The sequence below is a fragment of the Primulina huaijiensis genome, chromosome 4 (genome assembly GCF_012295235.1).
Source record: "Primulina huaijiensis isolate GDHJ02 chromosome 4, ASM1229523v2, whole genome shotgun sequence".
NCBI classification, from domain to species: domain Eukaryota; kingdom Viridiplantae; phylum Streptophyta; class Magnoliopsida; order Lamiales; family Gesneriaceae; genus Primulina; species Primulina huaijiensis.
In genome coordinates this window covers 17,899,981-17,972,069 of record NC_133309.1, presented here as the reverse complement: position 1 = coordinate 17,972,069, position 72,089 = coordinate 17,899,981, and the positions used below count along the sequence as shown (strand labels likewise).

At 37.6% G+C, this 72,089-nt stretch overlaps 4 protein-coding genes, 1 non-coding gene and 1 pseudogene across 6 annotated transcripts; 1 reads left to right on the top strand and 5 right to left on the bottom strand.

Annotated features, from left to right (window-relative positions):
- Positions 1-24,842: 24,842 nt before the first annotated feature.
- Positions 24,843-26,765, bottom strand: LOC140975331 (PLASMODESMATA CALLOSE-BINDING PROTEIN 4-like). Its single transcript, XM_073438991.1, has 4 exons — positions 26,376-26,765; positions 25,914-26,150; positions 25,782-25,818; positions 24,843-25,382 (listed from the first exon to the last, which is right to left on the bottom strand). The coding sequence occupies exons 1-4, from the start codon at positions 26,428-26,430 to the stop codon at positions 25,121-25,123; spliced, it is 591 nt and encodes a 196-aa protein (XP_073295092.1). The 5' UTR covers positions 26,431-26,765; the 3' UTR covers positions 24,843-25,120.
- A 1,255-nt stretch (positions 26,766-28,020) lies between these two features.
- Positions 28,021-35,120, bottom strand: LOC140975330 (protein KTI12 homolog; annotated as a pseudogene).
- A 7,679-nt stretch (positions 35,121-42,799) lies between these two features.
- LOC140974932 (uncharacterized) lies at positions 42,800-43,638 on the top strand. The gene is made up of 2 exons (XM_073438424.1): positions 42,800-43,142; positions 43,604-43,638. The coding sequence occupies exons 1-2, from the start codon at positions 42,800-42,802 to the stop codon at positions 43,636-43,638; spliced, it is 378 nt and encodes a 125-aa protein (XP_073294525.1).
- Positions 43,639-48,352: 4,714 nt separating this feature from the next.
- On the bottom strand, positions 48,353-51,316 carry LOC140975329 (uncharacterized). Of its 2 annotated transcripts, XR_012174952.1 has the most exons (3): positions 50,237-51,316; positions 49,118-50,160; positions 48,353-49,035 (listed from the first exon to the last, which is right to left on the bottom strand). XR_012174952.1 is itself a non-coding variant. In XM_073438989.1 (2 exons), exons 1-2 carry the CDS (start codon positions 50,982-50,984, stop codon positions 49,868-49,870), a joined length of 1,041 nt encoding a protein of 346 aa, XP_073295090.1. In that variant the 5' UTR covers positions 50,985-51,316; the 3' UTR covers positions 48,353-49,867. The 2 variants fall into 2 exon arrangements, 1 of the variants encoding a protein (XP_073295090.1); XM_073438989.1 differs by having other exon boundaries at positions 48,353-50,160.
- A 2,801-nt stretch (positions 51,317-54,117) lies between these two features.
- LOC140975328 (nuclear transport factor 2-like) lies at positions 54,118-58,106 on the bottom strand. The gene is made up of 9 exons (XM_073438988.1): positions 57,750-58,106; positions 56,407-56,579; positions 55,956-56,259; positions 55,627-55,805; positions 55,352-55,538; positions 55,146-55,267; positions 54,993-55,055; positions 54,799-54,862; positions 54,118-54,494 (listed from the first exon to the last, which is right to left on the bottom strand). Exons 2-9 carry the CDS (start codon positions 56,575-56,577, stop codon positions 54,313-54,315), a joined length of 1,272 nt encoding a protein of 423 aa, XP_073295089.1. The 5' UTR covers positions 56,578-56,579; positions 57,750-58,106; the 3' UTR covers positions 54,118-54,312.
- A 9,904-nt stretch (positions 58,107-68,010) lies between these two features.
- On the bottom strand, positions 68,011-68,082 carry TRNAT-CGU (transfer RNA threonine (anticodon CGU)). The gene has a single exon. It is a non-coding gene; the product is annotated as a tRNA-Thr (tRNA).
- Positions 68,083-72,089: the final 4,007 nt, after the last annotated feature.

Sequence of the window (72,089 nt, the reverse complement as noted above, 5' to 3'; positions counted from 1 at the left end):
GTTCTTTCCATAACTGAACTGATACAAGTTCGAACTGATCCCCCTTATTTCAGTTATTCAGTTCACACAAGTTAAAAGGCTTTAAAACTTATTAACTTTCTTAACGAAGGTTTATTTCGAGTATTTTCTGCTTGGTTTAACACCAAAATCGATTTAATTCATCGGTGTTTATATTCTTTGAACATGAACTATTGAAGCTCTTTGAGAATATTGTGTTTGAAGCAGCTTCGCAGGTATTAGAACTGATCCATCAATTGGTATCGGAGCTAGCAGTTCTAAGAAGGATATTTGAAAGCTGATATTTTAAAATATGTTTAATGTTATTTAAAATGGATTTTAAAATCCTCTTAAAAATTTTATATGAGTTTACCGTGGGAAGAGAGAAGATTTTTGGATCTACAACTAACATTGTAGCCACTTCTCTCGACTACGTATTTTGTTTTTTTTTGCAACTTGCAGGGTTTTGAGTCCAAACTGACAGGATAATAGCTAAACTGATTGGTGGACAAGATTTCAGTTGCCAGTCTACCAGTTCAGCTGATCAACAGACGAAACCCAACTAAGCTGAAATGTTGATGATTAGGAGCTTAATCATCAGCAGTATACCGCCACTTGATTGTCATATCAGATCAAAATAGATGATCAATGCGGTTCAGCATCAGTTGAGTCCATTTTGAGTATGCTCGACTAGTTAGACAACACAAAGATCAAGTCCAAGGCAAATTAGCTGCTCTTCTGGCAAAAAGAGATTTAAGATCGCTGCAACATTTCAAAGCATTCAAGGCAACCAGTTATTGGCATATTCAGTTCTATTATGTACAAACTGAATAATGTTTGATGTTGTTTAAAATTTGCTATTGTAGTAGCAATCCACTAACACATGTTGGTCTGCTTAAATGTATGATACAAGGGACGCTTATTTGATTAAATAAATATCATGTTCATCCAGTTGATTTTTATGTAACTGAACTGTTGTCTCAAGATTTGTTGCCTAAACTTCTTGAATGTTAAAGATGCTAAAATCTCATGAAATCACGTAAATAATTATATTTTTGATGGGGAGCTTTTAATTCAGTTCTTGAGGAGGAGTTTTCTTTAAAATTATCCCTCGAACTGAAAAATGTTTTAAACTCATTTTAAATTCAGTTCTTGAGGGGGAGCTTTCTTATCCTTCGAACTGAAAAATTCTTTTTAATCGCCTTAAATTTTTTGATTCTCACAAAGGGGGAAAATCAGTATTAAATTTTAATATTTTCAATTTAAAAATCATGTTAATTGCTCAAGTTTTGTGATCATAAAAAAGAGGGAGAATATTGTTGGAATATTTCATGTTTGCAATCTTGATTTTGATATTAACAAAACTTGTTATTTTGTTTCTAATGAATTTACCTAAGTGTGCAGAAGCTGAAAATGATCAGGATTCGAACTGATCAGTTCCCGAGCCAAAACTGAAGTAATCGAGATGGAAACTAAAATCGTCAACTGATATATCAAATACCAGTTCAACGATTATCCAGCTGATAGGTGGTTCAGCGGAAGACCTTCAGAAGCTCGACCAGCTGATGAAGAGCACAACTGAAGAAGAGCCCAGCTGACCAATTCAACTGAAGCTGTGAAATTAGTTCGGTTCACAAGGCAACTGATTTCACCAAACCAGTTCAAAATCAGTTCAACTGACCAGTTCAGAACATCAGTTAAAAATCAATCAGTTTGGATAACACGATAAGCTTATTCAAATGGAATCCAGCTGTGCGCATTGAGAAAAAACTTTTTCCCAGTCAAAGGACGATAATGAACGTTTCAGCAGAGCTTAAAGCTAAAACGTTCCAGAATGGCTGTCAGAAAGTACAGACATATTTCAAGGAAAATATTCACATTGCAACAAACATATTTGATGAGTCTTGGTCTACGGTCACGTCGCCCCTATAAATACAAGATCAAGACCATCAATAAAAATATAGACAAATATAGAAGTGTGTGTGGAAAAACAGAAGAGAGAAGAGGAAGGGCACGCATAATGCACATCATCTTACAAGAAGCAATCAACCCAGATTTGAGGGAACACTTCAAAGTGTTATCAACTTAGTTTAGAAGAATTTTTCCCTTAGTGTGTGAGAACACTTTCCTGTTGTATTAATATATCAGTTCTCAAACACACGCACACACACAATCACTCACATATACAAAAAAATAGAGCGTATTGATAAGTTGAGTGATTCTTGCACAAAGACATTAAACTTGTGTATGTAGTCTTTAACATATAGACGTTAAATAAGTGTTGGCTGGAAGGTGTTACCTTCAGTCTAGACTAGGAGTTCAATTAGGCAGTACGGTAAGTCCTAAGCTGAGTGGATTTGTATAAGGTATTGTATAAATCAAAATCTTCTAGTGGAACCTACCCGAGGTGGTAGAAGGGGTGGCGCAGGAGCAGTTGAAGTCACCGAACATCTATATACATATCTTGTGTTCCTAACTGTTTAACTATTTTATTTTTAAACTGATTTGATCAGTTCAGTTCTTTCTATAACTGAACTGATACAAGCTCGAACAGATCCCCCTATTTCAGTTATAAGTTCAGACAAGCTAAAAGGCTTTAAAACTGATCAGCTTTCTTAACGAAGGATTATTTCGAGTATTTTCCGCTTGGTTTGACACCAAAATCGATTTAATTCATCGGTGTTTACATTCTTAGAATACGAGCTATTGAAGATCTTCGAGAATATTGTGTTTGAAGCACCTTCGCAGGTGTTAGAACCGATCCATCACATTAAAGATTAGCAAATAATCAAACGAACTATCTGACATAATTAAGCAATAATCTTAAGCAATATAATTTCCTTCAATCAGATTTACAGTATTTAACTAGCCTAATAACCTTACCATTTTTCTTCACACTCCAACAAATAATTTTTTTTTCTCACATGTAATGTTGAGAAAATTCATTATACAAATAAACTCTTGTTTTCTAGTTTACTGGACAAATATGAAAGAACTCAAGTGTGCAAAAAATATAATTGAGTTAGTCTCTCTTTACTATATTTCATAGGTGGAAGTGTAGTGCCCAAAATCAGTACACGTAAATTCCATGGATTAATTTAATGGTTAAATCAGTATTTAAATTTAAAAGTTATTTTAATGATGCATTATTTATTCAAATTGCATTATTTTAAATTATTCATGTCTATGTGATGTACGTTAAAATGTTTTTCGAGTTTAATGTTTCAGGCGATTATTCGATGCGGGATCGAAGAGAAGAGACCGACGACGATTTTGACAATTTTAAATATGGTATTTTATTTTAAGTTAAGGATGGGGCATTTTAACTAATTTATTAATTTTTTAACATTTTAAAGCCTAATTTAATTATTAGGTGAATTTTAGAATTTTAAACCTTTTAAAGTTGGCATTGTGTATTTTATTGCGTTAAATTAGAGAATTTTATAAAATTAGTGTGTAGTTATTTTAATTAAGAGGTTTTGTATAGTAGTGGGGATTACCATTTTTAATTAGCATTTCAATTGTTTAATTAGGCAATTTATCCCCTAATTATTTTAAAAAAAAAAACACGTTACACACACTCGCTCACACTTACACGTTTTTACACACACCATCAGCACATACACAATTCACACACCTTTCATTTCTCTTGTTTTTAAAACAAAAGCTTACTGCTCCCCTCCCTCTCCAATTTTCCAGCAAATTTTTGTTGGGTTTCTTCATGAAAATCGATCCACAAATCGTTCCGGATCAACCTTCGCATCTTCCCTGCTTCGGTGTCATCGTTTCGGTAATGTTAAATATCAAAAGGCAAATATATTCTTTCGTTTATGCATCGATCTCGTCATATTATGTGTTGTGTTGTTATTTATGCGTAAAAATACATGTGTGATGTGTAGAAGTTTGAGCAATGATGTTTGGATCAATTTTGAAACGGTTTTTGGATCACAAATCAAGTTTTTTACTGTCTTTTCAAAACCTGCGTTTTGTCATTCGTGATTTTGGGAAAACTTTTAACATAAAAAATGTAGAACTTTTTGATATCTTCGATTTGATATAAAATTCAAAATATTTGAATAAAAATTGAGTGAGTTATGATTGTTTTTGTGAGACAGCTCAAACTGCATTTTCTGAAAATTATGTTATTGATGTGTTCTTGAAGTTTATTTGTTGCAAGCTTCGTTAGGAATGTTGGGCGACTGCTGCTACTTTTAAATATTGTGAGTATGATGTTGGGATGAGTTCTGGTGCTTCGATTTGTGTCGATAGGCAATTGGTTGCATTAGAAGTCGTAAGAAGCATTTTGGTATCAAAAAAATTCATGTTTATGGGTTATGTTGCGTAGTTGTTGTGCGTCGTTATTTTGGGGACATTTGTTTAAGTTGAATCTTTGTCATAGCGTCCTAAGATGAGTCTCGTTGCATCGGTTAGAGCCGTTTGTGCGTGACTTTTAAAATTGCATCAAAATGTGTTATTTTGGGTTGGTTGTGCGCAGGATTAGCGCCGCAGCGCCCGCTCTGCGCAAGCCTGGGGCCGCGGCTCTGCCCTTGTGGCGCCGCAGCGCAGCACTATCTAGCGCCTAGGCGCTCGTCCATACTTTTTAAAAAACTATTTTAGGCTCATGTCTTCTATGTTTTGGGAAATGTTCGCACATCATTTTAGGATTTGTTTCGGGGGTTGATGTCATGGCTTAGCACAATGATTAAATGAGGTCAAGTCCCAAGCGATTTAGAACGTCATAAGAAAATTGTCATTTTGGGTGGTGAGCACGATTATTATGTCTAAGTATGGAAATTAAGTGCTTGAAATCTTGTTAGTATGTGCATCAGTGGCCCCAAGCGAGATCCAACGAATCCCTCAGCGCCAAGTAAGTATGTTCGACGTGGAAAGAAAATACTTTTAAGTTTTGAGGTATGCTAAATGTCTTGTGACCAAATTATGTATGGGGTTGGAAAGCGGTAATGCATGACCAGGGACCAACCCACCCCGTTAAAGCATGAACGTGTTTAGATCAGGATTGCAAAGCGTTAAATCATGAACGGGGACCAATCCGCCCGTTAAAGCATGAACGGGGATCTCACGTATGTGGCAGTGGATTTTTCCCTGTCAGCCCAGTACTGTGATTTAGTCTGATCAGGCGTATTTATGTATAAGTCACTTGCTTTGAAACATGCCTCTACGCAAAATGATGAAGTTATGTATGTACAAGTATGCAAGCATGTTTACGGGAAGTTTTCACGTTATGGCACGTCTATGTTATGTATGTATGTTCAAGTTTAATTACAAGTTCAAGTTTCACGTATGTACGCTCTATTTTGAAGTTGCATGTGGTTTTATTACGTACTACTCGTTACTTCCAGATTATACGTGTTGAGTGTTTAGACTCACTAGATTTGATCGATGCAGGTGAGAGTGATTTTGATGAGACGAGAGGTGCGGACCAGTGAGCTGGCTTGAACTGAGCGGGAGGCTAAACCCGAGGACCGCCATGTTTTAAGTTTTATGAAATGATCAAAATACTCTTATTTATGTTACTGGTTACAAGATTTTAACCAGATACTTTTGGCAAACTTTATTTTTAGATCTTTTGTTGCAACCAATTTTGAGACGTACAGTTTATTTTATCGAATTTTTAAGGTTCACGAGTTATTTAAGAAAATTTTTAATTTTTTCTCAAATTACAAGTAGTGAAAAGTACGGTACGTTACAGGAAGGGTGTAAAATATATGTTTTAATACTCTAAACGTATAAATTACAAGGCTAGAAGATAACAGTTTTTTATCAATCTTAACACCAAATTAAGTAAAAAAAAATGTTATTATAAATTCAATTTTTTTCTATATTCACTAGTAGAATTTTTTATTTTTACTTCGTTAATGGTTACTTCGGCGATTATTAATGATGAAGTAGTATATACCGATCAACTTTGGTAATAACACCGGCGAAGTAAAATATTATTTTTTACTTCAAAATTTAAAAAACACGGGCTTCGTTTCTAATTTTTTGTAACATTTTACTTCGACAGAGTATTTTTGATGAAGTAAAAAAATTAAAATTTATATTTAATGAAGTAAAAAAATAACCATATTTAACTTTTAATTCATATTTTAAGATATACTTTTGGATATACACTTTTGGTTTTGTGGATATACTTGTGGATATATTTTTTGGTTATACATACTTGTGGATACATTTTTGGGTTATATTTGTGGATTTGAAGATATATACTTGTGGATTGGTAGATACACTTGTGGATTCGTGGATTTTCATCATTTTTAGATGGATCATTTATGAATCTAATGAATGTATTTTAAGTTATATATGTGTGTGTATATATAGTGGTATTATTATATATTAATTAAATTTTTTTGATAAAGTGAAAATTATGTTTTTACTTCACTAATTTATTAAATTAGTGTGGCGGTGATCAAGAATTAGTTCGTTAAATTAAAATTATGTTGCAATAAAATATGATTATTTACTTCAACACTAAACTAAATGATGAAGTAATAAAATACAAAATAATTTGTCATATTAAAATTGTGTCGAAGTTTAAAAAAAGAATGTACTTCACTACAACTCAATAATTGTGAAGTCGTTCTTTATTAATTACTTCACTATAATACAAAACAATGAAGTCTTTTAAATCGACTACTTCGTCAATAAATGTAAATTGTGAAGTAACAAAATAACAAATAATTCAGCAAATAAAAATTATGGCGAAGTTATGAAATATATTTACTTCATTATAGTTCCATAACAACGAAGTCTTTCGCATCAATTACTTCACCAAAATACAAAACCTCTGAAGTTATACAAAACATTTACTTCGTCAATCCATATAAACTATGAAGTTATAAATACGCTATTACTTCTGCACTTTACGAAATCGATAAAGTAAAAGACGTTGTTTTACTTCGGCATCGGTTTAATTCTGGATCGGTTTTCCCTCATTGATCCCGCAAAGACTTCGCTAATTTCTTGGATACGACTTCAGTTATAATGCGAAGTAAAATGGTACCATATTACTTCATGTGCGTCTACTTCGGCAACTATCTACCTATGACTTCATTGAATGTACGAAGTAAATCATAGAAATTCTACTAGTGATTGGATACACTATGTAGATTCAGTATCAGAAAAGTGATGAACCAGTTCTAAGACCCGTGCATATTTGGGTACTTTTAATTTTTCATTGTTACAACAAAATCAAAAGATTTGAATCGACATTTATTTTGCACAAAATACTGACAATAATATATTTGAATTCCATATATGTTCATCAATAATTTTTTGTTCATGTTCAGCTGACAAAGACAAAACAAATATGATATAATATTAATAATTAAAAAATTTTAAATCCAATTTAAGTCTATATTTAGCTTGAATATTCCTGTCAACTACCAAATCGAAATAATGAAATTCTACCGTTTAATCATTAATTTTATATATGATGATAATGATATTTAATATTTCAAATATTAAAAACAAGATTATTAAATAAATAAATAATAATATTGTGTAACATTTGAGCTACTCAAACTTAATTCATGATCAATTATATATCATTTCGTAATTGAGTTCTTCATTTTAGATCATCGGTTCATAAAATATATATATTTTTGAGACAGTCGAGTTCTTGAATGATATCTTAAGCCAAAAAAAAATATTTAGATAAATTAATTGATTAAATTATTTCATATATGAGGAAATGAATTATATTCATACAATAAGAAACTAAGCACCTAAAATCTTAAGAAACATGTATCTTTTTTTTAAAATTAAATATGAAGATTTTATACCGATCACAAAAATTTATGAAATTAATTATATTTTTAAATAGTTATTGTCAACATTTTTTGCATATATGTTGTATGCAAGGATCGAGTTAGAATTTAGATAAGAGATGAATAAACTCTTTAAAAAAATTTACGATTAAAAGAGCTACAATAGCTCGTTCGTGAAATGTTCAAAAATGAACCGAGCACCGAAAAATTAAATCGAGTTTGATTCTAAAATCAAGTAGAAGAAACTCAAAAATAATCCCTCTAAAAATCGATTAAACATTTTGATTATCATTTAAAAAATATGTAAGTTGAAATAACAAGAATGATTTGGTTGAATCATTTTATCAAACATTTTGGTAATTGAAAAACACATAAAATGCTTCAACTATGCCTAAAAAACGGTAGCAAAAGTAAGCAAATGTGATAAATAAATATGCTTGGATTTTTTCATGGATGTTCTTAGATTAACAATTCCTACATCGGTCATTCTTCCTCTTGGAAGGATTCATTAGAAGACTTTGATTTATGCAACTATTTGTACAAACTCATTCCGACTTAGGACTTATCTCTTGCCTAATCGAAACTCCTAGAACACTCTCGATTGTAAGTCGTAACCTCACAATCTGCATAATGTTAAACGTCTTTTATGTCAAGACTACAAACACAATTTTTAATATCTTTATGTGAAGACTATCACTCAACTAAAATTTGAATCTCATTTCTTCTTTATATGTGAGTGATTGTGTGTGTGAGGAAAGTAATCTATTGTAGTGTTTATATTCTAAAACATATCCTTACACAAAAGAGGAAAAGCACTCACTAATGTAATATATCTATTTAGGCTATCCTTCTTGGGATTGCTCTCATTTGAGCTAATTTTTTCATGTAGATTGGCAATGCTTTGAATCCCCTTCCAAATGTTCTATTTAATCTTCAAGATATCGTATATATAGTCTGCAAGAGTGATATATACTGTTGGAATATTTCATGTTCGCAATTCTGATTTTGATGTTGACAAAACGTGTTATTATGTTTCTAACATATTTACTCAAACGTGAAGTTATTAACACAATAAGGAAGCTGAAATTGAGTTTAGCCAAACTGAATTCCTAGCGAGCTTCGGTGTTTTGATGATATCTCTCAGGTGGATGATTTAAATATCAAGCTGCCAACTTGACCGATCATAAATATTTGGAACAAGTTGTATTTCACGTCAGTTGGGCAAAATTGGATGTTATCTAGGACAAACCATTCGATGAATGACCAAACTGATTGTACGAAAACAATAATCAATTGGGTATGAGCAGCTGCGATCATATCTCTCAGCTCAATTATTGGAATAAAGCGATTCAATATGTGTTGGAAAGATAAGACAATGATCTACAAATCATCTTCAGAAGTCAAAGTCTGAATCGAAGCTTAAGATGCTGATAAATGAAAATGAATCTACTTGTTCTACACAAACTGAAATCATCAAGGCAGATTCCAGCACATCAGATTGAGCTACTGACCAGTTCAATTTCAATTGCTGACCAGTTCAACCACTGACCAACCGCTGAACGACCAGTTTAAGCTCGGGAAATGTCCAGTAAGGCGAATTTGACAGTTGCAATTCAAGAAACAGTACAGAAACTTTTTAAACAGTCATATTCTTGTGTGTAAGTATGTATCATTGTTGAGGCCTATAAATACAAAATCTTGAAGATCAAACAAGAGTCTTTGAAAAGGATTAAAAGCATGGGCAGTTAGCATAAAAAATATGCTAGTTGAGAGCACAAGCCCTTGTGTGAGGATACATTTGAAATGTACACTGTAAAGAATAAATTCTTCACACACAATCACTCACACATTTAGAAGAGAGATGAACTTCAAAGTTTAGTTTAGTGAGTATTCACACAAAGACATTAAAGATTGTGATTGTAGTTTTGGCATAAGAGACGTGAAACATTATGCGGATTATGAGGTTGCGGTCTACAATCGAGAGTGTGCTAGGAGTTTCAATTAGGCAAGATATAAATCAAGTTGAAATGGGTTTGTACAAGAAGTTGTATAAATCAAAGTCTTCTAGTGGATCCTTCCCAAGGGGAATAAGGGGTGACGTAAGAGTTGAAACGTCTACTGTTTTAAAAGTGCGGAATTTATTTATTTTTTTTATAAAGCTCACATTTTGAAAATAATCGTTTGAATATTTGGCATGCATGCGGTCCTACTTAAAATATCATTTAAAATAATCATACGTATCTGCCAACAAAAATATGACGAAAACATAAACAAGTAAAAATCCTAACATCCATCAGTAGATTATCGTATATAAAAATACTCATATCCTCTCAATATCATAAAATCATAAATGTGCGGAAAATATGTGGTCCTCGGGTCGTGTCGCCCCACCAGGCCTGCCTACTCAGAATTCGGCACTTCCAGTCCCCTCGATATCATGCTCATCTGCATTATTCACACCTAGTGAGTCTAAAGACTCAACACACCTGTACCATGATATCAAATATATATACATATCATGCAGCAGTGAAAAATATCGTAATCAACATACATTTCATGTTTCTGGTAAAATCGTATGCATAATCGTGACCTATCAAAACATGTTAATAAGCATAGCATGTATCATCATATCGACATATAAGTGTTCATTTTCTTAATTTGAATTTCGTTCGTCAGCTGTGACTTTCGTATTATCATGTCATTCGATGGATCCATCTACGTGTAACTGAGGTACCCAGCGACGGAGGCATCAGCGACGGCGTTACCCGTCCACTGAGCCCCAAACTTTCGTGTCATCATATTAGTCACAACCAACTCCCATACTTCAAAAACGTGTCATAATATTCACCACTTAAATAAAAGCATTCATACACATAATTTTTCCTTCAAACAAATCATGCAACATATTTATTATATTTTCGTAAAAATCATAAACATGATGCACAAATAGTTAAAAACATGATAATATTGTGCTCATGGCGCTGCCAGAAAAAATCTCCCCCCGAGAGCAAAATAACCATTTTTCCCCTGGACCTCTAAATTTCGACCCGAAACTTACTAAACTCCTTAAAACATCTCAAAACATAATAATAAGCATTTCTTAGACGTAAAATCGAGCCCGCTTCAAAACTTAAACGATTCGTTTTAAAAGTTGGACCGAAGTCCCGGTTTTAGCACGAATTAACCCGAAACTTAACCAAATCTTCCCCGACTTAAACTGTGACTTAAACCTACATGATCAGCCTCTAAAACACAAGTTCCAGACCACTTTTGACCCACGAAACAAGCCCAAAGGTTGCTGGAAATCTCCAGTGTATGCACACAATTTTCACAACTTGAGCGATTTTACGATAAAAATCATATCTCTCTCATTTCTTATCAGAAAATTACGAAATTGCTATCAAATTGAAGGTAACACAGAGTGATACAAATCATATGCTCAACACATTTCCAGAAAACCAACCTATAAGTCACATAATTCAAAATAACTGAGGGTGACGGGTTTTGCGATACAACAATTTCATAGCTTGCGTAAAAATCATATCTACCTCGTTTTTTATCAGAAAATTAAAAATTTTCTATCGAATCGAAGATAACACAGAGTGATACAAATTATATGTTGAACACATTTCCAGAAAACCAACCTGTAAGTCGCAGAATTCAAAATAACCAAGGGTGATGGGTTTTGCGACAAACTTCAACCAAAAAAAACGATCGACCCTCGACTTAACCCATCTAACCAACGACTCCAGCCTATTGACACCCTCTCACCATCGTGTACAGCCCTTAGAAACACAAAAAACCGGCTGCCCCTTGCACATATACAAGAACACGTGAGTTTTAACAAAAAGAATGCACATTCATGTCAATTCTTGCATAAAACCGAAACTTCGACTATCCGAAATAAATCCTCATGCATTCATATATATATTAGCAATAATATTTCCGTGAATGAAGAGAAACAAAGATACATGCGTGCCTTGATGTATTAGATGCTTGGAAACTCGAAGAAACGTGCGTCAGGGAAGCGCCGGAGGAGCGGGGAAGAGTCTTGCTTGAAAGAAATGGGGATGGCCGAGTTTTGCAGCAAAGTGCTGCCGTTTTCTCACGTGGGGATGCTGCTGGTGTAGAGGGGAGGACGGCTGATGGGTAGAGATTAGGTTAATGCATTATTTAAATAATAAAAAAGGTATTAATGGGCCCTAATTTGGTTTTTAAGAGGATTAAAGTGGTTTTAAGCATATTAAGCACTTAAACAGACCAATCAAGTCCAAACAAGCTCCCGAAAAAATATTTCGTTTAGGTACGTTTTTAAAATTATTGTCCGAGCCCTCAAAAAGTCCCCTGACTCGCTAAAATTTGCGTACCGATTAAAAATACGAACCGACGAGTAAAAATACCCACCAAGGCCCATTTTCAAAAAACAACCTTAAAAACACTCCATATTAATTAATTAAAATTAATCATTCAATAAAAAATATTTTTCCTGAATATCCCCGGTCTCCGTTCCTCGTTCGAGCGCGAAATGCAACTTAAATTCTTATTGCATGAATTTTAAATAAACCATGACTTAAAAACACTTATTAATGAAATAAACATGCATTACTACTTTAAAAGAATTTAATAAAATATCAAAAAAATTTAATAACTTGCATGCATATGTTTTACGTGAATTTTCAAATTTTCGAGACGTTACAGGAGTTGTTAGTCTCCGAACATCCATAAACAAATTCGTGTTTATTTATTTATTACCTCTATTTATCATTTCCACTGTTTTTAAAGATGCATTGTTGAAGCATTTTATGTGTTATTCAAATACCAAAATATTGCATGCCAAGTGTTTGATCAAATGCTTCAACCAAAATTTTTTTATTCATTCAACTAGCATATATTTTAAATGCTTTATAAAATGTTTAATCGGTCTCTATAAAAGATTATTTTGAGTGTCATCCGCTTGGTTTGAAAACCAAACTAAATTTAATTCATCGGTGTTCAACATTTTCAAGAACCAAGCTATTGTATCTCAACGATGATTAGAGGTGGTCGGTATGGTATACCGTACCGAAATTTCGGATACCGTATACCGTACCGAAAATACTGGTATGAGAAAAATGATACCGTTACCTTACCGAATTTTCGGTATACCGAAAGTCGGCATACCAAAAAGTCGGTACGGTATCGGTAAAATACCGTCATATCGAAAATATATATAAAAAATTCATTCTCTTGTAATTTCAAGGCCAATGGTTACCAATACTTAACAAATCCGTCAAGACAGTCAAAGAAACCAGGAAAGATATATACAAAACAAATCCACAAAGACAATAAATACCAACCGCAACATGTGTCTTGATATCCAAGACATCAATAAGTACCAATAAACTTCAACAGCAACATGTGCGACTTCTTCATCCGCTATCTTTGCAACAATGTCTGAGGTTCTGTGATTTCTGAAGCCTGTCAGCTTTTCAACAAGTCGAAGATTAGCATCCAGTCTTATAGCTAGCTGTAAGGTTAGGCTATAAAGATAAGATTTCTCAACAGTTTAAATTCTCAACTATGAGTGGAGTTGCTTCACTGAACTTTGATTTGGACTATTCCAACATGATGAGTCCAAACAGAAGTTAAATTCTTTATTTTGGTACAGTATCTATATATATCGTTTTGTACAAAAAAAATATTTTTAAATTTATATATATTATTTCGTTATTGCGGTATATACCTAAAATTTCAAATTTCATACCGTTACAATACCAAAAATTTTGGTATCGGTACCATACCGTACCGAAAATTTCGGTATACCAAAAATTTCGATAAATTCGGTATTTTTCGGTACAGTAACCTCGGTATACAAAAAATTCGGTATTTTTTTCCACCCCTAATAATGATCCCCTTAATCGAACCTGTCAAGTGGTGTCAGAGATAGTTGTTCTTGAAAGAACATTGAAACTGATTTTGATGTTTAAAATTAGAAAATTTCATATTTTTTAAACATATACATGCAAAACTGAATTTTCGTGTAGCTTGCAGCGACCGTGGGATAAATGACATATCTCCTTGCTCGAGTATCAAAATGACAAATCTCTTTTTGCGTTACAAACTAGACTCGTAGAGGATTATAGCGGTATAAAATTTGCAGCCTATTTATGAAATGTCTGCTTAATCATTTTCTTAAAAAATACTAGAAATTTTTTTTTTCAAAAGCTCTTCATAATTTCGGCCATTACATATACAAATACATAAAATACTTTTGCACGATTTTAAAATAAAACATCTAACTAGTATTTGAAAATCCAAAGGAAATAGTCAAAACATGAGATCGTAAAACATTTTACCAAACCTAAAAAGCAATAAATATGAAAAGTGTAGCACATACTAAACCTCTCAAAAACCTCTCACAACATAAATAAATAGTCGTAAAATCTTTAACGTAAAATCATAAACTTAAATGCAGAAAATAGAAGCGCTGGTCCTCGGGTTATGTGCACCTCCAGTCAAGTCATATTAGGCATCCAAGCCTCCCTCAACATTATTATCATACTTACCTGTATCAATCACACCTAGTGAGTCTGAAGACTCAACACGTCACATCTTTGATAACAAGTAATACATAATGAAGATCACATACAACAGTGAAAATTTACTTGTACTTAAAATAACATTTTCATAATGATGCATAAACATTTTTTTAAACATTTTCATATCAACGTATTCATATTCATATTAACATAATCGTATTAATGTTTGTTTAATTCTGATCGTGATTGTGACTCGTATTTTTAATCGTATTGAGCGATGGATCCATCTAGAGAAAACCACAGTACTGGACGACGGGGACACCAGCGACACGCTCACCGGTCAACTGGGCCTTGGCCAATATATCAACGTATTCGTATTTGTATCCGTATCCAAGAAAACACGATCGTCGGGCTCCCACTGGGACCATAACCCTCACGATATTTCCAACATATCATCATATTTAGTCACAATCCCTTCAGGTCCTTGAACATGTCGTATTTCCATCTCTTAATAAAAAAACATGCATATAATATCGTTTTTCTTTTAAACCAAGCATGCAACGTATCTTTTAAAATGTTCAATTTAAACCATAAAAATTCATGAACATTTAAAAGTCATAATTTGGCATAAAAATATTCATAAACATTTGAAATAAATATATTAGCATATAAAACAACAATTAGAGCACTGCCATGATGTTTTACTAATTTTTGGTGTAAAAAGACCGTTTTAACCCTAGACGTATCATTTTACGTTTTTGACTTTTTCTTGATTTCATTGCCTTTAACATGTCTCAATTAATTATTTAAGCTTAAATTAAAATTTTCAAAATTTTATTTAGCTTAAAAACTTGGCTTTTTAATTAATTCGTAATTAGTCGTTTTGAGGGCGTTTTAATCCCGAAAAATTCCAAACTTTAATATAAAATTCCTAAATTCAAAACTTAGTGTTTTTATATTATTTTAGCCCTCGTGAACCATGACTCGAACCCCGTGAGCCATGTTTCGATTTATTTTAGCTTTGAAAACCCTAATGTGACCTATACAAGTCCCACCCGAGCCATGTCTCGATTTTGTCGAGCCACGCCCGAGCCACCTTGAGCCAACCCCTCCCTAAACCCTCTATGGACCCTCCGAGACCCACATGACACCTTGAACCAAGCCCTAGCTTGAAGCCGAATTCCCTACTCCAGCTGCAAGCTCTGCCGAGAACCCTTACCAAGATGGACTCTATGTCTTTTGTGTCTAGGTCCCTACCAGCAAGCCTAGCCCCTGAACCAACCACTCACACACCTTTCTAGGACCTTAAGGCTCGCCCTAGCTCAGCCCTTGAGCCCTGGACTGAGCCCCTCAACCCCTGGAAGCCTGCGGACTTCTGCGCAGGGCTTGAAGAACACACGCGGGTAGGAGTCCTTGATGGCAAGGACTCCTCCCAGTCCACTTGCTCGAGTCCTAGCATAGCTAGGACTCTTCCCGTGACTCAACCAAGTCCCTAGCCAGGCTCTAGTCCAACCGAACCCATCCTAGCCGCTAATCTCCCCTTAAACCGAGCCCTACCACACCCACGACAGAAAATTGGTTACTACTTGTTCGTTTCGTGCTTGTGCATCGGTTTGGTGGTGTTTTAGGACTCTTGTGTCATGTAAAAACCATGCCCTTACCCTTCCTAATCATGGCAGCCTCTTGACTACATAATATACAAGTTTTTGGGATCACAAACCATGTTTTAACATCACATATGCTTGAAAAACGAAAATATAATCAAGTGCTAGTTGTTTTTCATGCAAAAAAATTTTAAATAATTACTATGGTGTGAAAGATGAGAAAAGGAAGAAGTATGACATGTTTTTGCATTTTTAACGCACGAATTCTCGTTGACGATTGCGAAGAACGACGACTAGAACCCTAGGATGAATTTTCCTTGAAACTTTCGAACTTTTCTTCAAAGTATTGTATGTGTGTGTCGTGTACAAGAGTTGGAGAGAATTGAAAGTGTGGGGCGTGTGATGTGATGGATTGGGGTGGGTTTAAAACATTAAATACTTAATTAAGTTACTAAACAGATCCATATGTAACAGTTCTAAGCATCGGGAAGAAGATTTACAACTTTTGTTTTTAAATGAAGATCTTACTTGTGTTCCAAACTGACATGCTAAACAAATTTTGTCTTTTGAAAAATCTATTTTGGGCAAACCAGTTACAAGATCATGGTTACTCAGATAGTCAATAGATTTAAAGTTAAGATGGTTCAACCTCTTATGTCATAAACAGTTTTTAAAAGAATTGGAAGCTTTAAGATAAACTGGAGCATAACCTCATCAGTTGAGTTTATATGTGTTTCCACAGCGATTGCCAGTTAGGATAACATCATCAGTTGAGTTTCTAACTTAACAAGTCTGTCTATCGAACTTAACTGAGAAATTGTTGTCGAATAACTGACTGATGCTAATCAAGTTATATTTCAAATTCTCAACTAATAACACATCTTGGATAATAAAGTTACCATGGATAAGCTTACCCTTACCCACAGTAACTAATACCATACCTCTTGGCCTTGTTCTCATTTACAGTAGACTGAACCACTGGTTTACTTGGCTCAAATTGTTCTTTTACCACTGCTGATTTTACAAAATGAATATATTTCCCTTTGTTTATGTTCAGTTTTGGCTGCGTATCACTGGTGGATGTTTCATCTTTGCTGCTAAACCCTAGGCCAGTTTTATCATCAACTGATTTTTGCTTACTTTGCATTTCATTTAACGTACTGATGATTTATTCCATGCTTTAATCAGCTCAGTTTGCTTTGAGTTCTCAAGTGCCAACTATTGAATCATTAATTGATTCTTGCTTCTTTCAGCATTGAGTTCAGCAATCTCCCATTTAAGACTCAACAGATCAACTGACTCATCAGTTTCAGTTTTATTGTCTTTGGGATCAATTTGCTTTGCTCTGGCCTTCTCAAAAGATAAGGCAAGCATGTGATATTCATTAACCATGTCTTGCAGTGTGAAATTGAGTTCATATAGTGTAAAATCAGTTGAGATAAAATCAAATACCTGCTGACTGGTTGACTCCAGTTCTATGTCATCTGCCATCAGGCACTTGAATTTTTCCTCGTCGTCACTGGAGCCACTCAAGCTTTCAGGTTCTGACTAACTGTCAGATTCAGCCCACTTTGATTTGCTTTCCTCATCTAGAAGCAATTCATTATTCTTTCTGTAAGCTTTCTTATCGTCTCTTGATCTTCTGTTGTGCTCGTGAGGTTTCTTCACTTTCTCAGTTGAACCTCGACTGTCCTTCTTTGGTTTAAGACAGTCAGCAACGAAGTGACCAGTTTTACCACAGTTGTAGCAAGCATTGGGTTCTTTCTTTAAGTGATTCTTCTGGTATTGTTTTTGGAAGTTTCCTTGGCTTCTTCTCATGAACCTTCCAAACTTTTTGACGAATAATGACATGGCGTCATTACTTAGTTGATCAGCAGATCTGTCAACTGAACCAGTTGGTTCCATTTTGACAGCAGTTAAGGCGGTTGTTGCAGCTGGTGTAGAAGGTTCTCCTTCTCTGGTTTGCAGCTCGAACTCATATGCTTTTAAGTTTGCAAATAAATCATGGAGTTCAATCTTGTTCAGATCCTTCGATTCTTGCATCGCCATGGTCTTAACATCCCACTCCTTGGGAAGACCTCTGATAACTTTCAGAACCACTTATTTATTCGAATACACCTTTCCAAGTGCATTCAGCTCGTTCATTATCCCACTTGACTCTTTCATCATAGTCGTGCATGGATTCACCAACTTTCATCTTGATGTTATCAAATTTTCGAACGGCAACTGATAGTTTGTTTTCTTTGGTTTGCTCATTGTCTTCGCACAACTGGATCAGTTTCTCTCAAATTTCTTTGGCATTCTTACACATCTTTATCTTGCTGAAAGTGATTTTATCTAGCGATTTGTACAGTATGTCCTTAGCCACATTATTCAGATTGGCTTTTCTTTTGTCTTCATCTGTCCACTCATCTCTTGGCTTTTCAATGCGTTAAGATGCCCCTTCAATTAGGGCAACAGCTATATTAGCTTTCAATATCTTCATGGGTCTGTCAGTGAAAATGTACCACATGTCATCGTCTTGTGCAGCTAGGTGAGCCTGCATTGTGATTTTCCAGTCATCAAAATCTTCTCTGGAAAACATAGGAATTTTGTTGAATGAAGACGTGGTGATCAGTTTGGTGTATAAGAATATTCAGGGACAAGATTCAACTGCTCTGATACCACTTGATAGGATTGATTAATAGCTGAAAGTGTGTTTAGAAGGGGGGTTGAATAAACACTTCAAGATTTTCACAGCTTCTTCGAATATTGAGTCAGTTTAGTGATAAACTGAAACTTAAGAATCTCGTCAGTCAATATTAGTTGGTTAACAAGAAATTGTGCAGAAGTAAATCAACTGAAAGATAGAATATACAACTGAAATAGGAACACATGAATTTTATGGATGTTCGGAGATTTCAAACGCTCCTACGACACTCCTTCTATCACAATGATAGGATATTCACTAAAAGGATTTGATCGATACAAGGAATTGCAAAGACCCACTTCAGTCTTGGACTTAACAATGCCAAACTGAAACTCTTAGTTTACAACTCAGTTCACAGTTTACAATTGGACTTACAAAAATACTTAGCACAACTGATCTCTGTAAGATCGAGTTTTACAACAGCAAGTATGTGCTAGAAGCTCTGAATATAGCATGAATGCTATTTGATAAAACAGTAAGTGTGAGCTTTGATTCTTTGATAATTTCAGCAGAGTGATAGCAGGTAAATCGTAGTGTCTCGTGTTTGTTCAGTTGATATTCTCTGCTATTTATAGGCTTCTCTTCCAATGGTAACAATAAATATATTTGAATCTTTTCTATCCATTGTTTTCCATGTCAACATTCTTCTTGAAAGCGGATTGGTTACGTTGCCTGGTTGCGCAACATAAGTTTTGAAAAATTGTTTTCAAGAAGAAAAACAAAACCGAGCACCTTACAATATGTGTAGCAAATAACAAAACAAACATGTCATACATAGAGTGTTTAAGAAATATACCTATCAATGTCTTAAGATTGATGATGACTCCAATTAAGATGTTAAACACCTTAGTTCTTGAATGGTAGACTAATCTACAAGCCTCCCTTGAGCACTCCTTGCTCAAAATCAAGCCCACCATCAACAAGCTAAATCCACTTTACACTTGCACTAGAAAATGTAAGGCATTTTTCTTCGAGAAGTTTGTGCTTTCATCAACAATTTCTTCGAGAAGTTTGTGCTTTCATCAACAATTTGAAGAAGCAAAATGAGAGGAATTTTTACTCAAAAATTTCGGCCAAGGTGAGTTAGGGAGAGAAGAGAGGAAATTTTATTGGCGCTTGAAAAAGTGATAAAGTGCATGAGCATGTCATGCATTATTTAATGAAAAAGTTGACTCCAACCCTTCACCTCCCTTGCATGCTTTCTACTTGGGCTTGTAATTGACTTTTATTTAAATGTTTCAAACAAATTTGAGACCAATTAAACCTTACTTGAATTTATTCAAGCCCACAAGTTGAATAATTATTTCTAATTGGATTCTACAAGGCCCAATGTTATTTAATTAATTAAAAACTTGAATTAATTTAATTATTTGGACTCTACTAGGTCCACTAGTGTTTGATTAATTCAACACTTGAATTAATTTAATTTAGTCCATAATAATGTTTATGAAAATAACAATTTTCAAATACATTATTTATTTGAGTCAACTTTTAATTTAGGAACATTTCCACAAATTAAAAGTTACATTCTCCTTATAGAAGTCATATTTCTAATTTTTCTTGTGCCTATAAACTCTTTTATAAGCCGTTCAACACATTGAATTATTTTCTTCTCAACGGGATCTAGAAAGTTAGCACTTGTGTGGCTATCCATACCCGAAGGTAAGCGGTGAATCCCCGACTACAATGCATCGACTCCTATATGTTTCGAAAAAACACCCAACCTTGCCATCTGATGACCCCATAAGAGTCGGTAAACAAGTCGAAGTGCAATGCTAACATATAGAGTCTCAATGTTGTCCCGGGTCATAAGGACTAATGGGGTACAACTATAAACTAGGACGTTTCCACTCGATAAGTAAGAACCACTTAGAAAGTCCTTTATGGAGGGTTGTTCAGTGCAATCTACAAGGAGCACCTATATCTGCATGTTCAGACATCACAATGTCCCCTACCAATGAAACACGGTACTCACATTGCAAATACCAGTCTCAAACTGGAGCGGCCTATATCCTTCTTAGCGGCGGCTGAATCGACTAGGAATTATTTAGAATATACAGTGTTTCAAATATGAGTTTATGATACTCATCATATGAGCATCCCATATTCTTTCTACTATTTTTATATTCAAGGACTTTATCTATGCAACTAGCGTAGGTATATAGATAAAGATGTGCCAAAACAATAAATTCAAATAGTATTAAAATAAAGATTGTTTATACGTAGAGTTTCAACATGAACCCTCGGCCAACACTTGGCTCGACGGACACCTACTCTAACATTTCTGACATTCATACACTGCAGGTTTTCTGAAATTCAGCACTCCCAGTATAAGTTGCAGTTTGTTCTCTACAGTTGTCGGTTGGATGTCCTTGTTGTTGACGTGTACAGTTGAGAGATCAGCTGATAAGCAACAGATGATAAGCTAACAACTGTTTGTAGCAACTGATCAGTTTCCAACTGATCAATCAGTTGTCCGCGTAGCTTATTCTCGCTTGTTCAGTTGCCTTAGATTTTCTTCACATTAATCTTCAGTTAAGGCAATCAGTTAGTACGCGTATTTTGATCAGTTACCACCAGTCTTCTCGATCAGTTAGGTCGATCTAATAAACAATCAGTTTGTCAAACCACCGAAATTTAGTTTCCAACACATATGATATCAGAGTTAAATGAACATAAGTCAAACATTAAATGAATCATAGCTTCAGAATTGGATGAACAGATTGTTCCAAAAATCTTGGAATGAACAAGTTGGAGTTTGACACTGAAAAACCAGTCATCTTGAAAAAATGTTTGCGCCTAATTGAACCGTTTGATCGATCTGAATTTTGGATATATTGCTTCAAACAAGTGTAGGTATATTCTGAACGGTGGAGATTAGATTTGAATCTGTAAAACAATGAGCAAAAATTTTTGAAATCGGGAAGAATTTTTGGTACTCGAAAATTCCAAATTTTGGAGAGAACTTTTGATGTTGTTTTGGTGTGATTTCACTCACTTCTTTGCCACTATTTATAGGCACCAATGTGACTTTAGGCCTTCCGCCTCCATGTCAAAGGTTGCATGGTTTATGGCATGTAATCACCAATGTGACTTTAGGTCTTCCCCCTCCATGTCAAAGGTTGCATGTAATTTATTCTCATCCATGACATAATTCGTCTTCAATGTAAAATTAAAATCAACTTGGTACTTTGTCTCTTTGTATAGTAAAATTTTGGGTCTTCACACATGTCCTGCAAACCCATACAGAGAAGTAGAGATCGGCTCGAACTCAAATCCTTCCACCTTTATCTGATCCAGAGTGCTCTTGAACAAAAATATGCACGGAGCTTCCATTATCAATAAAGATCCGTGCCACATCATAATTGGCAATGGTGGCCGTCACCACCAAGACATCGTTATGTGGAGCCACAATGCCTCGGAGATCTTCCGACCCAAAGCTGATGACAGGATCCTGGGATAAGTTTGCACCCCTAGATATCTCGAAGTTCTACAACCTTCTCCCATGTGCTTTCCGAGCTCGCCCGGAGTCTCCATCAGTAGCACTCCCCGACATCATATGAATCATTCCTCTCATAGGGTGGTTGTCATCATTCATTTCTCTCCTCGATTCGACAGGCTCACGAGGGACATCTTGACCTCGACCTTTCTTTCTTTGCTCCCCGATCCTCTGATTTATCCATGGAGTGCCTCAACCTCGCTTAGGGGGACGGGCGAGATCTCAGTTCACTCTCGGATGAGGATCCTTCTTGCCTGACCAACGGTGGGAACCTAGCATTGCTCTCCACCCTCTGCGACTTCTCCCCCCTCTCCCCTGATTCCCTCACCTCCATCACTTCATCCCGATTCCTATTCAGAGGAACATGTAATGAGAATTGTCCTCTACATCTAGTTTTATCCTCCTCCCTTTCAACTGCACCCCTCTTCCTTCCTCTTCTCTCCGCTCCCTCAACTCTTCATCCCCCAGGCCGCTGTTCCATCCTCTTGTTCCACTGGGCATCCTCTATATTTACATATTTTCCACCTGAGCTACAAGATCATCATAGCTTGACGGAGGTTTCTTGACCAGCGATTTGAAAAATTCTCCTCCTCTCAGTCCTTGTGTGAAGGCACTTATCATGATGTCGGGGGAGCAGCTGGTATCTCCAGCGTTGCACCATTGAACCGCTGGATAAATTCTCACAAAGTTTCGGCTTCTTTCTGTTTCATCACGAACAGGCTCGGATAATTTTTCTGATGCCTTTTGCTGCTAGCGAATCGGTGCAAGAAATCCGTAGAAAATTCCTCAAAATACTGTATGGAGTTGGGCTACAGGGTGTTAAACCATTGTTGGGCTGACCTCACCAGCGTGCCCAGAAATACCCTGCACCTGACTCCATCTGAATACTGATACAACAGAGCCGAATTGTCAAACCTCCCCAGGTGTTCTTCTGGGGTCAGTATGTTCGTCATATTCTCCCACGTTTGACCGTCGGAAATTTGGAGGAAGCCCTTCTTCCAAAATGACAAGTGAAAAAGGACTTCCTCCCTTGGATGCCGACGCTCTGCTTCCCAACTGCTGCCTCAACATTCGCATTTCTTTCCACATCTCTCCCATCTCAATATTATCCCCACTTGGGAGGGGATGTGTCTCTACAACCCTACTCTTGTGGCCCTCAGCATTTTCCTCTCGCTCCTAGCTAGTGGCTTGTCTTTCAACAAACATAGACTCTTGGTTTCTCTACATGGCTTCGCCTACTGTCTTGGTAATAAATTGGCCCAACTGTTCCAGGGTCAAGTTCCCCACATTCTCATTGGGACGGGGTTGCTCGGCCCTTGTCTCGAGACGGGGTTGTTCAGCTCTTGTCTCATGATGAGGTTGTTCAGCTCTTGCTTCCTGACGAGATTGTTCCAGTCTCGTCTCAAGACAAGGTTGTTCGGGTCCCATCTGAGGACGCATTGATGCTGAGTTAGTTCTTATGCTCCCTTGCCTGCCTACCATCTCTACATCTCAACTCCAAACTTCCCACAGAGGGCGCCAGGTGATACTCACTGAAAATTTAGTGTCTGATTCCAACAAGTGACACTAGTCCAGACGTAGGCTTCGAATTTGCTCTGAGCCTGAAATCACGAAGAAGACCGTTAGAAGGGGGCCGGGAGGGTGTCCCGGCGTAGCCCTTCAGACGCTCAAGTCAGAGACTGAGGATATAAGGGGAGGGCAGCTAAGGGTGCTGCTGAAAAATAATATAGTGAATGAATGAACTGAACGCTCAATCCTGATATTTATAGAAAAATACATGGGCCCGTGATGGACCTTCCACCTTGGCTGCGGATGGGCCAGGGGTCCCAAATCTAATTTGGGCCTAACCCTAGTGGGCCCATCTATGAGGTATTAGAATGTATAACTCTAGTTTAAGTATTTTTATTTCTTATTTTAAGCTATAGTTCAAGCACTGAGATTGTTATCTATGTTTCATTTGTTTGGATATTCTACAACATATGGAACAAGGTACCGTTTGGTGTACTTGATGATGACGACATGCATTAGAACATGATTATCCACCCACGTGATGAACATGTATATGATAAGCATTGTATGAATGAAATTTTATTATTATATCATTGAGTGATCATGGTTGATTATGATTTCGTAAATATTTTTTAGATATGAGTAGGTATCTTATGAGATGGTCTCATCGACCCCGTCAACACATATAGTTAGAATTATTACTTTTGACATAAAAAATAATATTTTTTCATGGTCGGGTCGGAGATCTAATGATCGTGAGACGGTCTCATATGAGTTTTTGCGTCAAGATATTATAAAATAGTAAACACAATAATCATACAAGTTAAAAACATACCAAATAACGTATACAAAAACTCTTGTGAAAACCGTCTCAATGATCAATATTGTGAGACAGATTCCCGATCCGACTGAATTCATGAAAAATATTATTTTTTATAACAAAAATATTACTTTTTATACATACAGTCATCTCAAAAGAGATATATTCAATAACATATTATTCATTTACTAAACGAATTGGGAGCCCAAATCAATAAGATTAATTTTTTATTCCAAAGGGATCGGAAGAGATCAATCATGTCTCTGTTGTATTGAAAGAAGTTTCCGCCACTACCCATCCAATTTGTAAGATAGTAATAAAATCGATCCCGAGATCTCACACTACATGGTAGATACACTATTATGTCTCAATGTACGGCGGCCTTAGATGCACGTAATAGTTTAACGTTGCTCCGAGGATAATAAAGATTAACATCAAGAACAACTAAGAAACGTGGGGTGACAAATTCAATCACATTAAGAACTTGCAGAAAATGATTCCATCACTCCCTCTCTGTTCAGATGTATTGGAAAAATCTAAACAGGTGAGAAAATATTCGAACTACACCCAAATAAGGGAATCTAATTCCCCCACTTTTCTTTTCCAAAACAAAAGCAGATTCTTCCAGCTAGCAGAATCGATCCCCATCCATGAAGGTCGTATATCGAATCTTGAGCACTCCTTTGGTCTACTTTCTTTAGATTCTCGAGGCCATCAAGCCAGAAAGTAAATGAGTTAAAGAGAGGAGCATAAAGATTGTAGTGCTGTCGGAAGATACTTGAGTCACACTTGCCCTGCTAGTATCCGTGTTGCCAAAGCCGGTCCCACCCAACGGTGCGAGGCTGATGCCTGGAGTCGTAGAGCCCGGCATTGTGCCTATTGTGGTGCCGCCGCCCGTGTTTGGGGTTCCTCCTCCTATAGTTGGGTTGGTCGATGGTGTCGTGCTGCTACCGACGTTGCTGCAAAAGAGTTGAGTTGGATTAGTCGAGTGACGAAGCCTAGAGCCAAGATCATCAGTTAGGGTGAAATGAAAATTTTAAAAATGATACTGATTGACAAAGATTTCGAAATACGAAGATAAATTTTCAACCTATCCCGATTCGAGAACACAAAAAGTTTTAGGGGGCAAAGTCCTTTTTGACTTTTTTCTGCAAGAGGTCGAAAATTGTGTAAAGTTTGATGACATGGAAACATAAAAGACAAATGATATTTACACATCAACATCACAGATCACATGCCTAATTATATCACTTGAAACCAAAGATAAGTAATTTTCAAGATTCAAAATATTTAATCATAAATAACACAAAACCAGCAACTGTTTGAAGACAAAAAGGAAAAGAAAAAAGACACCACACCTGGAACTTGATGGGTAAACACAGCCAGAAGCAGCACCTGAAAAAACATTAAAAAAAAAAACATTCAAGAAAAAATCACCATTTTTACAGAGAAAGGAACAGAATTTGAGCTGATGATTAATGGGGACTCACTAGGGGCTGTGGGAGAGACAGTAGCACTGCCTGCAAAATCACAGCTCCCAGGGACTTGGCCCTTTCTCTGGTAGTAACTATTCACAGCATAGTTACAGTGGTCCTTCACTGTATTCGGGTTGTAACAAGCCCCATTTTGAAGTATCGGTGAGCAATCAGCTCCAGCTCCACAAGCATAGTCTATGTTCTTCTGATATGCACTGTCACCTCCACTACTACAAACGCAATACGCCGCATCTGTGTGATGAAAACCAGAGAAAAAGAAGGATAAAAACGGATCAGATCTCAAATTATGAAGTAAACTTGAGGGCCTAAACTGAATTCTTGGCTTCACCAAGTTACTCATAACATACGTTGAAACGAAAATGGCAAACAAAAATCACATCTTTTGCAGACCCTTTTCACTTTTCTTCAAGAAAGCGACATGTGAGGCACTAAGGCTGAAAACCAAGAGCAGGGTACCTGAAAGCCCAGCCATGGCCGGGAGAAGCACTAAACTGATCATAACAAGAGCCATGTTTGCTGCAAGACCCCAAAGATATTATGAGAAGAGATTACTTTAAACGCTTTCTTATTCCAGATGGCAGGCCGAAACAGAACGAACAAGGGATGAAAGTATGGAGCTTGAAAGAGGAGAAAGAAACTATGGGGGAATAGCTGTTTCTACACAGTACTATACATCCGCCAACCGAGGTGGCCTTTTATACGTAGATACATGAATTCTTCATCTGGTCGGTCGTTGGTTTTATAAATTACTTTTTATTTTTTTAAGAATGTTTATGGGGGATTGAGAGTTTTTAGCTAACGGAAAGCTTTCTTGTTTTGTCTCTATACACTGGCACTATGGGAATGTGTGTGCATGTGGATTGGCTTTAACAAACGGTCCTAAACTCGTGTATGTGGTTTGAAGTTAACCCATCTCGGGTTACCCCCGAATCATTGAACGTTTGGTAAATTGTTTCACTGTTACTTTTTCAACTTGTATCTTTATGTTGCTACATCACAACGACATAGGTGCATCTTCAATTTGATCTTGGTTCTTATTTTGGTAGAAAATGATGGAAATTGTGATGGATCATCTCGGTGAAGATTAAGTTTTTTAAAAAAAATATCGTTATTTATTAATATATGAATGACACTGATTATAGGACCACGTGTTTTTGGTACGATGGAATTTAATTTTTTTCAAACTCTAATATTACATTTTTTAAAATAAAATTTATGCACATAAAGATTAAAATTTATTGATTAACTTTATATATTTGTGAGAATATAGGCTGTTGTTGCAACGAATTGCAACGAGAATCAGAATATCAATTTATTTTAAAGGTAATAATAAACTCGAAAATGTGTTGAAAGCTCACTTAAGCTTGTCGAAACATATCGGAGATCACCCAAAAATTCATCGGAACTCGTCGGAAACTGGTTGTCGATGATCATTTACGTTTGCCAGAGAGACATGCCAAATTAGGCTTTGCATTTTCACTCTGCTCATACCTTGATTTGTCTAGCTTTTGTCTATTCAATTTTTTTTTTTTTGTCTAAAGTTCCACAAAATGCAGGATTTGGATCTTCTGCTGTGGCTAAAAACAAAGCACCTGATGCTATGCACTTTTTACACGAGATGATCAGTTGATCATCTCGTTTCCTCTGACAATTTTTCAATTTTATCTGACACTGTATTTTAAATTATTTTATTTGATTAATGACAGAACTTTAAACTGACGTCTGTTATCTTTTTTTGGGACTTCATATCCTGAATTCACAAAATTACTCTCATTAAAGCCTTTAACTACAAATTTGAAAAGCAATTCAAAATAAGACTAAAACCAACAAAATACAAAGAAAAAGATACTACCGACGGCCATGGAACATCAAGAAATATACAATTACACATGTTATATGCATGGCCTGCAAGTATAATTTTAATTCATATGTGATTGTTTTATGTCAAAAACAAGATCATATTGTTTTACATGATATTCACCGACTTTTTCCTCACCAACATCATATTGTTTCAAGAATTTCAATATTTAATTTTTCATTTCTTCAATAAATAAAGAAGATTTCTATGGTAAGAAGAGGAAAACATGGTTTTATCCCACTATATTCTGATAAAATTTAAAATACTCGCACAAAAATTCAATATTAACCACAACCACCAGCTTTTTTGAGTTGATAAACTAAATTGGAAAACCCAAAAACAAAATGGGAAATATGTCTAAAGTACAACCATCTGATCCTTCTCAATGTTGTGATCCAATAATGGATGGATATCTTTCTTTAACTAGTTCCGAATTCTCTATTCAAGTAATCTACAAACAACCTCTTTGCACTGTCTGCGTCGGAAGGCGGAGGCGGACCACTTAAACTCGACTGCACGGTTAATTTTATGAATGTTCGTCTGAGCCTACGCAGCTGTGGCAAGCTAACAAGTCGTGAAATGTTCAGATTCGGTGAGGCAGGTCCAAGAGACACACCGTTCAAGGGTCCAACTATAGCCCGAGATTGAGCTTCCACAATCATATTTGTTATCTCTAGTGTTGCTCTATCAAGTTCATAAAGAGAATTTGCCTATGTTAACCGTGCACTTTGCGCCGCAGTAGTAGGTTGCAGTACTTTCGCGTCCCAACTTTTCGAGTCTACCTTTTTTGTTAGATATGTAGCAGCATCTACCATAGCAGATGAGGATTTTTCGATGCCATCTCTAGAAAGCCATAACTCGAACAATGGGGAATCCCAACGGTTTCTGCTTCTGGCCTCTCGAATCTTCTCACCAGATCTTCGAAAATTTTGCCATCATAAAAAGAGTCTGATTTCTCCCTGTGTTCTTCATTCCATTTTTGACAAGTGGTCTCTTCGACGTGACAATGGAGAACACAATATCTAGTTCCAGCTGCACCAGCCAGGCACCAAAGCTCATATCTGTAAGTCTGTAACCCTTTATGATGTTTAAAGAATCCACTATGATTATATTATCTCGGGATAATGATCAATCGACTTGGGATATAAGTACAACTCCCAAATTCTTTTCTGCCACCATGTCAACATAACTTTGGTTATGATTAAGGAGAAGAGAAGATTCGTCAATGATTTTGACTGATGGCTCGGATTCTGATTCTTGAAGCGCTTTAGCCAGGCAGGATGCAGCGGTTGCTTTTCCACTACACGGTTGTCCACAGATAACAACCAACGCCATGTGCGAAAAATAGAAATTCGGTGTTTTATACGAAACAACAACTTCACATAAATAAGTCTACAAGAATATCTTATGCAACTCCATCAATACCATTTTGTATAAATCATAGAAAAATGATAAATCTTTGGCTTTCTTATACATTTTCGTCGTAGAGCTATGGATCTCTAACTTTCCTATGCTTACAACTTAAAATTAGAAAAAGTCACGAAGTAAATTGGTGATACTCCTAGAAGAACCCGGGTGGTAAACGGACGACCCTGATCATGGTAAGTTTACAGAGGGAACTCATAAGAAGCCGGGCAGGTGAGTGCCCGGGACGTCATTTACCCGGGCAATCAGAGGCCTGAGCTCTTGGGCGAATTCTCGTGTGATTACACTCTACCCGGGATGTCTCGGTAATAGTACCACACTCGAGTGCGGGAGCAGACGATATCTTATCTCGATTAGTGTGCCTGACAGTATCTTACTGATTTGACAGAATGAGAAAGTCAAGACGGTGTGACAGCAAGTAGATGGCGGCTAAAAGTGGTAAGTAAGCACTGAAAACAAGGAAAAGTCATCATCTTCCTTCCTCTAAATAGCAGGTTTGTTTTGCATTTATTTCATTCACATATATTCACATATATACACCAGTAGCATTTATTTCTCGACAATGGTTTTCTTCATCTTCGATTTGCCAACTTAAGCATCGGAGTGGTAACGCCGAACACTCCTCCGACGCCCATTCACGTGTTCGTTTTCTTGTGTTCAGGACACCACTACAGCTCAGTTTTCCTTCATCATCTTCACATCAAGATCCGGTGGATTGCTCGACACAGCTCACCCTATTCACGTGGATCACATCATTAGCGCCATCTGTGAGAACTTGAGCTCAGGACGTGGATATGACTCCCACTAGAAGAACGAACCAGGCGAATTCTCGGTCCCCGGAGAAAACCCCTTTCTTTTTGGTCAAGGTGGCCCTCCACTCATGGGACCTCAACCTACCATCACTTTGTCATCGGAATAATTGGCTAGGATTATATCTGATGTAGTCGAGAAGGCCATAGCATCGGAATAATGGCTAGGATTATATCTGATGTAATCGAGAAGGCCATAGCAAGAAAAGCCTTTCTCATCATTCTACACAGCCTGAGCCTGAGCAGGAGCGAGATCAAGGGGGAAGAGAAGAGCAGAGGAGAGGGAGTCCAGTGTTGGATCCAAGTCTCCTACTGTAGCTGAAGAATTGGAGGAGTTGAGGAAGAAAATGAAGATTTTGGAAGGGCGGGTTGGATGCAAGAATAGTACTCGGACAGTGCCTAAAGGTTGTCCCTTCTCTGATGTCATTGTTCGGGAACCTCTGCCCGTGCACTTTAAATCTGCAAAGATAAAAGATTATGATGGGAGTGCTGACCCTGAAGAACATCTAGCCAGATTCGAGAATATGGCTATGCTACACTGTTATGCAGATAGAATCAAGTCTAAAGTGTTTTTTATCACTCTGGTGGACTCTGCCCAAAGATGGTTTGAAGGACTATCCCCTCAGGATATCCACTCATTTGGAGACATTCAAAAGTTGTTATTGCATCATTTTAGCAGCAGCAAGAAGTACAAAAGAACAACTTTCAGCTTGTTCGAAGTGAGGCAAAGCCCTGAAGAGACTCTGAGGGCATATATCCGAAAGTTCAATCGAGTTGCTTTGGATGTTCCCTCCTGTGCCCCTGAAACAAAGACTACTACATTTACCCAGGGTTTACGGGAGGGAGAGTTTTTCCGGTCATTGACAAAGAAATCGCCTGGGGACTTTCAGGATCTTTTGGCTCGGGCAGAAAAGTACATCAATATGGAGGAAGCCCAGAAGCAAAAACGAGATGCTTTGAAGAGAGAGACAAGTGACTGGGTGTCCAGACCCGAGGAGAGAGCTCAGAAGCTAGCTCCGGGCATTTTTCTCATCATGTACCACTGAAAATTGCCTGAGACAGAGAGGTCCAAGAATGCAGCTCTGAAAGATCGCGGTACGTGAACCGTAATCTACCACTAGTTAGATCCGAGAAGAAGAGATTATGCACCCTTCACAAGGTATGCTTTCATAACACTAATGAGTGTCGAATGCTGAAAAGGGAGTATATCCATCCTGCTGCCCCCGGATTTAACCAATCGAATAAAAGGACGAGATTGCCACCCTGGTCAGCTCAACGTCCTGGACCCAGTTCGCGAGAAGATTGTCGAGCTGCCCCAAGTGGAAGAAGAGATCAATAGCCAGAGTGGAAGAAGGCTTCATCACCTGCCTTAGGTGTGATAAAAATGATTTCTGGGGGCTCCACAGATGGTGATTCTAACCGGGCTCGAAAGACGAAAAGTAGGAAAGAATGCTTGTAGGTCGACGGAGCAAGGAGAAATGAAGTGGTTATCAATTTTGGCCCGGATGATCTCCGAGAAGTCAGCCTTCCTCATAATGACGTCCTGGTAATCCAAGCCCGAGTTGCTAACTAAGAATTCATGAGGATCTTTGTGGATTCAGGAAGCTCGGTCAATATCATCTTCAAGGAAGCCCTAATGCAAATGGACTTGCAAGGGTACCAGTTAAAGCCAGTAGAAACTGCATTTTTCGGTTTTGCTGGTCACGCTGTGTACCCGGGAAGTGAGAAAGACTGTTATGACCACTTTTACAGTTGTGGATGCCCCTTCATCATACAATATTATCTTGGGGCGACCGGCTATGAACGAATTGAAAGCTGCGGCCTCCACTTACCACCAGAAGATAAAATTTCCAGTTGGAAATCAGGTAGGAGAAGTACGGGGAGATCAGTTCTTCCCGGAAATGCTATGTGGAAACAGTCTGGTGGACCAGAAGAAGGCAAGGCGGGAGGAGAAGGGGGCAGGTCGTACTGAGGAGGTGGGAAGGATGGCGGAGAAAGAGGATGTGCATTTTGTGGCAGAAGAGGAGCAAGAGGTGGTGGAGATTATGCCAGGAAAGGAGATCCGGGTGGCTCGAGATCTTGACTTATCCACCCGGGTCAGTTTATTAAATTGTTTAAAAACTAATGTTAATGTTTTTGCCTGGTCACAACAGGAATTGGTCAGGATTTCATCCCTGGTGGCTGAGCACAGCTTGAATATCATCCCGGGATCCCCGCTTGTGAAACAGAAGAAGAGGCACTTCGGCTCGGAGAAGACAGAGTGATTGATGAGTAGGTCCAGGAATTGTTGAAAGCCGGCCACATTCGAGAGGTACAATTTCCTACTTGGCTCTCGAATATAGTGCTGGTTCCTAAGGCTACATGAAAGTGGATAATATGTGTAGATTTCCGGGATCTTAACAAAGCCTGTCCCAAAGATCATTATCCTATTCCTCAAATTGATCAGCTGGTGGATTCCACCTCTGGCTATGAATTGTTCAGTTTTATGGATGCTTATCAAGGATACCACCAAATTCCCTTGGCCAAGTCCGATCAAGACTAGGCCAGTTTCATTACCTTGGGAGGCACATTTTGTTATGTAGTCATGCCTTTCGGGTTAAAGCATGTTAGGGCAACATATCAGCGCCTAATGAATCGAGTATTTGAGAAGCAACTGGGGAGGAATAACGAAGTATACGTGGATGATATACTGGGCAAGTCCCGAGAGATTTCTCGCTTTTTTTCTGATTTGGGAAAAACATTTGTCACTCTCATACATTATTGAATAAAGCTCATCCCAGCCAAGTGCATTTTTGGGATAAAGAATGGTAAGTTTTTGGGTTTAGTGGTCACTGATCGTGGAATTGAGGTAAATCCCGAGAAAGTAAGGTCAATACTGGATATGCCATCTCCTCGATCTGTCCGAGAAGTACAAAAGCTAACCGGGAGAATTGCTGCACTTTCCCGGTTCATATCCCGATCTGCGCACAGAAGTTATCTTTTCTTTCAGATCCTTCGGAAGGCACATAAATTTGTTTGGGATGAGAAGTGTGAGCAGGCGTTTAAAGATCTCAAGAGTCACCTGGCAGAGCTTCCAGTCTTATTAAAGCCAGAGCCCGGAGAAAAATTATTTGTGTACTTATCCACCACAGAGTATGCTGTCAGCTCGGTGCTTATACGAGAGGAAGGCTACGACTAGAAGCCTGTATTATGTCAGCCAGGCTCTCAGGGGAGCCGAGCTCAGGTACAATGAAGTGGAAAAGATAGCCTTGGCCCTGGTCATGACTGCTCGGAAGTTACGACCTTATTTTCTCTCGCATCCAATCATTGTTCTTACCAATAGTCCTCTTGGAAGGATCATGACTCACCCGGAGGTTTCTGAAAGAATGGTAAAATGGACGGTAGAGCTTGGAGAATATGATGTTGAATACAAGCCTTGAGCCGCCATCAAAGCCCAAGCCCTGTCAGATTTTCTGTCAGAGATGATTCAGCCGGATGAGGAAGAAGTATGGAAAGTATTTGTATACGGAACAGCAAGTCTAGCCGGATGTGGAGTTGGAGTAGTGATAGTAGCACCCCCGGGAGAAAAAATCAAGTTGGCCCTGAGAATTGACTCACGGGTCACTAACAATGAAGCAGAGTATGAGGCTGTTCTCGCTGGCACACATGCTGCTGGGGAAATAGGGGTCTCCCGAGTCATTCTTTACTCCGATTCACAATTGGTCACTCAACAGATAAAGAGAGTTTATGAAGTCAAGGATGAGAAAATGCTCAAGTACTTAAAACTCAACAAAAACCAGACAGAATCTTTTGTGGATTGGAGTATTGAGCAAATCCCTCGAAGTGAGAATGGTGAAGCAGATGTGCTTTGGCTAAAATGGCTGCCTCTCTGTCAGAAGTCAATACTCGAGAGGTATTACATCTTACTCGGCTGGTTCTCTCTACTGAAGAAGAAGTGTTGCCGATACAAGAAAATTCATGGATGACACCCCTGATCAAATTCATTGCCCATGATATATTACCCGAGGATCGAATTCAAGCCCAGAAGATCAAAAAACAAGCTCTCAAGTTTGTTCTTTTGAATAAAATCTTATACAAAAGATCATACCAGAGGCCTTTGTTGAAATGCTTAGCTATGGAAGAGGTAAAATACACGAGGGATGTTGCGGGGAGCATCTTGGGGGAACAGCATTGGCCCGGAAAGCAATGTTGGCTGGATTTTGGTGGCCCAGCATGAGCCAAGACTCTGCCCGGGTGGTCCGAGCATGTGAAGGGTGTCAACATCATTCCAACTTTCGGCATAATCTGGCCACTCCTATGAAGCCTATTTGAGCATCTTGTCTTTGACCTCAGTTGCTTACCCCCAAGCAAATGGGCAGACAGAGGTAATCAACAGAATTATTGTGCAAGCCTTGAAAACTCGACTGCAAGGCAAAGGAAAAGACTAGTGAAGGAGCTACCTAGTGTTCTCTGGGCATACAGAACTACACCATGAGCACTTACTTAAGAAACTCCTTTCAATCTGGTCTATGGATCTGAACCAGTATTACCTGTGGAGATTGGGCAATATTCTGCCCGGGTAGAATTTTACCCGGACGATAATGATCAGAGCCGGGCAATGGAACTAGATCTGGTGGAAGAGAAGAGAGATCGGGCGATGGTTCGGATGGAAGCTTATCGGGGCAGGATTATGAAAACATACAATAAGCGAGTCTGAAGGCGGGATTTTGAAATAAGAGATCTAGTAATGAAGAAAGTAAATCCAGCTGGAGAGGTAGGCAAGCTGGAAGCTCGATGGGAAGGACCCTTTAAAATTATGCGGAAGGTTAGCTCGGGAGCTTTTTACTTGGAAGATGCTCAGAAACGCTTTCATAAGATACCGTGGAATATCTTTCATCTGAAAAAGTATTATTCTTAAAGGACTTAGTACTGTAATTTATTCAATGAAATAAAAGAATCATTCAACAAGTTGTAGCATTAAGTCCAGGGATCCGTATCCTAGCTCGGGGCTCCGTATCCCGATCATTTCTTAAGTCCCGACCATTTCTTAAAGCCCAGGGACCCGTACCCTGGCTCGGGGCTCCGTACCCCGACCATTTATTAATTCCAAGGACCCGTACCCTGGCTCGAGGTTCCATACCCCGACCATTTATTAAGTCCAGGGACACGTACCCTGGCTCAGGGCTCTGTAACCCTACCGTTTATTAAGTCCAGGGACCCGCACCCTGGTTCGAAGGCAGAAGTCCCCGATCACTTCTTAAAAATCCCGGTTATTTTTCAACACTTAGAAAAATTTTGGAAGATTTAACAAACAGTATTGAAAGAAAGAGAAGACCGGTGAAGAAGATTTTATTAATAAAAAGCCCAAAGGCCAGGATTACAATCATGGAAATAAAAAGAAGAAAAATATTACAATCATATTCTAAATCAATTGAATTTGAGTCCGGCTGCTCTTCATCTTTTTTGTCTTCCTTCTCCTCAGAATCCTTTGGGAGAGACGTTATTGCCCGTTCAAAATCAAGAAAATCTTTCTTATCTTCCGGGAGAAGGCTACTCTTGGCATTTGTCGAAGCCAGTTCGGAAGAAAGAATAGACCCGATCCTCAACAGCCGTCTTAAATTCAGGAGACTGAAAGAAGAAAGCCCATCATTTCTCTTGGGAGTACTGTTTGAGCTAAAATAATTAAATTATAAAGCCCGGTTATCTTATAAAGCCCAATTTAATTCTGAAGCCCAATTAAATAACACAAGCCCATAGTTGATCAATTCTTATCAATTCAAATCGATCGCAAGGCGGTGAAAAAGGAGGAGATCGTGGGAGGAAAGAGATAGAGATCGTGGCGTGAAAAGTGGGAGAACATGGATCATGGGGGAATGGAGAGAAACGGCACATCGCTGGGAAGAAAAAGACATCGGCAAACACAGACAACAGACAACTCAACTCTACAAACAAAATCTACAAAATACTCTATGCAAAAATTTTCAATATTCAATCACTAGTCTTTTAAGCATTCCATTATATTTCTAGCATTCTATGTCTTGTTCTTTTTAGATTTCAGCAATTTTATGTGTTATATTCCATGTCTTGTAAATTCCTACTGTTTATTGAAAATATAGACGATGTCAGGGGTTTATTCCTCAAATTCCAGTAGTTTTCTTCTTTTTTTGGCGTTATATTAGTTTAGGAGATTAGAACCGATGATCGAATTTAGGATTTGCTTTCGTTTGATAGTTAGAAGTTAGATTTTTACTGTTTTTCACACAAATTGGTGCAACTTCGCACCTGGCACGCCCGCAAATCAAATATTGTGCAAACATATTTTTGGCACGCCCGGTGGGACCGCACTATGCCGCCAAGAAGAAAAGAAAACGTCAATCAGGAGAGTGGGGAGTCTCTGGCTAATCAAGAGGGAACTCAGGTTCCACAGCCAAAGCAACCTACTGTTGAACCAAATGCTGAAGAAGTAGATTTGCAGATTCCTACTACGTACGATCAAGTCTCAAACAGGGTGATGGAAGAGTTGACCGCTATAAAGATTGAGGAGATCTCACTGGCCTTGTCTAAGGCAATGGCTGACTGTTTGAAGACCATTTTGTGTAAACCGAGTCAGTCTCATCGAGGAGAGAAAAATATCACTGTCAAAGAAGCTGATCAGGGAAGCAACCAAGTTCATGAATCTGATCAGGGAGTTGGAAACTCAAGGGCTGGCGATCCTCGCCGCTTGGAGTTCACTCTCCCGAATCAACCAGAACGAAGGTATACACCACCTCACAAGAGAGAAGAAACCTTAGGAGGGAGGGCTCAGCCATATCCACGTGCTCATGGTGTGGGGAGCTCTAAGCAACCTGTTACTCAGGCGTACAACGTGACAAATCCTCTGTATCAACCAGGAGCTTATGAGGATATGTCACACATAGATTATCTGGGAGTGGATGGAAGTTTCACAGGAGGTAATATTGGCTTAAATGCAGGGTTTCAAGCTCGGGGGGCAAATTACTACCATCACCAACTCCCAGCTCGGAACATCCACGGGATTGATCCAGAGATAGTGAGAGAAACTGTTCACGAGCTGTATGGGCCGGCTTTGAGACAGATAGGCCGCCCGGAGATTCACAAACCATATCCAGACTATATAGACGTGAATAACCCATATCCAAGGGGGTATAGAGTTCATGATTTCAGCCTATTCTGTGGGGAGGACGGCCAATCGTGCATGGAACATATAGCCAGATTCACCATCTAGTGTGGGGAATTAGCCAACTTGGAGAACTTCAACAATCTAAAGTTGTGGCTATTCCCGAATTCCCTCACAGGGACTGCATTTGCATGGTATGCCTCACTCCCCAAAAATTCAGTGATAAGTTGGCAAGAGATGGAAAGACAATTTCACATCCAATTCTATAGAATAGAGCCAGAAGTGTGTATTGCCGATTTGTCAAGAGTAACCCAAAAGAAAGGAGAATCTGTGGAGTCTTTTATCGACAAGTTCATAAAGATGAAGAATAGATGCAAGGTGTTCCTACCTGAGACCGAGTTCGTGAAGATTGCACAAAAAGGACTGGATTTTGAATTAAGAAAGAAATTCCAGGGAATGGAGTTTAAGGTTTTCTTTGAGCTAGCTGCCAAAGTGGCTGAATACGAAGAACTATTGCGGGAAGAGTCATACAAGAAGAAAACTGCTATGGGGTCTTATTATCAGGAGGTGGAAGATGTGGCATTACCAGAAATTCGATCAATTGGTTCTTGCACAGTTCTCCTGCTAAAAAAGAAGCTAGCAGAACCTGAAAAGAAGAACAACTCCCAACTCCCCAAAGACATGCAGTATACATTTGATGTGTCAAGGACCGAGGAAGTTTTTGAATTCTTGGTAAAAGAAAAATTCATCACATTCCCACTGATCACAGGATGCCACCCACCGAAGAGCTGAAGGGACGAGAGTATTGTAACTCCTCCTACAATCATGCTACTAAGTCTTGTTGGGCGTTCAAGAACATTTTGCAGGACAGAATTAACAAGGGAGTCGTGAAGTTCCCTAACAAACAGGAGTCTATGGCGGTGGATGATGATCTTTTTCCCCCAGTAGCTTTGGTCAATGTGAATGTGAAAGATTTGAGAGATCTTCTCAATGAGAAAAGAAGCCGATCCTTTGCAGTGAAGGACCGAGTAATCAAAAAATGCTGGATCCCTAAGGGTCAATTGTATGAAGCCACTGGAAGGTATAATACCGATCGACTAAGAACAGTTTAGCAGCGTTTAACCAGAAATTTTGGCGAATCCGCGGCCTCTAGGCCGAGGACCAACATTTCTTTGGAAGACCAGTGCGTGAGAATAAAAAGTTCAGAGGGGAATCATCTCGTGATCAGCACCAAAGGTACTCGGACAGAAGAAATGCATATGAAGTTGAGTCACAAAGGGTGGAATCAAGGAAAATATCAGCTGATCAAGGCAGAGAGCGGCGTGCATATGAAATCTCAAAAGGAAAAATGATTGAGAGTAGGACAACAAGGCCCAGATACGTCCTTCCAGCTAGAGGGGAGTTCAGTGAGTCTTGGAGAGTGGCCCAACATAAAAAGTTCCCTAGGCCACCGACTAGGACTCAAAAGAGACGGCTGTTGAGGGAAAGAGCTATTGCAAGAAGAGAGGAGCCAGCTAAGTTGAGAAATGAACCCACAATTGATGTTCCAGTCTCCAGGAATCCAGTGGGTAGTAAATCCAAGTTTGGAAGATCGGCGACTGAGGATAAGTTTGTAGCGGATGATGATGATTTGTTAAGCGAAGAGGATGATCAAAAAAGAAAAACAATTAATTTTTCCGTTGGAGAGTTTCACATCACTGTGGATTGTGCCACAGGAGTGGTGATACTACCAGAGAGGTTTAAAATGATAGAATAAGAGAATGGGGAGTTGACGTCCCAAGAGTCAGTGCCAAAGGAAGAGCATGTAAATAAACTCCCTGAAGGGAGTTCAAGAGTGATTATAAAGGAAGATCACCCAAATAAGCCTAAAAATGTGATACTTGAAAAGCATACACTGGCCATGACCAAGCACATAAGGCCGTTGTACATCAAGGCCATCTCAATGGGAAACCAGTGTCTAGGGTCTTGATTGACAATGGCTCAACTGTGAATGTTCTTCCAGTAAGAATGTTAAGAAATCTGGGCAAAACTGAAGAAGATTTGATCCCTACTGAGGTTTCTGTTGCTGCTTTTACCGGGGAAACCACCAAGACCATTGGAGTATTCCCCGCTGATGTTATTGTAGGGAGCATGTCGTCTTTATGTGCATTTTTCGTGGTAAACTCCTCCGCCAACTTCCAAGCGTTGTTGGGCAGAGATTGGATCCATGCAAACCAGTGCATCCCATCTTCAATGCACCAACTGTTGTTATTTTGGAAAGGGGACGACGTAGAGGTTGTAGAAGCGGATGGACAGCCGTTTCAAACAACTGCAAGTGCAGTGGAGGCCAGATATTACAACGGGGATTTTGGGCCTATCAAAATTCGTAACAATAGCAAGAAAGAAAGCACACTGTACATGCAAACACTAACTCCAAGCTCGGTGTTGGAAAGAATCCTCAAGCCTACTGTTATCGTGCCGCCTAGGCCGATGATTCAACCGCTAATTGAGGAGGTTGATGATTGAAATGAACCAAAAGGGGAAAGAGGTAGCTGCAACCTCTATATGGAAGGTGCATGTGCAGCAAGTACTGGACAAATTGGAAGAAGATGAAGCATGGGACACCTACGGAACTGAGGTTGTCCAAGAAGAAGAATACGAAGAGAATAAATTCCAAGTTGATGAATTGTTGATGGCGCCATCTCAAATGGAAGATGGCCAACATGAAGTACAAGACCCGTTGGAAGAAATTAACTTAGGGGAGCTTGAGAATCCAAAAGTGGTATATGTGAGTAAGTTACTAGAAGAGCAGTTGAAGCAAGATTTGATCAATGTGCCGAAAGAATACAAAGACTGTTTTGCATGGAGCTATGATGACATGCCAGGGTTGGACCGAAAATTGGTCGAACACCGACTTCCACTCAAAGATGGTTTCAAGCCATTTCAGCAGCCAGCTCGTCGCATGTCAAAAGAAGTTGAGTTGAAAGTGAAAGAAGAAGTCGAGAAATTGTTAAATGCCAAGTTTATAATACCAATCAGATATACCGAATGGCTTTCGAACATTGTGACAGTCATGAAAAAGAATGGCAAGGTTAGAATATGCATTGACTTCCGAGACTTGAACTGTGCAACTCCCAAAGATGTATATGTGATGCCGATACCTGACATATTGATTGATTCAGTGGCTAGACATGAGTTGTTATCCTTCATGGATGGGTTCTCGGGCTACAACCAGATCAAAATAGCAGAAAATGATACTCACAAAACTGCATTCAGATGCCCAGGAGATGTTGGTACGTTTGAGTGACTTGTCATGCCATTCGGGCTGAAAAACGCAGGGGCCACATACCAAAGGGCTATGAACTCGATCTTTCATTATATGATAGGGCATCATATTGAAGTATATATAGACGATATTGTTGTGAAATCCAAACAAGCTGCTGATCACATTGAACACTTGGGGAGGAGCTTCCAAAGAATGAGGCAACATGAGTTAAAGTTAAATTCATTGAAATGTGCCTTTGGTGTGAAAGCAGGAAACTTTTTGGGATTTCTGGTACATCATAGGGGAGTTGAAGTGGATAAAAACAAAGCCAAAGCTATTATGGAAGCAAATCCGCCTAGAAACAAGAAAGAGTTGCAACGCTTCCTTGGGCAAGTAAATTACTTGAGGCATTTTATCTCTAACATTGCAGGGAAGACCAAAGAGTTTTCACAGTTGCTGAAGCTCATAGACAGTAGGGAGTTCAAATGGGAAGATTCGCATCAGAAAGCTTTTAATGTGGTAAAGGGATATTTATCCAATCCACCTGTTCTTATGCCTCCCAGGTATGGAATGCCCCTTAAATTATATATCTCTGCTGCCCATGAGTCAATTGGATGTTTACTGGTTCAAAACAATCACGAAGGAAATGAGCAAGCCATCTATTATTTGAGTAGATTCCTTACTCCAGTAGAGGTAAAATACTCTGTGATTGAAAAACTATGCTTAACATTGTATTACGCATGTGCTAAGTTAAGACATTATTTGATTCAATCAAGAGTGTTTGTGGTGACTAAAACCGATTTGATTAAATATATGCTTAATAGACCCATACTCTCTGGGCGTATTGGCAAATGGTCTTTAGCATTGGCCGAGTTTACATTGATCTACTACCCCCAAAAATCAGTAAAGGGCTAAGCTATAGCCGATTTTTTAGCTGATCATCCTTAACTTGATACGTCTATTGGAGAGCAGGTTTGTTTTCCGGTTTGTGGAATAGATGTTCGACCATGGGAGTTGAAGTTCGATGGATCAAGTACAGAAACAGCAGCCGGAGCTGGTATTGTGATCACCTCCCCAAGAGGTGTGAAAACCGCTCTATCCTTTAATTTGGGTTTTCCATGCACCAACAATCAGGCGGAATACGAAGCACTGGTCATTGGATTAGAAATTTTGAAAGATTTAGGGGCGAGGGAATTGTTAATATCAGGGGATTCTCAGCTGGTACTCAAACAGCTGTCAGGGGAGTTCAAATGCACAAGTTTGTCCTTGGCTCCATACTATACCGCGGCATCCCAACTTCTCGATGATTTTGAGGAAGTGTCATTAATACACGTCCCAAGACAAGAAAATTGGGAGGCTGATGAGTTGGCACAGGTTGCTTCGGGATTGAAGATATCTCCAGAACTTACACACAGGCTAGTGTTGATCCAGAAGAAAAACCACCCTTCAATCTAGCAAAGGGGAATTCAGGTAGACACGCTCAATTTGGATATAAACTTAGCTGGTGACTGGAGAGATGACATAAAACAGGTGTTAGAATCAACCGGGAGGGATATTCCACATGGTTTAAAAATGAGAGCTCTTAATTACGTCTTAGTGGATGGAGATTTGTACAGGAAAGGTTTAGATGGTTTGCTCCTCAGATGCATAGGTTTTCCAGAGGCTTTGGAGATCATTAAGCAAGTTCATGAGGGAGTGTGTGGAGCGCATCAATCTGAAGTGAAGATGAGATGGTTGATAAGGAGGTATGGCTACTATTGGCCATCAATCCTGAAAGATTGCATCAAATATGCTAAGGGATGCCAGCCATGTCAGAAACACGGGAACATCCAAAGAATTCCGGCGGATGAGCTCCACAGCGTTGTCAAACCATGGCCGTTCAAGGGCTGGGCCATGGACTTGATAGGGAAAATCTACCCAGCATCATCTAAAGGCCACTCTTTCATCCTTGTGGCCACGGATTTTTTCACCAAATGGGTAGAAGCAGTGCCTTTGAAGAAAGCAGAACAAGTGGATGTCATTAACTTTGTAAAAGAAAATATTATTCATAGGTTTGGAATCCCAGAATCGCTGACCACGGATCAGGGAACTATTTTCACGGGTTCAGATATGAAGGACTTTGCAGAAGAATATGGAATCAAATTACTAAACTCGTCCCCTCACTACCCACAGTCCAACGGGCAAGCCGAAGCGTCAAATAAAGTGTTGATAAAGATTCTACAAAAGATGATGAAGGAGAATCCTAGGGATTGGCCAAGGCTATTATCAGAAACTTTGTGGGCGTACAGAACATCCAAGATGACAGCCACTGGAGTGAGCCCTTTTTCCCTTACCTTTGGTCATGATGCAGTGCTCCCATTGGAGATTATGGTGCCATCAATGCGAGTGGCATAGCAAAATGAACTCCCCCTTGAACATTATAATGGAGCAATGATCATGGAGTTAGAAGAACTGGATGAGCTGAGAATCCAAGCGTACAATGCTTTGCTATTACAGAAACAGAAAGTGGCAAAGATCTATAACAGAAGAATCAACAAGAAAAACTTCCAAGAAGGAGATATTGTGTGGAAAACCATATTGCCTCTGGGGACAAAGGACAGAGACTTAGGCAAATGGTCACCAAATTGGGAAGGACCATTCAAGGTGCACAAGGTCCTAGATGGCAATGCATATTGGCTATCAAGCGTAGATGGCCAACCACACAAAAGATGTATAAATGGCAAGTATCTAAAGCCATACTTTCCAAGCATGAGGGATGAAATAGGAAACGCAAGTGAGTAAAGCAAGCAGGGAGGCTGATATCCAGCAGGGAGTTGGCCTTTGGTCCACTTTGGCATAACTTTGTTTTTTACTACTTGCATACTGTGAAAAATGGAGAACAAAGTGGACTCTATAGCCACTTTCAGGGACCAAATTTTATTTGAACGGTGATAATTCGAGTCCACAGTAGCTTTCGGGTTGCTTGAAAGGAAATTAAGTGTGTGGGGAGTCGGCCTTATGGCCACTTGAACATACATTTGGTTGATGTGTCTATTATTCTTATGTTATGGGAAATCGTTGACAAAGTAGGCTTGCTGGCCACTTTTATATATGTGTAGTTACTTCGAAACTTTATTTGATGTAAGACTTAGAGCCATTGATACGAATGTTCAATTGGTCATGATTTGATAATGAGACTGATGAAGTAAAGTGGGCCATGCAGCCATTACATGACTTGATTGTTTGCATTTGCAGTTATAGACCATGAAGTAGGCCTTCAGGCCACTTAGCATGTGACAAGAAAGAAAAGCACCGAGCGGGGAGTTGAAGCTCACCAAGCAGAACAGCGGGTGATAAAGGAAGAACATAAAAGAACAAGGGCATTATGCGAACCCCAAGAAGACCCAGAGGTTGACTTGGTATAAAAATAGGCTATCTAGCTATTTTGTATGGTTTTTGGCTTCATGTTGTAAAATTTTACTTTAAGTAGGCCTTATGGCCACTAATGTAAATATTTGGTGGTTATGATTCAAAAAACAAGAAAGATCAATTAAAGTTGGCCAATAGGCCAACTTTTATCATATTGAATTCATTTTGTCTCAATAAGGAATCAGGAGAGGTAATAATCGCGAGCGGGGAGTTTTAAAGCCAACTTATGGTTTTGCTTGAAGGTATTGAAGTGAGGTGGGTTAAACATCCAATACACAACACCCCGTACAAATCCCCCTTCGTCCCACATCCAGAACCCAACAACCACAACACCAATCCAACAGTCAACAAATATGAACCGAAATCACCGCATGCAAGAACAATAAGTAGATGTGTATGCGGGAAAGGGGTCCGACGGAAGTGCAAATGCATATACGTGTATGCGGGAAAGGGGTCCGACTGAAGTGCAAATGCATATACGTGTATGCGGGAAAGATGTCCGACTGAGGTGCAAATGCATATACGTGTATGTGGGAAAGAGATCCGACTGAAGTGCAATGCATGATGTTTGGGGTGAAGGAATCGTCTTGAGTGGATGCAGCACATAAGAGCATGTAAAGGTTAAGTATTACCTGTGTTTCAGAAAGCCCCAAATGATACCAAAGCTTAAGGGTCGAATGCACTGGAGAACTGAGGCCAACCCATGGCCAATTCTCAATCCAGTATTACATGTGAAGAGCAAACATGCGGACCACATATACAACAAGAGGCTACATACCTATTCTTTTCACCGCCTGTGGAAATGGCACCAGAGGTAAATGTAGAGCCAGTAGATGGGTCTGGATTATGAACCACTGCACACATATATTATGCAAGACGTCGGTCTCCACTGATGAACCCAATATAGCCAAGCAATGGTAACCCCAACACACCCACAAGACAAAGGCTAGTGTATGGCCAAGCAATCCCCAAATTCGTAGCTCCCCCAAAAGCACGGCATAAATGAGTAAAGAAGGACAACTCAAACAGGCCATACAAATAAGCACAATCATCTATCCTACAATTCTCGGAGAAGAGTCAAGGCAAGACAAGACCCTTTGTACAAGAATTCATGCTCATTCCTCTCACACCTCTAGACTTCGCACATCTCAAGATTAATCATTCAAAGTGGGAAGAATGAAATGCAACTCCAACCAAGGCATTAAGCAATTATCAAATAAACAAGGAGCCAAGAAATACGGAGAAAAATTAAGAAAAGGAAAGGAGAAAATACCCATGACAGTGGAGGGCAAAACCGGTTGGGCCAAGAACTCCACGGAGGCCGGTGCGACCAAAGTTGGAATCGACGCGGAAGCAGACATCGTAGAAGAAGCAGAGACAAATCGGAGGGGTGTCTATAATTGCCATGGCCGCCGCCAGGTGATGACCGGGGGCATTCGCCCTTGTGGAGGAAGATGGCCCAATGCTCGTTGGAAGACCCGTCGACGACCCAACATCAAAAAGGAAAGGATGGAGACCAGCGGTAGAACCGGCGAACGCAGTAGGTGATGGGGCGGAAACGGTGGCTTGAGCGGAAGAAGAACTCGCGGCACTGGAGCCAGAGAGATGCGACAGAGAGGAAACTTGAGCCATGTAACGTCTGCGGGCGACCACGGCGCAAAGGGAAGGCGGCGAGAGAGGGACGAGCAAGCTCCAAGAAGTTGTGCTCTTCCAGTAGCAACAGGGAGTGGTGAACGAGAACGCCGCAGGGGAAGAAGAAGGAGGGACGATGATCTTGAATTTGAATCTGTGGGAGGGAATTCTACTGGGTAGTGAAAAATTCATTAAGGAATTGGACTTGGCCCAAAAATCACAAACTCACTCCACATAAAATGCTCACGGGCCGTTCTAAATAAAAGAAATAAAACTGGTTTACATACAAGCATTTTGGCCCAATTGGCCAATGCTTGCGGGGGGCAATTGTTTGGGCTAAAATAATTAAATTATAAAGCCCAGTTAACTTATAAAGCCCAATTTAATTCTGAAGCCCAATTAAATAACACAAGCCCATAGTTGATCAATTCTTATCAATTCAAATCGATCGCAAGGTGGTGAAAAAGGAGGAGATCGTGGGAGGAAAGAGATAGAGATCGTGGCGTGAAAAGTGGGGGAACATGGATCATGGGGGAGTGGAGAGAAACGACACATCGCTGGGAAGAAAAAGACATCGGCAAACACAGACAACAGACAACTCAACTCTACAGACAAAATCTACAAAATACTCTCTGCAAAAATTTTCAATATTCAAGCACTAGTCTTTTAAGCGTTCCATTATATTTCTAGCATTCTAGGTCTTGTTCTTTTTAGATTTCAGCAATTTTATGTGTTATATTCCATGTCTTGTAAATTCCTACTGTTTATTGAAAATATAGACGATGTTAGGGGTTTATTCCTCAAATTCCAGTAGTTTTCTTCTTTTTTTTTGGCGTTATATTAGTTTAGGAGATTAGAACCGACGATCGAATTTAGGATACGCTCTCGTTTGATAGTTAGAAGTTAGATTTTTCCTGTTTTTCACACAAATTGGTGCAACTTCGCACCTGGCACGCCCGCAAATCAAATATTGTGCAAACAAGTACCTATAGGCATCCAGGGCATCCTTAGCAGTCACTGTCCGGGACATTTGTCTCTCTAAATCCTCGGACAGAGAATTATTCCTTGACTCCAAGGCAGAGAAATGCCCTTGTAAAGCTTCCTCCCGGGCAAGGCGGCCAAGGCATGCTTCAATATCATCCCAGGCCTTCTCCAAATCTGTTTGAGGTAGTCCCAATTGCTGGTTGGCCGTATCCAGGGCAGCTTGGAGGCCGACGACAGTTTCTTTGTGAGCTGATCGAACCCGGGACAGCTCTCCTTGGAGTTGCTCGTAAAGTTCTTGGGTAGCGACCGCCTTTTTTTGTAGCCACCGCTGCTACCTCTTCAAAGGCCGACACAAGCATTTGAACACCATGTTTAGGAAGAGTTAGTAAAAAAAAGAGAAAAAAAAGGAGAAGAGAGTAAACTTGCATAAAGGATCTGGTTAGATCCCTCGAAGAGCTTGGGGGTGGGGAGGGAGTTCTTCAGGTGTGCCTCCTTAGCAGGAAGAAGCATCTGCTCGGTGGCAGAGGCTACCTCCAAGAAACTGTTGACTCTGGGCGGGCTGGAGAAGCGGGGCTCGATGGCAGGTTGAGTCAGAGGATGAGTGGATTGGACTGCATGGGTCCTCGCCCTAGTCTCTCTCCTCGAGGAGCGCTAATTTGGGGCTCGTTGCCGCTTTTCTCTTCCTTTGGAGTAGAGGAACATGATCCTCTGAATCTTCTTGGGAGTCAGCCCGAGTCACCTCCCTTTCTTTCTGATTTTCAGTCCGGGTAGAGCTGTCCAGCTTGGCCACCTCTTCCTCGGCCGCAACAGATGTTTGATTCTCGGTAAGAGCGAGCTGGGTCATTCTCTTCTTCTCTGCAGCCGCTTTTTGGGCTACCAGTTTCTTCTCCTTGGCTACCTTTTTGGCTATCCACCTTCTCACGAAAGCCTCTTGCATTTCTGAATTTTCTGAAGAAAAGAGAAAATAAGATAAGAACAAAAATAAAGATAGAGAGAATAGAAAACAAGAAAATGCAAGGGAGAAAGACTATCAGGTTGAGCGCCCAAGCCAGCTACTTCATCAATTACCCAGTCTGTAGGGTCTTCAGCCCGGGAACTCAACCCGTAAGCGATCAAATTTTCCTCCGAGAGGAGGGAGGAAGAAGAAAATTTTTGACCCTCTACCAACTCTTGGCTTCGGGTGTAAGGTTCCTCAAACTTGTAAGATCGGGGAAGAGATGGTTGTGAAGGAAGAGTGGGAAGAAAACCAGTCAAGCAAGGGAGGGGAGCCGGGAGGCGAATGAAGAAGAAGCGTCCTTTCCATCCTTTCTGGGAAGAAAGGATATCATCAAGGAAGCGAGCTTTTAGCCAGGCAGATAATGAGAAAGCATTATCTCTCATTCGACAAACGAAAAAGTAGTGGAGAATCAGGAGGTTAATGAAGAGATTGTGCATTTTAAAAAGGATATAATCCGAAAAACATTATCCGGAAAGAATTAGGGTGAAGTTGGTTCATGGGTACACCAAAAAACTTGGCAACCTCGATGTAGAAAGAGGGGACGGGAAATCGAATGCCATTTTTAACCTGGTCCTTAAAAAAGGTAGTGAAACCAGGAGGAGGGTGATCGGCCCTATCAGAAGGGCCGGGAATCAGAATAGTGTAAGAAGAAGGAATAGAGCCGAGAGCCCGGAGTTCTTCATCTGCTCCCAAGCGCAAAGTGCTGCTCATTGAAGCAAACCATGAAACTCCAGGAATCTCGAAGTGAGAAGGGGAGGAAGCCCGAGCTTTTCCTTTGCCTTTTTCAGAGCTCGGGAAAGGCTAGAAGATGAGAGTTTAGGTTTTAACTTTTTGGGTTTTGAGGAAGGGTGGGCGGAAATACGCTGTGGGCATAGTTGTCAAAAGCGAGAGGCGCAAAATAGCGTTCAAGTGTCTTGGGGCTTTAAGTGCAAAGCCAAGCGCACAAAAGCGCAATGAACAAAATATTATCAAAAAAATCAAAATAAAATAACAAGTCTTTGAAAATGTGATAGATGAAATATCAAATGTCATTATAATCGTCATCTTCATCTTCCAAATCTATGTCACGCTTTACGGAAAAAAGCACAATAAACAAAATATTATCAAAAAAATTAAAATAAAATAACAAGTCTTTGAAAATGTGATAGATGAAATATCAAATGTTATTATAATCGTCATCTTCATCTTCCAAATCTACGTCATCAACCCCATCACTTGATTTGTATCTATCGGTATCTTCTTCTTCTTCAGTTTCATCATCTATGTTGATCTCTTCTTCATTCACAAGACTGGTTCGAGCTGAAAATTGTTTTCTTTTTGCTGAAGTGGATGATGACGCTCCTTTTGAAGTAGATGCATTTCGAGATCGAAAGTCATATGCACTTTCACCAACTCCAACCGCTTGTGCTACATCACTCCAACGCAAATCATCATCTTCAAAGACCAAACCGTTATCATCATTCTCTTTATCACTATCATCCAACTTTCCCAACAACCATTCGTTACTATCATCTATTTCTGACAAAGAAATATGATCAATCTTATCTCGCATGGCATATCTTCGCCTCAACGCTCTGTTGTATTTGATATATACCAAATCATTCAATCGTTGTTGAGACAACCTATTTCTTTTTTTAGAACGTATCTTTCAAAAAATTAGAAAGTAAGAAGTTAGGTTCATACTCCATAATAAAAAATTTAATATGTAAAAAAAACTTCTAACTTACATGTTCAAATACACTCCAATTACATTCACAACCTGAAGAAGAGCATGTGAGGTACAAAATTTTCATTGCAAATGTTTTTAATTCAGGTGTGGATGCACCATAAAAAGACCACCAATCAGCTTGAAAGTTGAAACACAAAAAAAAATACAAGATTAAATTTCTTATCATTCAAAGTTTGCATCTATACTATAAGTAATGTTTGAGAAATAAATTAATATTGCACTAAATATTATTTACCTGGTAATTTTGAAGCTCTTTGTCTAATAGCCATGGGTAAACCAAAAAGTCCTGCTTTTTTGTATTTATCCAATTGATTTGTAATTTTATCTTGTAAATCTTTACCTCGCACCAATCTAGCTATGCATTTGTACAGACCCTCCAACACTTCTTCATCATTTTCTATGTCACCATTTGAGTAAAAAAAACTCTGAATTTAAGAAATATCCAGCCGCATGCAAAGGATGATGGAGTTGAATGTTCCATCTTTTGTCGTTGATTTCAAAAATACCACGATATTTCTCTTCATTATTATTAAATGATGCAGCGATAGCTTCTTTTGCTCTGTCCATTGCCTCATAGATCTAACCCATTGGGGACCTTTTTTCACCGTCTACTAGCCGCAATACTTTCAGCAATGGGCCGCCAACTTTTAATGCAAAAACTGTAGTTTTCCAAAAAGAAGGCATCAATATCACTTCTGCAACGCGTTTTCCAGCCGCCTCTCTAGAATATCGACTTTTTGCCCACTTTTCAGATGTAAACAGCTTTCTCAGATTTGCATGTTGAACTTGAAACCGCTTTAAAGTCAAAAAAGCGGTTGCAAAACGGGTCTTTGCAGTTCTTACCATGTCTCTGTCCAGTAAACTCCCTCAGCATGCTCAACAATTGTGGTCTATTGTAAATATAACCATTCACCATCAATGCCCATTCATGCAATTTTTTGAGGTCCGGAATTTTGAATATTTCTTCAAGCATCAAATCTAAGCAATGAGCTGCACATGGAGTCCAATACAAGTGTGGAAAATTGTTTTCCAAAAGACGACCTGAAAAAATGAAGTAAATTTACTTTAAAAATTGAAAAATCAGATTTTTAATTCAATTTGCAATTTAAAATATTACATGCTCTAACATTGCAGCTTGCATTATCTGTTACCACCTGAACCACATTCTGTTCTCCAATTCGATTCACAAATTTAGAAAGTAACTCATACATCTTATCAGCAGTGTAAGAATAACTTGAAGCATCCACCGATTCAACAAATATGCTTCCTTTAGGACCATTTACCAAAAAATTTATGAGAGTTCTACTTTTTTTATCCGTCCACCCATCTGCCATGATTGTACAACCATACCTAGCATGATCTTCTTCGTGGGATTTGAGAAGCAGGTTCGTATTTGCCAACTCCTTCTTCAAATACTTAACTCTTACTTCATGATATGATGGAGGTTTCATTCCCACTCCAAAAGTCCCAATAGCATCAATACAGGGTTGCAAAGAATCATATTTAACAGCATTAAATAGAATTCCGGCATCATACATCCACGTAGCAAATTTCTGAACCGCATCTTCTCTTAATTTCTTCTTATTTTCATCATACTGACCTTTATTTTTCGCACGTCTCTGTCTGACAATTTCTTCTACATTTTTCGCAAAATAAAGATCAATAGGCCCTGCTTGTTTACACCTTTTACCCTGCACCGTAGGGCCGGACATTGGTCGTTTCCCTTTCTTTTTAGTTTGAATATCATCTTCATCCTCATCTTCATCTTCTCCCAAATCAAAAATATCATCTGAATGAGGAATATCATCCATTTGATTCTTCAAAACAATTTTTTTGCATGAACTCTTTAATTTCTTCTTTAACATGCTCCGGACACTTCGGACAAGCTTTCACATTTCTATTGCCCCCAACTAAATGTAGCTTGTGCTGATAAATCCCACCATTTGTTATTTTACCACAAAAACAACAACATACGATATTTGGATTTTTAGGATCCGGAAGTGTTGCATAATTCCAAGCAATGTCTTTTCGATTGGATGAAATTGTTGTGTTCGAAATGTTTAAATACTGAAATATAAATACAAATCACCTATTATATTATTAAAAATAAAAAAACACAATTTATAATTTTAAACAAAAATTCCTAAAATTAGGGTTTAATGGTTTACCAATTGGGTAGCAAATGAGAAGAGGACACAGCGGCGACGGCACGGCGGACCGGCGGCGGCACGGAGGAGTAGCGGCGACAAGGCAGAAGCAGAGAAGACACGCACGCACAGATGGAAAACAGTGGACTTGGGCAGAGAGGCACTAAACGATAGGGATTTGATTTATGTACATGGGCTGGGCTTATATTTAGAGCCTGCATTTGGGCTAAACCTGGAATTGGGCTAAATTTGGACTTGGAAAGAATTTTAAAAAAAAATGGGCTGAAGCGCATAGCGATCGCTCAGAAAATCCCAGGCGAAGCGCACTGAAGCGTGCGCTTCATCCACTTGCTGCGCTTCGCATTGTTCTGAAGCCCAACCCGGTCGCCTAGCCTCGCCTCGTGCTTAAGCGAGCGAGGCGAGCGCTTTTTACAACTGTGGTTGTGGGGAAGGAGAAAGGGAAGAATCAGAACGCATCGCGGTGGACTCGTAACCAGACGATTCTCGTGCATTTGCTCCAGAGGTGAAAGAAGTAGAATTGGACATTTTTGAAAGAAAAATGGAGATAGAACTTACAATTTGAAGGTCGGCTGGTCGAAAGCTTGGAATCGTCGGAACAAGAACGCAGCTCGCCGGAAGTATGAGGGAGTTTTTACGGAGAGAATATGAGAGCAACGAAAGTGACAAATGAGGGGGTGCTTCGTTTTATACATGCAAAAGGAGAAGTGATCTCAGCTGTTGATCTAAAATATAATCGGACGATCGGGGTGCGCCTCGGAAATTGTGTAGGGATACGAAAAGACAGGCTCGGAAATCGAGGCGTCTCAGACTGTTCGCCTCCTCGGAATTCGTAGCTTTTTGGGCCGTTCAAATTCTAGGGCACACGTCATCATGACGTCAGCCTTACCAACCTAGGAATACAAAACGACAAAAAATCTTCTAAGCTCGGGAGGCACTTTATCTCGAGCTCGGGAGGCATGAGGCACTGGCACCTTATCTCAAGCCCGGGAGACATGAGGTCCCGACACCTTATCTCATGTCCAGAGGGCATGAGGCCCCGATGCTTTTATAACCATAATTAACTGTCTTTCCATGGGAGTCCAAGCATGACTGATCAGGACAGCGAGTATGACTCTAGCCTGACTATTTAAGGAGGGACTGGTGATACCTCGGAAGATCTCGGGTCATGGATGACCCGGGACAGTAAATGGACGACCCAGATCATGGTAAGTTTACAAAGAAAACTCATAAGAAGCCGGGCAGGTGAGTGCCCGGGACGTCATTTACCCGGGCAACCAGAGGCCGAGCTCTCGGACAAATTCCCGTGTGATGACTCTCTACACGAGATGCCTCGGTAACAGTACCACACTCAAGTGCGGGAGCAGACGATATCTTATCTCGATTAGCGTGCCTGACAATATCTTATTGATTTTACATAATGGGAAAGTCAAGACAGTGTGACAGCAAGTAGGTGACGGCTAAAAGTGGTAAGTAAGCACTGAAAACAAGGAAAAGTTATTATCTTTATTTCTATAAATAGCATGTTTGCTTTGCATTTATTTCATTCACATATATTGACATATATTCACACATATATACACCAGTAGCATTTATTTTCTCGACACTGGTTTTTCTTCATCTTCGATTTGCTAACTTAAGCATCGGAGTGGCCACGCGGAGCACCCCACCGGCGCCCATTCACGTGTTCGTTTTCTTGTGTTCAAAACATCACTACAACTCAGTTATCCTTCATCATTTTCACATCAAGATCCGGTGGATTGCCCGACCCAGCTCATCCTATTCACGCAGATCACATCATAAATCAAAACCAGAACCTGACATCAGATCGAATTCAGTCAATCCTATTACTAATTTCCCAATCTCCAAGAATCAAGTCTCCCGCTGCAAAACATACTAGCACACTTCTAATAACTCCATGTTCACGACTAGGGACTCCAGGCTTTCATCTTCCCCAATTTATCTTACTTCTAAATTATCCCCCACCCCCCTCTTCTGGCTTAAACCAAGCAATCCCAAAAGCTAATACACGAAACCCACAGAACTTACTTCTAGCTTTCTCAAATAATCGGGGTGAGAACACATTCTTTCATCATTTACCAATCATATATCAAGTCACACGTATCGCAAAGGTCAAAATTACACGAAAATCTGGTAAATTTAATCGACAAGCGGGATTCATACCCGTTACCTGGAATTGCGACGGCGCCTGACGTCTTAAAACTCACGCAAAGCGGGATTCAAGAAGTCCCTTCCTTTCTTCCCGGTAGAAAAATCCTGCGCACAGGCAATCTCATACAGTAGAAGTCGATATGACAACTCAATGTAGCAGTGGGACGCAGCACGATTTCAGTTCAAACTGTAGAGAAATATTTTGCTTAATAAGTTTCGTTTGTTTGAATTATTAAAATTTTAACATATAAAAAAATATAATAAATTATTCACAAACCATTCAATTAAATATTTTTTTTTTGCTACAATTTATTGTTAATTTTTTTTAAAAAAAAATTTAATCGAATATTTTGTCAATTTTTTATTGTATTTTCTTTATATGTAATGTTTAGTATATTTAATTTTTAATAATTCATGCAAATTATTGCATGATTAAAAACACCAAATAGACTAAGGATTTCGTCCTATTTATTTATATTTATAAATACTTCCGAATCACTGATAGCACATAACATTATTATAAAAAATTCATTTTTAATTTAAAGTCTTTAATTTTACTAAAGTAGAGCTAGATAGTTTTAATATAATATCTAAAATTTTAATATTAAACTTATTAAACACCAAATAATATCGTAAACAAAAACTATTTCATGAATAAAAACAAAAACTTTCTATGGTTGAATGCTAAGTTGTTCATCAATAAGTTTAGTTTTAACAAATTGAAATTTAATGTACCAACTGAAAGATAAAATGTCTTATTCCGTTTATACTAATAATTACACAAGGATTTGAGTTGAACTTCATCCATGCTTGCCAGCTCACTGCAAACGTCTCATGTCGCCTCTCGCTTTTCGTTCTACCACCGCTCTGCGACTTGCCTGCTTGGCTGAGCATCCCTCACTTGGCCCTTCTCGAAGCCGGAATGGTTGCCATTCTGAAACCTCCCATTGCTAGTGATTCGGTTAGTGTCCCTTCCCCTAGGATAATTGTTTTGAATTCGAGCCCTTGAAGGAGACCTTCCCTTGCCTTTGTTATTAACTGCAGAAACATGTTATGATCAGACATCAACATTGGAGAGAAATCAAATTTGTTCACAATTCGAAACATTTATTCGACCATTTGTTTCGCAGATACTCAGATGTAGCTCATGCAGAATCAAAGTAGAAAAGTTCGATCCCAGAAAAAGAATAGTGTGTGGCCAGAATCAAGAAACATAAAACATATATCATCATGAAAAAAATGCTGAATAGCCACAACTTAAGTAAAATTGAATTCATCGTATAAATTTACACGGGCAATTTTAAAGATGATACAGATGGCCCGTGATCGTTTCGAAGGTTACCTTGATTGGAAGCCTTCTTGTACGAGATATAAGATTCCTTTTCACCAAAGTAAACATGGTGAGCCTGAAAATAGATGAATCAGCATTCGAGAACTATCCCAAGATAGAGTTGTTTATGAGGATCCATGGTTTACTATATAAATGTAATAAAGCCGAGTATCTTGAGATGATAGAATGAGCATTGCAACATGTACCTCTACTGCAAGACGAGCAGAATCTGCTGACTCAAATTCCACAAAACCACAGCAAAATCCATCCTGGCAACAAATCACGACCCAAATCAATAAAGACATGAAGAACAAGATATAATCGAACACAAAAGGTTAAAATAAAAGGCCAAAGCAAACCTCATGTCTTCTGATCTGGATACTATCTAAACCTCTCCTAACTGGTCCAAACTTTTTAACTTCTTCTGCAATTGCTTGTTTAGTGACATCATAAGGTAATTTTCCTATGTATATTCCATGACCTGTAATTGTATTTTCGAATAAATTATACCAAATGGAATGCAAGGATAAGTAGCAGCATATAATTCCAAGTCCCGAAAATTTACCTTCTGTATAGGAGGCATTAGTAGTATTTGCAACTTTCAAAGATCCATTTCCAGGAGGAGAAGATGCTTTTGGAGTTGAAACTGCAGTTTTATAGTCAGCTTTCGGAGTTGAAACTGCAGTTTTATAGTCAGCTTTCGGAGGAATGCTAAAAGATTTTGGAGAAGTCCCATGATTAGCATTTGCCAACTGCAGATAAACACGTTGTTAGTTGATTACGTGGATGTCTACAGAAACGGAATAGAAATCTTAAAGCAGATAGTGTCAAATAACATACGATAGAAGCGTAGCTAATTTTCGGAGAATCCTCTTTAATGTTAGACACAGGTGCAAGAGTTGAATTCATGTCCTCATCTGAAGCCTCAGAAGAAATGTTTATTGGGACAGATTCTTTCAAGACAGGAGGACTGGATTTTTGCTCAACATTTCCGTTTTCAACCTCAAATTCAGTTTGTGCTGATTTATGGCAAATGGATGTAGTACCAGGAGATGGAAATTCAATAAAAAAAGATTCAGACAATCAATTACTGGAAAAAAAAATACCAGAATAACGAGTTCTAAGTACAAATTGAAAGGTGTTGCGACGAGCCAGGATCAAGATAAGACCTGAATTCTGAGTTGGATCAGCTTCATCAGTTTGATTGCTTTTGTCATCATGAGGGACAACAGTATTTGTTATTGACTCACATATGTCAGTATATCGAAAAATATCATTCAAGACAAAGAAGCCTCTCTCTTGCTTTGCAAGAAAGAACGTTTGATTAAAATTCTTTTTCGTAATATCTTTTCCAGTCAAAACTCCTGTTACGGCTACCACAACTCCTCCGTCCTTAGAATATTGGGAGTCCACATGTTTGAGATCAACAGAACAGTTCTTATAATCAGAAGACATAATCTTGTCATCAATTCCCTGCATTGAGATAATGAAAATATATGTCACATTTTAGTAGAGCAATTGAACTGGAAAAATTTTTGTTATAACAAGGTAATAACAGGTAAAACTATGCTAAAAACCACAGCAAACATTTTCCTGGTAATTTCTTTTTAAAATACTTACGCCTAATGTTGTCACTGATGTCACAGCACCATCAGGTTCTGCCCAGCCTAGCTGGCTTGACTCCTGATAAAACTTGTGGACATTTTCGGGACATATTTCGAGTACTGCGTAGTATTGCTTCACAAAGGAACTCGCCACATTTTGGGCAGAAAGTCCTGATTGAGTCACCATCTCTGTAAAATTTAATAGAACTTATCGTCAAAAAAGATGTTCCCACGTTATCAAGATTCTCTTCAAAAGTATAGAACTCAAACTCTAGCGCAATAATCTGCTCGATCTAATAATAAGACATTAAGCGCGTGATAAATCACATACACACGTATATGTATATACATGTAAACAGTAAAACACGTAAGCTGACACCATGCCTAGTTGGAAAGATTACTAGATTAAGCTATCAGTTGAGAACAAACTTATAGCCTGAAGGATAACAATGATCAATAACATCAAAAAAAATAGCCAGAGGCCCCCAGGGCACTCAGAACCTCATCAACAAGCACTTAGACATATACGAGGTTTGATTAATTATCAAAAGAAAGTGGCATTATACGATTTTCAAATAGATATAAATTCGTAGAGATAAAAGCTTGCATTTAAGAAAAGCAATAATAGAATAAGAATGAGCGGAAAACTCGACTTCATAGACCGTTATGACTAAGTTTCACTCCCATTTGGCGCATAAATTGTTTCAAAAAAAAAAGATACCATCAAATCTCAGATTTATCAAAGGAAAACTCAGAGCCCAAACTAAAGGAATTATTCACCGTAAAATCGACATGGACCAACTTCTGCTTTCCAATAAATCGATTCGCAAGGGCTACAAATTTTCCAAAAAGGATAAAATATACTTGAATTTACTTGATAAACATGGTGGACGAGATAACTTAAATCAACCACATAGCGATCATGAAAGCACGCATTTTTAGCCAAGAAGAGATCATGATGGAAATAACCATACAAAACCACAAAACCCCAATCCATAACCTTCAATTCCAACTTATATCTCAACCAGTTGAACAAAATCAGACTCTTCAACTAATTTAGAGCCAACAAAATGAAAAAGTTACCCGATGGCCAATGCAGAACATTAAAAAAAATAAATTCTTTGACAAAGAGAAGGCCCTATGCTATTCAAATTCTCGATCGAAATAACAATTAACACACAAACGCACCTAGAAACAGCAAGAACTGCAGGTTTAATTTTTATTATTCAATTCAAAACCATAAATCAGCCCATATATACAGCAAACAAAAACCCAATCATATAACTGAAAGCCCCATAAAACCTGCGTCCAGATTCCACAGACAGAGACAGTAAAAAGAGAAAAACGTGGGTTTCCGACCTTTTGCGCAGGATACTTCGAAAACGCTGTCAGAAAAATAAAAGAAGATTCTTCAACTTCCAGAACCGAATAATTCCTACACAGGTTTTATCAGTGAAAGGTCGCAAAAATAGAGAATCTTGAGAGGAAAGAGAGGAAAAGGCAAGATTTTGAAGTGAGAAGCAAATAGTATCCCAATAAATAAATGCAAACAATTTTCGGAGCGAATTTATAGGGACAGTAGGATCCATTTCTCACTCAAAATCAAAAACTGGGATTCTGGTTTCCTTCTTTCTTCTTTCTTTATCTTTTTGCTCCCTTTTGTCCTCGAATTTTCCTTGTGGTTTTTGGGGTGAATTTTTAGGATCACGTTTGGAATTCATTCGCTGGCAGGGGTGTGGGGACCTTTCGGAGATTTTAAGGTAAGACCCGTTTTGTAAGGTTTTGTGTATATATTCCGAAAGTGTTGACCAGTTTGTCAAAACTAATAGACAATGGTTGACCTCTTGCAGGCCATGGGAAAATTGATTGATTTTAATAAAATAATCTATGAACCGAATTATTATCGATTTGAAAATTCATTCCATTAGTTGGGAATATCGGTTTTAAATTTTTTTTAAAAAAGGTACTTAATTCGGTTAAACAGAACAACCGAACTTTTATTAAAACTTATGTTTATGTGCACGCATTGCATGTTTGTACATTATATTTTTTAATGATGATAAATGTCTCGTCTCGTTTGATTTGTACGGCTACCTCATCTATAATTTTTAGCAAAACAACAATTGTTTGATCCTACGTATGTCTTATTGATCAATTGTTTTGATAGGATATTAGGGTTCGGTTTAAAAACCATGATTTGGATGAGAGAATTCGGTGAACTTTTATTTCTAATTCTTTGTTGACATATATTCAACATGTTGGGATGATTTTCAAATCTATGGATTTTAATTTTTTATAAACTTTTATTATTTTTTTTTCACATATGATCATACAAAATTCATAATTCAGGTCATCCTTTGATATCTACTCATTTAATTTTTTGCTAACTTAAATTTGACATGCTCGATTAGTGGATCATCGTTGAGCTACAATAACTCGGTTCTTGAAATATTGAACACCGATAAATTAAATCGAATTTGGTTTTCAAACCAAGCGGAAGACAATCAAAATAATCCTTCGTAGAAACCAATTAAACATTTTTGTAAAGCATTTAAAATATATGCAAGTTGAATGAGTAAAAATGCTAGAACATTTCATGTTCGCAAGCTTGATTTTGATTTTAACAAAACTTGTTATTGTATTTATAACATATTTACTCATTTGTGAAGTTGCAAACACAAGAAGCAAACTGAAACTGAATTTAGCCAAACTAAATTTTTGGCGAGATTCGGTGTTTTGATGATATCTCCTAGCTGGATGATTCAAATGACAATCTACCAATTGGACTAATCAGAAAACTCAATTTGGAACAAGTCGTATTTCACGTCAGTTGGGCAAAATCGGATGTTATCTAGGTCAAACTGATCGCAGGAAGACAGCAATCAGTTGGGTTTGAGCAGCTGCGGTAATTTGATCATATGTCTCAGCTCGGTTATCGAAATGAAGTGATTCAGTATGAGTTGGAAATATAAGAAAATGATCTATAAATCATCTTCAGAAGTAAAATTCTGAATCGAAGTTTAAGATGCTCATAAATGATGATGAAACTACTGGTTCTGCACAAACTGAAATGAGCTAGGCTGATTTCAGCACACCAGCTGAAACTGAACTGAACCAGCAGCTGACCAACTAAAATGAACCAGCTGCTGACCAGCTGAACTGAAATGAATCAGACCAGCTGAAACTGAACCGAACCAGTTGAACTGAACCAGCTGCTTGACTAACTCAACTGAACTGAACTAGCAGCTGACCAACTGAACTGAACTGAACCAGCTGCTGACCAACTGAAACAGTTGAACTGAACCAGACCAATTGAACTGAATGACCAGTTGAGTTGACCAAAGTTGACCAGTCGGGAAAACGTCCAGCAATGCGAATTTGACCGTTGCAATTTCAGAAACAATACAAAAACTTTTCAAACGGTCATATTCTTGTGTCTAACATATATATCATTGTTGGGGCTTATAAATACAACATCTTGAAGATCAAACAAGAGCTTTTGAAGAGGATTCAATGCATGGGCAGTTAACATGAAGAAATCAGCTAGTTGAGAGCACAATCCCTTGTGTGATGATACATTTGAGATGTACACTGTAACTATTAAATTTTCACATACAATCACTCACACGTATACAAGAGAGTTGAACTTCAAAGATTAGTTGAGTGAGTCTTGCACAAAGACAATAAACTTGTGTATGTAGTCTTTGCATATGAGACATTAAAAAATATGTTGATTGTGAGGTGCTGTCTACAATCTTGAGTGCTAGGAGTTCTAGTTGGGTGATGCCCTTCCGGAGTGGGTTTGTACAAAGAGTTGTATAAATCAAAGTCTTCTAGTGAATCCTTCCCAAGGGGAAGAAGGGGTGACGTAGGAGCATTTGAAGTCTCCGAACATCCATAAACAAATTCGTGTCTATTTATTTATTGCATTTGCTTATTATTTCAACTGTTTTGAAGATGCATTGTTGAAATATTTTATGTGTTCTTCAAATACCAAAATATTGCATACCAAGTGTTTGATAAAATGCTTTAACTAAAATATTTTTACTCAGTCAACTTGCATATTTTTAAATGATTTACAAAATATTTAATCGGTTTCTACGAAGCATTATTTCGAGTATTTTCCGCTTGGTTTGAACACCAAACTCGATTTAATTCATCGGTGTTCAATATTTCAAGAATCGAGCTATTGTTGCTCAACGATTTTCACTCCCAACCGATCCTAACAAAAAATATTTTGGTTGTAGCATTTTATCAAATATTTGGTATGCAATATTTTGATATTTGAATAACACATAAAATTTTTCAACAATGGATCTTTAAAAGCAATGGAAATGATAAGTAAATGCAATAAATAAATAGACACAAATTTTTTTATGGATGTTCGGAGATTAAAAACTCCTACGTCACCCCTTCTTCCCCTTGGGAGAGATTCTGTAACGTCCGAAAATCAGTCCACGTAGACCGCATGCATGAAATTTATTAAATTGCTAAAATATTTTAATTAAATGATTTTGGATGTATGATAATATATTTTGAGTGAATAAATTATTATTTGTGTAATTTCGTTTGATTTCATGATTTAAATATTTTCAGACGAATATCGGTAGTTGGCCGGAATGGAGTACCGGAGATGATTAAGGTGTTAAAGATTTAAAAGCAAAATTTTTATTTTTTAGTTAAGAGAATATTTATTTCAAATAATTTAAGAGTTATGGCATTTTTAAAGTCAAATTTAAATTAAATAGTGGGATTAAGAGAATTATGTATTTTATAAGAGATTTTTTTGGAAAAAAATATTTTAAACCTTTTAATTTGGGGCCTAATAATTTTATTAATATTAATGGGCCTAATTAATTATTTAAAAACTAGGGTTGATTAAGCACATTAATTAAGTAATTAAGAAGATTTTTTGTTTTTTTAAAATAACTAAATTTTAAAACCCTAGACACACCCAACGAAATGCACACTCATCTTTTACGTAAATTGAAAGAGAAGAAGGAATCGGCCGAACCTTCAGGGGACTTGCAAGGAGAAATTTTTTGATTTATTTTCTCCTTCGTTATTCGCTTTTCTTCCTCGTTCTTCCTTCCAACAACGATCACCCGACTCCCTTGCATCACAATGTGGGTTTTCAGTAGTGGGTTTTGAAAAGAAAAATATGTAGAAAAAAATAGAAATAGTCCTCCATTTGTTACCGACCTTCCACCGCCACGGTAATCGTATTTCGAGCGTTTTAAATACAAAGACACGTTTCTAAACTTTCTTTTTGCACCATTCAAATCATATTATGTGTGTTTAATCATGTTTGCATGAAAAATATGAAACTCTCTTTTATTTTTGTTTTTGGGGCATGTACATGATAAAACTTTGATTTTTATGCTTTTAAATTTATGGTTATGTTCATAAAGGAGCTGCTATGATAGGATTATGAAAGGAGACATTTTTCACCATGATTAAGGGTCCATAGAGGCTTGCCTAAGGGCTGGACAGCAAGAGAAAAACAATAAACGAAAATTGGATCATATGGGAACTAGGGTTTCGGTTTTAGGTTTCTTGAAAGGGCAGGCTGTGTGCTGCTGTTGGGGCGTGTCCAGGGGTCAAAATGGGATCTATTCATGGTCCTAGATAGGCCAAGGAAAGACTGGTGCAAGGGCTAGGGAAGGAGCGTGCGCTTTGGGTCGCTTAAGGCTTGTGGGGGCGCGAGTTTAATGTTGCAAGTGCTAGGGATATAGAGGCTAGTCCAATAGAGTTCTAAGGGTTCAGTCTAGGTTCTAGGATGGTACATAGGGTCTGGACATGATGGTTAAGGGCTAGGCTCGATGGATTGAAAGTTGGCTTGGGCTAGGGTTTGATCAATTATGCAGAAAATTTAGTAGGCGTTCTAAGCTGTTCTGAAGGTCTTAAATGGTTGGATTTGGGTTGTGTAGGGTATGGTTAGGTGTTAATAAGTTATGGTTCAAGTTTGGTTAAGTTTTGAATTGATTTAGGTTAAAATCGGGACATACGGTTAAGTTTCAAAACGAATTGGGAAATTAGTTGAGAAGTTTAATTTTACGTCTAAGAAATGTTTATGGGTGTATTTTAAGGTGTCATGTTAAGTTTAGGGATGAAAATTTTATGTTTAAAATTTGAGAAGAAAATATTAAGTTTTGAATTTATTCGGGTTAAAAACACTTTATCGTTTAGTTATTAAATAATTAACTCGAAAGGCTCAGGTTTACATCTAAGAAAAATATTAGAAATCAAATTTAAGCTTATACGATGATTTGGGATAGGCTCGAGTCAATTAAAAAAAAAGCCAAAATCGAGAATTTTTGAGTCCAAGAGAAAAATGGTCATTTGCGTTCCGGGTAGTACGAAAGATCTGGCAGTGTCCCGAAGAATCATAATATATGCTAAATAATATTTTAAAACATTTATGATGAAAATATGAAATTTCATGATTTATGCTAAAGTTGTACGATATTTCTTGCTAAAATACCATTTTACGAATTTTGAAGGACACGATATTTTATGAATAAAAAGGAAAGAAAATATTTTGAAGGATGTGAATTGACTGTGACAAATATGATATGATATGTTTGGCAATATCGTGAGGGAGAAGGTTCCAGAGGGAGCCTTTCTACGGGAGAAGGCCTCAGAGGGAGCCCGATGATCGTATTTTCATTTACAGTGGTGCCTAGTGCCCGTCCTCATGCGCAATGGTGAGCTAAGACCGATCAGTTGACCACATATACGATTACAGCTAGTCATTTTTAAAGATCAAATTTCATACAAAATGATATATGATGATGGAAAACTTTACGATTAAATTATTTATGATTTATTTATGCTTACAGATTTATGCTAGCTATTTTAAATAAAAGTATGAATTTTAATGCATGTGCATGTTTATGTATTATTTGTTACATATGGTTAGAGCGTGCTGAGTCATTAGACTCACTAGGTTTGGATGGCTGCAGATGAAGATGATATTGAAGGAGGCGCTGACACTTGAGTGGATCGAGTCCGGCAGTACACTCCCGAGAGGCATTGATTTTCCGCATTTACTTATTTAGTATTTAAAAGATTTTTGGCGTAAGATTTTGAGGAATTCAAATTTTGAGATTTATGCTTTATTTTGAAGTTTAATTTTGGATTGTTTTTAAAATGCTGACGTATGATTGTTGTTGGTTGANTCAACTTAGGACTTATCTCTTGCCTAATTGAAACTCCTAGCACACTCTTGATTGTAGGTCGTAACTTCACAATCCACATAATGTTTAACGTCTTTTATGCCAAGACTACAAATACAATCTTTCATGTTTTTGTGTGAAGACACACTCAACTAAACTTTAAAGTTTAACTCTCTTGTATATGTGTGAGTGATTGTGTGTGATGAATTTATCCTTTACAGTGTACATCTCAAATATATCCTCACACAAGGGCTTGTGTTCTCAACTAGCAGATTTCTCCATGCTAACTGTCCATGCTTTTAATCCCCTTTCATGAGCTCTTGTTTGATCTTCAAGATATTATATTTATAGGCTCCAACAATGATATATACGTTAGACACGAGAATATGACCGTTTGGAATGTTTCTGTACTGTTTCTGAAATTGCAACGGTCAAATTCGCCTTGCTGGACATTTTCTCGAGCTTAAACTGACCATTCAGCGATTGGTCAGCGGTTGAAAACTGGTCAGCAGTTCAATTTGGTCAGCATCTCAACCGCTGCTCAACTGGTGTGTTGTGCAAAACCAGTAGCTTCACGTCATTTATCAGTATTTTAAGCTTCGATTCAGACTTTGAATTCTGAAGATGATTTGTAGATAACCGTCTTATCTTTTCAAAGTATACTAATTTGCTTCATTCCAATAAGCGAGCTGAGATATGGGCAAAATACCGCAACTACTCATAACCTACTGATTGCCGCTTTCGTGCAATTAGTTTGGTCATTTAGCAACCAGTTTGACTTAGATACCATTCGATTTTGCCAAATTGACGTGAAATACGATTTGTTTCAAATTGAGCTTTCTGATTAGTCTAGTTAGCGGATTGTCATTTGAATCATCCAGATGAGAGATATCATTAAAAAACCGAAGCTCGCCAGAAATTCAGTTTGGCTAAATTCGTTTTCAGTTTCTGTAATGCCCATGGGCTGTTCCCAATCCAACTGGCGGGAGTCGGTTATCCCATGGTCCATTACTCAATGACTCCTCCAGCCTAGGCACTGGAGTTTGTACCTCCCCAGACTCGAACCTAAGAACTCCTGGACTTATAGATACTTAGCACAAGTCTGGTACCAATTGAGCCCGAGCGGAAAAAGACATCCGCCCAGGCGGGCCGCAAGTTGAAAAACGTGTTTTGGTGTTGGGAAGGCATAAAAATCGAATGGTATCATAATTTTCCTCATTTTTCTTCTTTCTCTTCCAACGAAACCCTCCTTCCTTCCATTTTCTACATTTCTTCTTCAATCTATGGGAGAATTGTTCAAGGAAATTATGAAATGAAGTTAGATTTATGATCCTCTCTTCAAGATCTTCAAGATGGTGTAAGTACCCCATATTTTATTCAAGTTTGGAAATGGGTTGAAGTTTAGAATTGATATTTGAGATATTGAGATGTTGGAGATGTTGAAATTGTGTTGGTTTGAATTTTAAAGTGGAATTGAAGCCAATGACAAAGTAAAGGAGTTAACTCTTTAGCACGAATGTCATGTGTTTGATAAAATGATTCAATAAATGTTTTTATGGCATATTGCGGTTAAGAAATTTACGGATCTTGATTCGAAGCAGTATTGATTTACTGTACAGTTGAAGAGAGCTTAAAAGATTTGATTTGTACTACTCATATCACGAAGATGCATCTTCTTTTCGGTACCTCATCACATAAGAACTCCAAAGTTAAGCGTTCTTGACTCAGGCAATTCTGGGATGGGTGACCTCCTGGGAAGTTTCCTAGGGTGCGTGTGAGTGAGGACTTAAGCACGCTGGAAAGACTCGTCTTGGTACAGTGAGGACAGTCGTCGAATATGAGGCGTTACAGTTTCCATCTTGTGTTTGCAACTGCACACGTGAGTAAATATATTAGAAATACAATAACAAGTTTTGTTAACAACAAAATCAAGATTGAGAATATGAAATATTCCAACAAAATTATTCATTCAAACGAACTTTGAAAATTGAATGTAAATCAAACAATTTATTTATTTTCTTTAAATACATATCTAATCTTTTATTTCATTTTAGTGAAATATATTTACATTCATCATATTCATTCACTACTTGCTATGAGAAATACATTGCAATGCTTGGATTTATTTTCATGAATATTTTTATTATTTAAAATATGAAAATATTTTTATTTATTTAAAATTATATTAATAATAAAATTTATTTTGTAACGAACATGCCAGTTTCACTTTCTAACACAACTCTACTTTATTTTATTATGTTTAAAATATTATTTTTTTGTAAAAAAATAAACTATTTTTAAAAAATTATAATAAATTTTACATGAAACAAATAAGTCATATATAAACATTAAATACAAAGCATGCTTGCGGTGAGTTGTCCTCTAATTCAAAACCCGAATCAAACCCTATGACATATTTTCATTCATAATATATAACCTATGTTTTTCAAAATGTAATATAATGTTTGAGAACTATAATAAGATTTCTCAGATTTTGTAAAATGTACTTTATTTTAATTTTATAATTAATATTTAAAAAGATTACATTCATCTATTACTTTTCTTTATTATAAAACAATGTTTTACCTAAGAAAACTTAAATATAATATTTTCTCGTGTTAAAAAAATTCATATTTAGAAAATTAATCATAGCCTTTTTGTTATGTATAAATAAAAAATAAAATAAATACATTATATTTTTGGAGTGTAATAACTGTCTATGGTGGGTATAACAATCGAAACATGACGCTTGAGCTCATATATTATTAAAAGATTTTAGTTATACGTTATTACCAGCTATAATTTTTGGTAAAGTGGTAAACGTTTGGTCATAACAATATATATTAGAGTCAAGGTGACGGGTTCAATTCTCGTTGATTGCAAGGATTGCAGTTATTAAGAAAGAGATTGTTGGTGTGCAATAATTATCCTTACTTGATAGAGAACAATCGAAACGTGACGCCTAAGCTCTTATACTATTCAAAAATTTTGAATTGCATCATTAACACCAATCATAATTTTTGGTAAAGCGACATACTCTTGATCCTAATATATACCTAAAAATATAAGGTATGTAAAAAAAATTATTTTAAAATTTTTATTTAAATACTCAATAATTTCGAGGTTTCAAAATTTTTTATTTAACAGGTTGAGAATAAAATGTGAAACAAATTAAAACTTGAAATTAAAATTAAGGTCCTATATTATTTTATATTATTTCTAAAAAGTATGTGAATAAATTCATATTTTTTTAAACAATGCTATTATTTTTAATATATCTATTTTATGTTGATATAAAAAAGCTATTATTTTTATTATATCTATTTTATGTTGATATACACAAAATATTAAAATTTAATTAACACTGGCTCGTTTTTAAAGAATATTTTACAAAAATATTTAATTGATAAAGTTGATGAATAAAATTTATTTTAAGATACTAAGATTGTTAGCATACATATTTATTTTTATTGAATATTATGATAAATCGAAAGAAATTATTATTTTTTTAACTTATAAGAAGATATGATAATTTTCAAAAACAAGAACGAAATATCACTTGACCTATAAAAATAGAAATACTACTACACAATTATAAAATAATTGAGTGTAAATATTATTCCACTTTCCCAATATATCCGAATATTTTCTAATATGTGCTATCTTATACTTACTATGTTATTAAACTTGAATTCAATATTCTAACCAAATTTTGTGTCATTTTTTAAATTTAATTAATATCAAATATGCCCTTATTTATTTTTGATTATTTATTGCAAATCTCAATCTTTATTAAATTTAAATGATCATATTATTTCTTATAGAAAAATTACTACAAAACACCATAAATGCTAATAAAAATCTTATAAAAAAATTTTATTAATCTTAAATTTTAACATAATATCTAAAATTTCATAAAGAATTGAAATACATTTTGGTAAATTTAAATATATAATATCTACATTTTCAAAAATTTCTTTTAAAAAAATAAGTATATGCATGCCTCGTGTGTCAAAAACTCTAGTATTATATTAATTTTCAGAAATATATGTTGGTAAAATTACAATTTTGATATTTTATATTTGTTGCTAGTGATTTTGGTTATTTAGTCTGTCACATTTCAATTCGGATTTTTTATTTTGTAATTTTCGACAATTTTAGTCGTTATAAATCGGATGATGATATGGAACTGTACATATCAGTGTCATTTTGATATTAACCACTCGCTATCACATAAAAAATTGTAAAAAAAAAAACGAATAACAGAGTAAGATTAAAATTTAATAATACATCTTATCTAAATCACAAAACGATAAATATATAAAATACAAATTTTCTTCCCTACGTTTTAGAAAATATGGAAAAGTTGGAGAAATTTGGCGAAGGATCGATCACCTCTAAATCTCGATGCAAAAAAACTGACAAAAAGGAATATCTCTGCCAGCCCCCGGCGAGGATCGAACTCGCGGCCTTTCGCTTACGAAGCGAACGCAATACCACTATGCTACGGAGGCAATGTTTTTTATAATGTTTAAACTTTTAAATTTTTATTCATTTATATAATAAATATAAAAAGGGCCAATGGCAGAGTCTCAGGGTTTCGAGCGGGAGATACGAAGGAAACCTCTGCGGGCACTGTTACTAACTGGATTTCAAATTGATTCATTCTCCATAAGTTCCGATTACACTTGCTCGATGTTCTTTCCATATATTTTATTGATTTCGTTTGATTTTTAGTTAAAGTTACAATTTTTCGTGTTTTTTTGTGGATAATGGTTACGGGTTGATCGAAACAGTATTGGTCTTTTCATAAATGTGTATAGTACGGGTAAATTTCTCAAAGTGGGTTGGACTCGACAGATCGGTCTGCCTCTCCACATAAAATAGGTGGGTTGGTTGATAAAATCTCAATCTGCCAAAATGCGAGGCGGGTTGTTTGTTGGCCCGTCCTGCCCTACCAAATTCAATTGTCGTCTCTCTCGATTTCGAATTCGTTGTACCTTAGGGACAATTGTTTTCATCGTAAAACATTGTACGAGCAATTTCGTCTTGCAAATAGAATATTCATCATTGCCTCGACTTTACCGTACTTTACGAAGTCTTTCTATCGTGTTATTTCTTTCGGATTTTTCGTTTTCCTGTATGTTCTGGTTATGTCGACCGTCTCATTCTATAGAACCCGAAAATTAGATTGCGTATAAGCCATGCATAATTGCTACTATTTAAAATAAAAATGAATATTTTATATATATGAAGTGTTTGGTTTATTTTAATAATTTTAAGTCATGATTATTTATTTTAAAAGTAGATGTTTAGTTTTATCTTTTCAGGATAAATACACAAGGTCGGAACGGAGTTTGAAGATTAGAGATAAGATTAATAATAAGAAAAATATTTCTAAATTTAATTTAAGTCAAAGAATGATTTAATTTAAAGAAAAAGAATGTCTTTGGGATTTAATAAATTAATTAGAGCTAAGTTGGTAAATAAGTTCTTTAGGTTAATATTTAATTAAAGCTTAAATTAAAATATGTAAACATATAGGGATAAATTAATCTAGGTATAATATATTCAAGAAATTAAATATAACCTTTAAACATTTAAATTTGAAGTCATGTATGCCATGCAATATTCTAAGAAAGATTCTAAACTAAATTAAATTATTTATGCATTTAAATATATACAATGAATGTTTAAAATCCTAAACAATTAAAATGCAAGTTTTAAATAAAAATATACAATGCAAATTAGTACTAATGACCAACATTTAAAATAATTCAAATGGTTAATAACACCCTATTCAAGCCATCTCTAATTTTATTTTATGGTGCAATCATCTCCCCATTTTAATGCACTAATTATAATCAAATACAAGAATACACCTTATTCCTTCCTTAAGTTATTCTACTAGCAAGTAACGTGAATAGGCAGAAAAAAAAATTAAGAACAAGAATCGGCTAGCAAAAAGAAGGAGAAACAATGCAAACCCATTCAAATTCTCACTTGTAACTCTCAACTAAATGCACTTCAAGACTCCTTCATCACCCCTTGTAACCTTCATCCTCATTACCTAGCAGCTCTTCATCCATAATTTCGAAATATATCAGAAGAGAACAGCAGCTGTAATCGTGAAAATCAGCAGAAAACAGAAAGAAATTTCCATTCCGACTCCGTTGCGTCTTATTCGTTGTATTGAACTGTTTTTGTCAAAACAAATACCAGGCATGTATATATTATTCCTTTGCTCTACAATCAAGTTATATTAGCCATTTTAAATCAGTATATGTTCATATATCAAGTGACACAACGCAATTTGACAGCAAAGATCTTGAAAGAAATCTGTACAGCTTTTCGTTTTTTTTTTATGGTGCTTCACGGCTGCTGTATTTTGTTGGTTTCAGGAGTTGCTTCGGTCCCAGGCTCTCAAAGCCGATTATAGGCATGATTTAGAGTATGTTAGGGTGTTGTTGGGTCAGTTGGTTCAGTCCATACACTCAAGAATGAAGCAATGACAGCAAACTTTACATAAGCTGCAGAAACGAGTCACGATTTTTGTTCTTGGTTGTTTGGGATGAGAGTTCGAATCATGGCTGTCCTAGGACCATAGCCATGGTTAGAACCCTTCCTTATCATGTCTAAGACGTGACCAAATCATCTTTTCAAAGCTTGGTTCATGGTTCCATCAGATTTTTAAAACAACAACACAAGCATCACTCGAAAATTCTGTTTCTGATTTGTGTGAGTATAGTTTCGGTTTTTTTTGGGTGTTGTATGGATTGTGGTTGGCTTGTAGCTCATAACAATGGTTCATACCACACTTTATCATGTCAAGATCAAGCCAAGGTTAATGATATAACACTGGAACGAAGATTGACAGCAAAACAAGTCAATATCTACACCACTGCACAGATTTGGTGCTCTCGGTTGATACTTTCTGTTGTCCTAGGTGTTTGCTTGGGTTGTGGTTGGCTTTTAGCCCTTAGCCATGGTCCAAGCCATGCCTTAGGATGTTAGTAAGAGTCCTTGGGCGGTGGTTCAAGCCCATGGTCATTTATTTCAGGATTTTCACTACAAACACACAAGCTGCTATTTCTGGTTTTTGACAGCAACTTGAGCTTCGGTTTTGGTTGTGGTTTGAGTTCTTGGTTGGCTTTTAGCCCATGGCCTTGGACTGGACACTACCTTAATGAGTTAAGAAAGTCATGTTTTTGGCCGTTTGTGATTTGGTTGAGTTTAGAGGTGGTACGAGAATTTACGGTGAAAGGTGCCAAAATGACTCTCGAAAGAGTGTTTTATGTTTTTTGATTCCTTTCACCTATTTTTGTGTTTTGCAATTCTTATGCATGTTTTTCAGTATATTTGGGGTATTTTTAATCATGGTTAAACGTCGGTTTAATGTTGGTTCGGGTTAGTACGATACCATGATTAAAAATCAAGTAGTTGGTCCTAATAGTCTCATTTTTGGTTCTATTGTTAAGTTTTGGTCAAGATAAGATTATTTGCATGTGTCACATATTAAAATTAAGTCGCAGCAAGCCTGGGAGCGATCCAACTCATCCGGTAAAATAAGGGTATAATTATAATACGTGCATAAAATATAAAATGTTTAGTTTTGAGATATATGCTATATGTCTTGTGGCCACCTTATGCTTTGGGTTTGGAAGTCGGTAGGAACAACCGAGGACCTCTCCACACGGTGAATTACGACCGGTTTACGATTATGTATGGGTACGGATATCCAGTACAAGGGCTGTGGTGATCTCTACCGCCCAGTATACTATGGTTTAGTCTGATCAGGCGCTCACGTTATGTTGTGGGCCACTTGCTTAGAAACATTATCTCTACCAGAAAATTATAATATGATATGACAGAGCTCTATTGAGCAAAGTTTTTACGTATGATTTTTAGATATGCACGTAGTTATAATTATTCATGATACGATTTTCACCGTACGCTTTACGATACTTTATTTTTACGTTGCATGCGATTTTATGATATATTTACTTGTTATTTACGATATATACTGTTAGAGTAGGTGCCCGTCGAGCCAAGTGTTGGCCGAGGGTTCATGTTTAAACTCTATGTATGAACAGTCTTTATTTTAATAATATTTGAAATTATTATTTTGGCACTTCTTTATCTGTATACCCATGCTAGTTGCGTAGATAAAGCCCTTGAATATACAAATAGTAGAAAGAATATGAGATGCTCATATGATGAGCATCATGAAACTCATATTTGTAATACTGTATATTCTAAACGGTTCCTAGTCGATTTAGCCGCCACTAAGAAGGATATAGGCCGCTCGAGTTCGAGATTAGTATCTGCGATGTGAGTACCATGTTTCATTGGTAGGGGACATTGTGATGTCCGAGCATGCAGATAGGTGCTCCTTGTAGAGTGCATTGAACAACCCTCCATAAAGGATTTTCCAAGTGGTTCTCACTTATCGAGTGGAAAAGTCCTAGTTTATGGTTGTACACCATTAGTCCTTATGATCCGGGACAACATTGAGACTCTA

Excerpts from the sequence above, each read along its gene's own strand:
- LOC140975328 (XM_073438988.1), bottom strand. The coding sequence starts at position 56,577 with ATGGTGACTCAATCAGGACTTTCTGCCCAAAATGTGGCGAGTTCCTTT. Across the intron at positions 56,260-56,406 it reads CATCAGTGACAACATTAGGC|GGAATTGATGACAAGATTAT; the intron begins GTAAGTATTTTA and ends ATCTCAATGCAG. Across the intron at positions 55,268-55,351 it reads TAATGCCTCCTATACAGAAG|GTCATGGAATATACATAGGA; the intron begins GTAAATTTTCGG and ends ATACAATTACAG.
- LOC140975331 (XM_073438991.1), bottom strand. The coding sequence starts at position 26,430 with ATGGCTCTTGTTATGATCAGTTTAGTGCTTCTCCCGGCCATGGCTGGG. Across the intron at positions 25,819-25,913 it reads TGTCTCTCCCACAGCCCCTA|GTGCTGCTTCTGGCTGTGTT; the intron begins GTGAGTCCCCAT and ends ATGTTTTTTCAG. Across the intron at positions 25,383-25,781 it reads GTTTACCCATCAAGTTCCAG|CAACGTCGGTAGCAGCACGA; the intron begins GTGTGGTGTCTT and ends ACTCTTTTGCAG.
- LOC140974932 (XM_073438424.1), top strand. The coding sequence starts at position 42,800 with ATGATCATGGAGTTAGAAGAACTGGATGAGCTGAGAATCCAAGCGTAC. Across the intron at positions 43,143-43,603 it reads GGATGAAATAGGAAACGCAA|TTATAGACCATGAAGTAGGC; the intron begins GTGAGTAAAGCA and ends TTGCATTTGCAG.
- LOC140975329 (XM_073438989.1), bottom strand. The coding sequence starts at position 50,984 with ATGTTAAAGAAGAAATTAAAGAGTTCATGCAAAAAAATTGTTTTGAAG. Across the intron at positions 50,161-50,236 it reads AAGCTGCAATGTTAGAGCAT|GTCGTCTTTTGGAAAACAAT; the intron begins GTAATATTTTAA and ends TCATTTTTTCAG.